This window comes from Letharia columbiana (genome assembly GCF_014066305.1).
Source record: "Letharia columbiana isolate WasteWater2 chromosome Unknown Sc0000042_s0, whole genome shotgun sequence".
In the NCBI taxonomy this organism is placed as follows: Eukaryota; Fungi; Ascomycota; class Lecanoromycetes; order Lecanorales; family Parmeliaceae; genus Letharia; species Letharia columbiana.
In genome coordinates this window covers 53,241-114,188 of record NW_023501086.1, presented here as the reverse complement: position 1 = coordinate 114,188, position 60,948 = coordinate 53,241, and the positions used below count along the sequence as shown (strand labels likewise).

Sequence of the window (60,948 nt, the reverse complement as noted above, 5' to 3'; positions counted from 1 at the left end):
TTCCCTGGTCCGAGCTGACTTTGTGCTGTCCTCGATCCTTAACCTAACGTAATACAGATGCTGAACAATTTGGCGCGCTTGGTTTTTCTCACTTCGCTGTCTGGCATATAGGCAGACAAGCTCATACGCAGCAATGGAAAGACCGATTCGTTCGCCAGGTGAGCCTCATGATCTCTCAGAAGTCACCCTAGATACTGACTTTTATAGAACAATGTGGGGATTGGTGAATCAAATGCAGTCCCTAATTTAACTCGTTTTTCCTCGGATCGATGCAGGAAGCGGAAAATATGGGTTCCAGCAGCTACTTTGGTCTATAGATGTAAGGCTTATCCGCGGAAGTCTCAACAAGAACGACTATCAACGATAGAGACGCATCAAGGTGAATATGAGAAGCAGCAAGTCAGTTGAAGAGTGCCTTTCAAAACTCGCGCTTATGTCTTCACGAAGAACGTACGACTCATAGTTACCGCCGCCAATCAGACAAGTAAATCCATTGCTAGCAACAATCTCCAAGCCATCAACGACATGTTGGACAACGACCTGGAAATGACTGATTAAGTGATAGACCAAGATCTGTAGCCCGCTCGTGATGCGATTAGATGGGGATGTCCAAGACATTGACAGCGTTTCCGACGACGACACGAACGATCTATACAACTCAGTGATCGACTTTCCAGACACATGCCAAGCCAGTGCACGCTACACAGGCCCAAGAAAGCTTCTGGAGCAGGCAGCCCAAGACACCAGATATAGTAGCAAATATCATCGATCTCATTCGTTCAAGGGAGGAGGAACAAGTTCTCATGTTCGCCAATTCGACAATCTAAGACAACATCGCTCTGCTGTAAACGCTGAGGGTATCCCAAACTACGGTTTGACGGCAAGTTCCGGTCGCGTGGTAAGAAAGATGGTAGATGACTTCCAGAATAGTTCCCCAACTACGAAGAAGGTCCTTGTCTTGAACTGGGCGAACTCGTCAGGTGCTGGAGCATAAGTCATGCCCTACACTCTTAGCTACTCCAAACTTTCCCACTTGCTGACATGGTTTGATATAATTGTTACCAATGCCAACCGTGTGATCTTTGTTTCTCCCCTCCTATCTGAGACTCAACATGGCTACGCCGCCTCATGAAATCAGTACATCAGGCCTGCCAAGCGATACCGGCATAGGACGACGGTCCCTATTTACGACTTCCTCGCGTTGCAGGTTACCGATGTTGACCTCTATCAAGCGCAGGAGAAAGAGACCTTCGTGAGGCAGTCTGTCAACGGGGACAACCAATGGGAGATGGTAGATCGACGAGCGTGACCGTGGCGATGGATAAGGAATGGAGCTGCGGATACTGGAAATCTCACGGAGCGGACCACAAGTTGTAGAGTGATGACGAGAAGCGATGGTTTCTGAATCTGGTGGACAGAACGATACGTTCCTTCTTCCTCTTACGTGATGTTTCCCAGTATTATGTCAATCCGAGACCAGCATCTTCTAGACAGACTTACAAACAAATTTACTCTTCATGATCGATGGACTCTGTCCCTCTCTTGATCAGTTTCTTTAGATAAAGTAGGTAAGCATCAAAAAAATCGGTATCTTTAGATAAAGTAAGCATCAAAAATCTCCAGCTTGATCTTTGACTCGTTCACATCTGAGCTATGAAGAAAAGGGAACGGCACAACGCCCTGTTCTGGAGCACTAGGTATACAGAGTGATGTATACATTAAGGCAATGAACAGCCACGGCAACAAGTACCAAAAAATTCCAAGGAAACCCGAAGGTGCAGGAATGCACTGCACATGACTGATCCCTGAGTATGCATTGCCTACCTTCTTCATCCACGCCTAAATTTCTTCCCTGCCTCATACACGCAGTGGTATGAATCGTCCAAGCCAGCACCTCTCGAAGTGAATTCAGACGACTCTTTTCACGTCTCACTGGATCTATATCACTATACTAAGACTGAAACATGACTAACATAATCCATCATAGTAGTCCTCCTCGAAGAACCTCTCGAGAGCCGACGTCCTTCCAAATTATGTCAGATCCTCCTTCTACTACAAGCTCCACCTCCGGCACATCTGCCTGCAAATGACCCCACTCCGAGCCTCGACACAACGGCTATCCTTGGAACCTAGTACTTTCACTCCAATACCCCACCTTCAAACCTCATTGCTGGTGGGAGGCTCCAAAGTCACAGCAGATGGGAATGAGGACTCACCGTTGCTTGGAGCGTCAGGAACACTTGTGCGTGATAGAGGGAATCTGCCACGCTACTAGGGTTTACAGACGGACAGATGAAAGTGGCAAGGATGCTAAAGCTGGGAGAGGCAGCCGAAGAGAAGGATGACACGAACGGAGAAGCCAAGAATGGGGCTTGAACTGAGGGTATAAGAGCTCAGGTTATGAAGTTGAGACCTACGCTAGGGGACAGGGGGTTTGAGGAACATGGGAGACTTTGTTGGCGCTGAGAGAATGGCGGCACACGGAGGACCAGGCTACATTTCTCTGTTTTACGTGGGAAGTGAAGGCTCTTTGTTGGAAAGAGGATGATGATTATCTATGGGAGTGCTGAGGGGCTACTATACTCCTATTTGCCACTCTATTTACCACTATGAGGGGTAGCTATAATATAGGTGCAGCAGCAAATCTCAACACTCTTGTACAAGGTGGAAGATTAGAGTTCGACTGTCTGGCAAAGAGGATGCATGAAAGTACACATGGAAGGGCAGAATTTGGGAAACGAGCAGTCATATGCAAGGGCATAGTCCCGGACAATGAGACGTGGAAGCAGGCCTAAGTGGATGTGATTCGGCGACAGGCATACTGAAAGTGTTGAGCCAGGGGTAATAGATCTACGGGGAATTTTAGGGAAGGGAGTCAATCCAAAGAGAACATGATGTAGCTTAATCAACTAACCGCTAGAAGATGTTTTACTTGGTAGCGTTAGAAATTATGAGGTTTGGCTAGTGCATACAGGATTCACTGTATGGTACTGGGAATGCTTAATTGCTCGGTGACCTTCTGCTGTGAGCCCTCGAGATCTAGATGTAGAACGTCATGTTGAGCAGTATCAAAACGCTGTGCCCAGGAGATTTGTGAGAACATTCATGTTAGAGAACGTCTAGAGGCCAGGAATTCTCCGAGGATAATCGAATGGGAAACCTTTGGCTATTTGATATTGAGAAAACGATATTAACACAAGCTGAGAGGCTTTGAAAGTAGCGGCGGTATAGACCGTGAGACATAGGGGATAGAAAAACAAGATTGCTCAACACTTTTCCGAATAGCTGCGTTCAATCACAAGGGATATGAATCTAGAGAAACGAGGTTAATCCAAGTAATGGCATTCTCAATGCTACAACAAGTCTCGAACATAGGCAAATCTTGACGCAAACTCTGCTGCTAGGAAGGAAACCTCTCTTGATGGACTACACTGATCGCCATGAGCTTCTAGAAGAGCAAAAGCAAAGAAAAGAGACAAATAAGCAATGTAGAATAATATCACTGATTCTGTACCAGTGCGGTAAAACGTCAAGACATCAGTTTCATCACTTCCCTAAGACTTATGCAAGAATCTTGTACTATGCACCAGCGTGCAGAGAACATGCCGGCCGGCAAAACCATGGAAGATCTTGCTAAGCGAGACGCGCCAAGCATAAACAAATGCGCACTCAACATCACAAGACGGGAGGACTTCCCTCTGAACCACTCATTCCGCCACCACGCAGTCTTACACTGTCCCTCCCATTTGTTGACCACAGTCCCTACCTATAAGCAGCAGCTTCCCTTCGAGGGACCTTGAGGATTGGCAGCGGGAGGACGGGCTCGAAGGAGTGAAGCTGAGGGAGCAAGCTGAGCTCACTTGTCAATTCACTTTGGAACAACTGAGTTCGAACACTCATCCAGGATCAATCACAGCAAGTCTTTCACCACCTAACCTCTACTGTTCGTCTTCCCTCTCGACCAACAGCTTGCTGCAGGTCAAAGATTCTTATGTTTTATCCCGTGCAACAGGTCCCAGGAACAGAAGAGCAACGGTAATCTCAGACAGAGCTTCCTCGGCAGTGAGTTATAAGAAGAAGGGAAGAAGAAAGTGATTCGAGGACCAGGGACAAGTAGGTCGCTCTCTTTCCATGTCTTCTTCTTGGCTACGTCGATTACCATACCGGTGATCTCGCTGACAGAGCCCAAGCCATGCTACGACCTACCGGATTTGGGAGAGCGAAACAGTCTTCCGAGAATCCGCTGCCCGACGAATCTCGCCCTGAAGTTCCCTCTCCGATTTTCACTAGTGCTGTCACACCCGACGCAATAGGTTTCCCAGACCATAAATTCTCGTTTTCAATGTCCGCGAGGCCTTTGAGATTGGAGCCAGCAGAATTCCCAAGGTAGTACTGTGCCGTCTCTGGGAGAGGAAGAACCCACATGGACTGATAAGACGCAGGACCCTTGAATCTGGAGAACTTCGCCTCTTGCCCTCTCCATCGCTCACCAGAGCTGTCCCACAGGAAGCAGTGAATCTTTCAAGTATTGGTGATTTCTCTCCAAGATTTACCGGCGCTTTGACACCCAGAAATGTCGAGATTCCGAGGTAACACCATGCTGTGTTTGGAAGAAGGATAGCCTACATGGACTGACACGATGTGCAGAACTGTGGAGATTGGGGGTTTTCTCTACCAGAGAGTAGACTCGAATCTTAGAGAAGACGCGATGAATCTCTCGTAAGTCTTTTCTCTGCATCCCACATAGTAGAAGCTTACAAGGTTGCAGAGATGGACACCACGGTGGACCTAGCTCAGGAAGTATGCCTTTGCTTCTTCAGCAGCCACAGGAACGTCTCCCAAACCTAGACCGAGAGCAATCACGAGTTTGGTCATCCTCTGGTGTACAGCTGGATCGCGAGGTTCAACGAATAGACCACGGTTCCCACCAACAGAACATCCACAAGCCGAGTCTTAGCCAAGTCCAGCAAAACATCGAATCCGATTTCGCCGCTGCCCAAGATGCAGTGAGCGAAATCCAGCAAGATTCCCAAGTACCAAGTACTTCTCAAGTACTCTCGTATGCTGCGACGTCAATCGATGTGCAGCTCAACGGTGCTCTTTCCGCGCAACCAACAGTACGAAAGCCAAAGCTCAAATCCAGGATGCTCCGTGAACTTGAGCCACACAACGAGTCCCCAGAGCCTGAGTCAGAGCCTGCGCCAGAGACGATCCAGTCATTCACTACAGGTTGTTCGCAGTCAGCAATGCCAAAGCCAAAGCGCACTTTGAAGATGCTTCGCGAGCTCGAGGACTACAACGAAGCTCCAGGGTCTGACTCAGAATCTGAGCAAAAACACCTCCAGCCCAGGACTGCGCGTTCGTCGAAGCCAGCATCATCGAAGCTGCGGCGTGAACCACTGATGCTCCGCGAGATTGAGGCACACAACCAGTCTCCACAGCCAGAGTCCGAGGCTGAAATAGAAACGCTCTCCGGTTTGAAGGACGATCGGCCTAAGGTACGCTTGACACGCAGCGCACGCAAAAGCCTTTTAGACTTTGTGAAGAACAAGCCTCCAACGCCTAGGAAGAACCTGAACCTCGGTTCGCTCATGCTCGCCGAGCTTAGAGGTGCTGAAAAAGGGACCAAGGCATTTTATGCTGAAGATAGTAGCAACCTTGGGCCATCTTCGTACCAGAGGCAGCAGGAGTATAGGAAGGAGGTGAACTTTCAGGACGAGGAAGCAGACGAAGAGGAGGATCCGTCGAGTTATATCAAAACAAATCGTCGGAGCCATCCTCAGCTGATGTCAACAAGTCCAACAATGCTTAGGCAGGGAATGAAATCTAGGGATGGAAGCCTGCGGGATCAGAATTTGGCAGGTGAATTGGCAGGCGAGTTGGCGTGGCTGACGTGGGATAATCAGAAAGGTCAGTCAACTCTAGTACTCTTCTCTTCCGGGCGCTAAAGTTAAGCGATCTGGCTATTTACCTGCCTACCACCGCAGCCCCCTTCTGTAGATTAGCTTGCTGACTTTATTTTGGGCATAGCGAGAATCCATGAGCTCGTGAGCTCGCCTCGATACAACCCACATCCATCACAGCATGAGACGGATGCACAAGGTCGCAAAAAGCCGGCATACCATGCCACAGCAGACATTCCGGAAGGCCACCAAGGTGCTTTTCGCATGGAGAAAGGCTTGCACGTCTTCACCCCGACAGCGGCTGCTTTCTCGGATTTTGGCCGCTTCTTGAAAGACGTCGAGGAGATAGCCGGTCGCAAGATGGGCGTTGTCAAGGTCATCGTACCTTCCGAACTGTAAGTCTCCTTTCGGCGGGTCTCTATCCTTCAACAATCTAGCTCTGACCCTCCCACAGCCTATCGCCGGTCTTCTCTCCAAGAAGAAGTGAGTTACCCGAATCGCCTGTCATCAAGACCATGAAAGTCAGCATAAGCTTGAATCAAGATGCGACGGCAGAGCCTTCCAAGATTTACGATATGCTCACAACAGATGACTCAACTTCCTTAGGAGCCGATGAATGGTTGCATATGATTCAACGGGACAAAGATGGGGTCATCAAGAAGCGCGCGATTAGCCCAGAAGCTATCAGTCGCAATGATGTCTGGAAAGAGAATCATGTGCTTAAGCCATATGAAGAGAGGAGAATGATTCGGCATAGCGAGGAGCAGGACGTAGCCGTGTTGTGCGCTTTGAACGAGCCAGGTATGACACACTCTCTTTGATCCATTACCTTCTCATGAGAACTTTCCACAAAGGAATAGCTGCTGACTGTTCCTTGATAGCGACTCCTATTCTGCGAGCTGCTCTGAACTGCAAAAATCCAAACATTGAGGACTTCCTTGGCAACCGCTTCGCATCTTCTCGATCGACTCAATCAGGCATCAACATGTCTGTCTTCCATATCGCTGATGGTCCCGGTCCACTGTCTCCGCTGCAGACGAATAAGTATGCCGCTTACTCGCTCAATTACCATCACTCTGGTGCTCCCAGAATCTTGACAGTGACCCTACCAGAGCACCATGCAAAGCTTGAAGAATTCGTGCACATCACACAGGACAGTGGAAATCTACTCGGTCGACCTCCAAAGCCTCCGACGTGCAGCCAATTTGTTGCACACCAGCCAATGTACGTGCCACATGCGACCCTGTCATTCTATGACGTCAACTGTACAGAAGTGGTCCAGCACCAGGGCGAGATGGTGATAACCTTCCCGTATGCATACCATCAAGCATATACTTCTGGACCGAACATCACAGAAGAGATTCTGTACGCCAGTGACCGCTGCAAGGTGTTCCATCGAGAGAACATATATCAGCACTGCACTCGCAGCTGTGCTGCCGGGCAGCCCGACGACTTCGATCTGAAATTCGTCTTCTCCAACACATTGAGCAGCCCACGAAGTGGCCACCGTCGTCGCTCAGGTCTCGAATGTCCCTCCGCTTCCCTTTCGCCATGCCAAACCTCAGAAGCTAGTACCTCTCAAGAGCGTGAGAACGACAGTCGTCCATCCAAGCGCTTGTCAGGTCTTAAAGCCATGGACCGCGTCTCAGATGACGGCGACTGGATCGATCACTCAGCTCAAGCATCCAGAACTCAGCCAAGCACACACCGGAAGGCTATTCGTATGACTTCCAACCCTTACGAGCCTGACATGTGGGACACAGATAACGCTTTTGGACATTCACATGACCCATCAGACAATGACGATGGCAGTCCCATCGGCGGAATCCGACCACGAGATGCTGTCACTGGTCGTCTTCTGATGCCACATGAATGGCGCATCTCTAAGACAAAGCGTGGCGATGAGTCCGATGAATCCCCTCTCAAGCACAGCCGCCACAACTAGTCCTCTCTCGGGCCCTTGACGGCAAGCAGTAATACTGATTCTTCTCCGCACATACGACAGCAATTTCGATTCCTCGCCGATCTTTTACCTTCGGATACAGGCACTTCAGCCTCCATTAATACCCCATCATACACACCAGCATAATTACTTATCGGTTCGCAGCCATTGGATCGATTACTTTCTTGTGCAGGTCCTGGCTAGATTGTCCCCATCTCGAGGTTAATATAACTTCTGCCAGACCTTGACGCATGAGTGGTTACGTTTTCCCCAATTAGGCTTCATTATCGTCAAAATCCAATTCAATACCCCATCGTCGAGCGAATCCGCTCTTCAGGATAGTGTACTATAAATTCCATAGCGCAAATTTTACTCAATCAATGCAATTCTTTCCAATGAATTCGTGTCCGCAAAGGAGTGAGGCCCTTCGCTATGAAAGTCCTATTCATACATATCTATGGTCCTTACGTATCCAATATTTCCCATCCCACTCAGACGAAGGGTCTCCAGGTCAGGATAACACTCGGTGCGCGTAAATATCAATATACGTAGAGTGGACGTTGAGAAGCGGTGAAAAAGTTAGCACTGTCCGAGTCATGGGCTGAGTAGGTGGGGGCGTGTTTCGAGTCATGAGCAAGTAGCATGGATATACAAGTACTAAGGTACCTCCATAATACTCAGTGAGGTTGGTTTTCCGCAAGATAGTTGTAGCTGGCCGACAGAACACCGCTAGACGGGTGTGGAAGCAGAAGAGCTAGCTAATCCCAAACACGTCTCATCTTCCGGCGAAACATCCAGCATGAAAGGCAGCACCATCGACGCTCTATCCTCGGACAACAGACTCTCCCTGTAACAACCCCCCTCGCTCCTGCCGACGAGAGACCGTGCTTCACTTCCGACCACAATCCCATGCGGTGACCTTCCACGAGGAGTTCGACCCACATCTTCCCATCCGCGGCAAATGTTATGCCCTCAAGGCCGTGATTCAGACATTCAGACCGCACCACGAGCCTTTCCAACCCGCGCATTCTCTCCTTCATCAGCCGTACATCCATCAACGAAACGATCATGTTCCCAAGCCACAGCTCTCTGAGCCCAGTCCAGCGAATGCGAGGCGCGCTGAACCACTCCTTCTTCCCCTCAACGGAGGCATATTCATCCAGGAGGAAAGGATTCGGTCCTTCGCCGTCGACCCATTCGAACCTGAACGTGTGCAGCTGTCCGTCAGCGGCGAAGGAGTGGAGCCAATCGTGCAGCACCCGGGTGCAGGTGCGCCAATCTTCTTCGACGCGTCTTCGGGCCTTGACGGGCTCCGTGTCCCACTGTGCTGCTTCGTGGTTGAAGTGGTGCTCTTTCTCATGCGTCTTGTCGTCGTGCCGGCGCACGACTTTGACATCGAGCTCTTTCAACCCGTGCCACACGTTCTTGCCCGTCCAGCCGGCATCGCCGAAGGAGGTGAAGCTGCCCCAGCGGAGGGCTTGGATGCCGGAGAAAGAGAGGTTGTTGATTGTGAGGCGGGTGAGGAGCGGTATGTGTGCACATTGGAGCGCGAGGCGGAAGGAGAGGAGACCCTGAAAAGGGTCATCATCCGGGGCGGTGAGGTCGAGGTGTTCCAAGCGGGGGAAAGATGGCAGGGGGGTAACGTCGTTACGTCTGGGTACCGGAGTATATTGCGCCACGGTGACGGTGAGGTGTTCACATTGTGGGGAGATGTTGTGGAGGGCTGACAGTTCTTCGGTCGAGAAGATGTTGAGGGGAAAAAGGAGACTGAGGTTTGAGAAGACCGAAGGATCCGCAGAGTCGACCCAGGCTTTCGTTATTGGGGATACGCGTCGTAAAGAGAGCTTGGACACTAGAGGAAGGAAGGAGTGAAGGTAGGTGGTAGGAAAGGCGGGGGAGTAGGCCGGGTGGTACAACCGGATGTTCACTGAGATTGGCTGCTTTACGCCAGCGAGTAGGCATTCGAAGGGCGAAAGAAGCGAGGCTGACATGTCAGTACATTCAATTAGTATGGTTTGCTAGAAGAGTAGATTTCCTAGATTTATCGCAGAAGTTGTAGGGAAATTCAGGATGCTAAAAGATCAGCAGTACTGACTTAGCAACTTTGAGCGGCTGGAGGTGAACATCATTGGCTCTTGAGAGCCGTCACTTGTCCAAGGTCCGACAAATTAGAAAACGGAGTGACTTCTTGCCCCGGACACGCTAAGTATATAACACGAGAACTGGTAGATATGAGCTTAATATCAAGCCCTTACTTTAGAATCCGAGAAGATCTTTTGCCACACATCTAGCCACGCCTGCTGCTGCGCCGACAACCCACGTCCAGGACTGCGAAACGCCTGTGTCATTATCTGCCTGATCTGACCACGCAAAACTTTGAGGGCCAAGAACGTCTTCCACTCATCCAGGGCAAAGCGAATCCGATTGCCATCCACCACTATCACCCCCGAGTACATCTTGAACTCCGCTTCACCGCAGACGAGAGCAACCGCAAAACTCTCTACTGGACTCGTCTCATGGGCGTTGTAGAACTTGTTGCTCGATTGCATGATGTGGTAGAATGACAGCCATTGCGGCGGGCGCTCGGCACCTTTGTTGACGGACGTGGGATGCAAGCTGACCGTCTGGTTGTTCGCGATGTTCTTCCAACCTTTGCCTTCTCGTCTGAGGAGCTTGGGGTAGAAGCTCCAAGCGATGACGGAGTTGAGAATGAGGTCGTTCTTGTTATTGCTGCTGTAGCGATCAGGTAGTTCGACGAAGCTTCGGAGCCTGGACCAATATCGGACCTTGTTGAGGCATCCTTTCTCAGCCTCGTTCAGGATTACGAATCCAGCGTCCACCAAAGAGGCAGTAAGCTGCGACTTCGTATCTTCAATATTGGATAATGTCTGCTGACTCAGAAAGTTCCTCTGGCAGAATTGTTGTTCGGACATTGCGGTCGAGCCGCCGCACACTCGTCGCCATGCGCAGTAAGTGTTGTAGACTGTAAGAAGATCAGAGTCCCCCTTCTTGAAAGCTTGCCGTGCCGTATCTGCTTGCGATATAGTACCCATAGGTACTGAGAAAGGTGACTTGGAGGAAAGGATGGCAGCTATGGTGAGCATTGCATCGAGGCATCCGAAAATGGTACCAAGTAAGAGCAGCTTGCCCAGAAACACATCGAGCGGCAGTCTTGCAAGCTGCCGCCCCAGAGGCGTCAGATCTTCTGCAGCTGTAAGGGCTTTGACATCGACAAGAGAATCTATCGCGCGTCTGATGTTCTTCAAGGAGGGAGGATCGAGGGCTTCTGAGAGTGTCTGTTCAATGCCGCCAAGCTTGCAGATCTTGACGCGTAAAACTAGGTCTTGTAGGGAAAGCCTAAGCATTTCAGGGGTTTGTTCTCCAGGCATCTGCTCAAATGTCAGAATAGCGCTGTGGATGTTGAGACTCCACTTACGATGTTGTCATGGCGATTCTTGGTGAAGAGATGAAAGCAAAGGCCTTTCTGGACCCGACCTGCTCGTCCACGTCGTTGTTTTGCGTTAGCTCGGGAGATGAATGCTTCAATCAATCTGGAAAGCTGCCGCCGCTCATCAAATCTTGATCACCGTCAGCGTCGAGTAAACGTTGGTCAGAGACTAATATACCTCATCTCCTTATGCTTCCCTGTGTCAATCACGCAAGTAACATCAGGAATGGTGATACCAGTTTCTGCGATATTCGTAGCGAGAACGATCTTGCGAACTCCTGGTGGAGGGACGAGAAAGGCTCGTTCCTGCTCATCTGTAGCAATCGTAGAGTGTAAAGCGTAGATGTACCATCCAGTTGTGAATGTGCGGTGGCCGGCGAGCATGTCGTTAAGTCGCCTGATTTCTGCCATGCCAGGCAGGAATACTAAGATCGCCTTGCTGTAAGGGAAGTAAAACTCAGAGGTAGCGATCGTTTCAAGAAGCCGGACTATGAGACTGTAGCTGACGCGATATTCGTCGAGTTTTGCCAATGTGCTTAGAGTCTTTGGGCTGTATCCTTGGAGATCAGCAATCTGGGATGGAACTTTCGCTGCGTCGTCGTCATCGATTTCCACAGCCTCAGCACCACCATGAGATCCCGAGTCGGCGTTGAAGTTCGTGACTTCCACTGCATCCTCTAAATATTTCGTGTCGACGGGGAAGGTGCGCCCAGGCACGTTCATAATGGGTGCTCCGCCCAGATAATCCGAGAAACGCTCTGCATTGACGGTAGCTGACATGAGAACGACCTTGAGGTCTGATCGCCTCTCCAGCAGCTTCCGAAGGACTATCAAGAGGAAGTCGCTGTCGATGCTCCTCTCGTGCACTTCGTCAAGAACAAGATGTGTGATGTCTCCGAGGTCATCTGACCTCTCCAGCATACGCATCACAATCCCAGTAGTCGCATACACAAGCCTCGTCTGCGGGTTGAATTTGCTTTCCAGTCTTATAGCAAACCCAACAAGCGATCGAAAGGTGCCGACATCGCCCTTCCGTTCTCCAAGCTCTTCGCTCACACGTCGTGCCAAAGAAATGGCAGAGATTCGTCGAGGCTCGGTGCAGTAGACTTTGCAGGGACGCCCGCCTAAAAGCTCATGCTCTAGTATGAAAGCTGGCACCTGCGTACTTTTTCCGCAGCCTGTCTCACCACATATGATCACCACTTGATTATCTCTTATGGCATCCATAAGGTCATCTTTGAAATTCCATATTGGCAAGCTCATGCGAGAGGTGAGCATGTGCTGGTAAGAAGATGTGGATAGCTTCGATGCCCATAATGCTTTGATGTCGTCAGATCGGACTGCGGGAGGTGAGAAGCTGTCTCCTTGCATCTGACGCCAGTCCGCAGCTTTGGGCTCCTTGTTGAGAGTCTTTAATGAAATGCCGTTACTCTGTTCGTCCAAATTCTTATCCGCCTGGCCGTGCTCAGCTATCATACTGCGGAGCTCGCGTAAGACCTGGCGATCGGCTGCTTCGTCTTGGTCTTTCTTCAACTGAGATAACTCTTTCCAGAGGTCTCTCCAGGTTGATGGCAAGCGCAGATGCACCTTTTCCTCTTTTTGAGACGAAGCAAATACCAGGAACATGGCGACAGTTGAGATATATGCCTCTGATTGGGCCCCAGTCGGGCAAGAAACCGCCACCATCTCAATCTTTACGGAACGAGCATCGCTTTGGCAGATGAGTTTTTCAATAGACATTGCAATCGTGGGATCTTGCATTCGCGACCATCTCACCTCGACGAGATGTCGATTCGAAAAGGAGGTTGCAGATATCGGCTTGTAGGTGACTTGGGAGGCAGAATCTCTGTCTAACGTCAGCAAACACTGTCAGCGATACAATGTGGAAGTCCCACCGTGCTTTGCATGCTTCCTCTAAGACCCTACGAGGGCTCATGCCAGTCCATTTTCCAAAGTCTCTGATTTCCACGTTATCGCCTTCTTGAGTTACAGTACTCATAATGCTCAAACCAGTCGCTGGGTCCGTTGCCGTGTCTGGAAGGCTGGTAAAGAACCCGCCAAGCATGCCATCCGTGTCATCATCGCCATCCTTGGATTCTGCAAGTTTTGCATTGCTTTGTACAGTTGGCATAACTTTCTGTTGCTCTGCGTCATTCCTTATACCAAGCCTTTTGCGCTCCGCAGCCTCTTGCATAAGGTCGATATGGATCTCTGCCCATTTGCTATTGGCTTTGTCCTCGTCGAACAAGAGATCCGACCTGATCTTGTGGATCTTAGCCGTGAGACGCTCGGTTCTCCGCTTACTTGCAGAGTCCGTATTGCCATTAACGACGGACTGCTTACCCTTGCCCCGCCGCTGCCGTCTGGCATCAATCTCAGTCAATTCAGGGCTGATCTCATGTAAGCGCGATTGTAACTGTAGATACTTTGTCACCAGATGTTCTGGCTCTACATCACTGTCTGAGTCGCTTGCAGAAGAGACAGAGCTATCTTCATCAGGAGTTCGAGATTGCTGCGAAGGATATTCTTTGCTGAGAGGGGATTCAGGCCTCGAGTCTGTAGGGGTAGTTGCCGGTGTATTAGTCATTACTCCGGACCGTTGTTGGTCATTTGAATAATGGGACTGCCCTTCGCGAGCGTCAAACCTGGGTAAATCTGCCGGCTCGGAATCCAAAGCCAACCAAGCAAGGCATTCGTCGAGGCCCCAAATTGACTCTTTGCCTGAAGATAGACTCTGTGAGCCTGATTTATTCATCGTTGTTAGTAAGTGGCAAAGCGCCAGATCCGTCCTTTGCTCAGGAAAACCCAGCAGTGGAAGGAGTCTTTTCAATGCCCATAACTTGATCAGCAGGTCGTCCTCGGAGAGACCCATAGTTGCTTTGTTACTGTCAAGATTTGCAGATAGATGTCCGTTGTTGTCTTCTTGTGCTTGCAGTAAGTCTGTGATAATTTGCATTATCTCTGGAGGTAGCCATTGACGAATGCCGAGGTGCTCTGCTTGTGAACGCAGCAAACGTTTCTCTGTCTGAAGTCTTGAATACTGTCTAGAGATATCCTTCTTCGTCTTCTCTCCGTGACTTTCGACGAGAAGCTGAAGACCAGAATCTTCGAGCTGTGACTCAAGCTCCTCGGGGGTTAGCTCGTATAGCGCCTTCTCGGGCTCTCTACTTGAAGAATACTCCGCTCGCATGCCGTCTTCAGCAGCTGTAGAAGGGGCATTCGCATCTACGATACCCAGCCGCACACCGCCTTCGATCTCCTTAGGTTCATCGTATTTCGACTTTGAAGCTGTGGATGTTGTAGCAAACCCACGCGCTGGATTGCTCGCAGGCTTCTTTTTCTTCTTGTTGGGCGCCATTCAACTAGCCTTAAGGCGTAGTCGTGGATAGTGATACTGTGGAAGACTGGAAGTGAATTCTGAATGGCTGGACTCTCCTCCCGCTGTTGATAGTACTCGGAGACTTGAGTTCAGATATTTGCCCTCTCGACCCCCATATGCTTGGCATTTTGTCCTACCCATAATATATCGGATATTTTTTGTGCTGAAGTGATACCGTTAAAAACGTAATTACATTGATCCTTCGACTCGCTCATGGATTCGCGTCCTCGAAGTCATGGGAGACGCAAGTCAAGATAGCAAGAGTACCAGCCTCAGCCACCTACGTGATGCACTGCTCTCAAGTTCCACGAAAAAGCGTGGGAATGGGCTGGCAAACCTCCATCAACAGATTGTACAGTCAGGTAAGAGCCGTGAAAGAACATTCGCTGAGGTAGCTGACAGTTCACAGAACTATTGCAGCACTCCTGTGCTGAGGCCGTCGACATCCTTTTCCTGACCTATCCCTACTATAATGATCGCATTTCGCGCCGTGCGGTTCAATCATGTCTCCAAGCTTTCCTCGACAATAGCGATTATTCCTCTACTCTTCCAGCAATTATAGATTGGTATCGCAGAGAAACGGCAAAGCCTGGGCTAGCTGCCTCTAACGCCTTTGTTTTAGTAGAGTGGGGATCCATAATATTGTCAAGAGCATGGGAAAAGTCCGATCCACAACTATGTCTGTCATTCGCCAGGGTATTGGAGGTGTGCCTCTCTTCAGGCAAGGAAACTGTCAAACGCTCTGCTATCGTGGTTGCAAGGCGTGCCGTCCGAAATCTCCTTGGGGATGAAGCCAAGATCTCTGCGATTGTCAGGCAACTTACAGCCAAAGACCAACCACTTGGGAGCCGGACAGCGGTCCTGTTAGGCGTTATAGCTGGAGTATGTGCACGCAAGAGCAAGCCTATCCTGGGCAAAGACCAATACTATGCTTTCTACGTACGGGAGATCCTTGGATCTAGAACAGCTGTACCGTCACAAATTGCCTGTGCCTTGAACGACTTCTTCGAGAATTTTACCACAGCTGCGGAACTACGCAAGGAAATTATACCTACACTCGAGAAAGCCCTTCTGAGAGCGCCGGAAGTCGTGCAAGGTCTGGTACCACCCATGGCCCGTTCTTTGCCTCCTGAGGTGGACTTGGCCGAGATCATAGCGGACCATTTGCTCAAACCGTTGCTAGCCAACACCAAGTCTCAAACTGCAGCAGTCCGTGACGGAGCTTCTTCAGCGTTTGCAGCCCTCATGAGTCGTGCTCAACAAGAGATTTTTCTCGGAGAAGATCGCAGATGACCTATCGGCATCATTCTCTAAGGTTACTGTGGTGGAGCAACGTCTAGTGCAAGCGCGTATGCTGGCTCAAATACCATACGTTTCATCAAAATCAGAGTCGATCTGCCGAACCATTGCTAAGTCAGCAGGCAAAGAACCTAATGAGACCGCCTTGGCTGCCGAGGTTGCTGCCTTGACGACTCAATATGCTCAGATGGTCCTACATTCTTCATCGGATAGTTTCAAGAGAGAACACGCAAAGGACGTAGAGGATGCCTTTACTAAGGGCTTGAGTGACAAGAAGCCAGGTGTCAGGAAGATTTGGACCTTAAGTGCTGGGGATGTTTTATGGAAGGTAGCGGGCGGTAGCCTTCACGCATCAGAACAGGCCCTCAAAGTCCCCCCAACCGTTGTCTACTTTGTGGAGAGTATAGCCCCGAAGCTGTTGCAGATCTTCGATGAGGTCGCGCAAAGCCCTATTGTCGCAGGGCCACTGGCCGTAGCTGCTTTCACAACTACCGCCTTATGCCCAATCATGTTACGAATCATTGGGAGTGAGGCCATCAGGAACTCATTACGCAAAGCTAAGGTCTACGACCGGGCTCTTTCTCAAGCATCTTTCCTCCTCAACCAACGAGTGTATACAAAGCTGTCAAGCCACGAAGATCTTTCGTGGGTAATTCGCGCTTTGGTGGCTTGCTCGAATGAACTTGAAAAGGTACCTGCGGATACAAAGGATGCCTGGACACAGACTTTTCTGTATCTCATCGCGGCAGCTGGCATTCCTACTGCGAGGAACGAAGCAATGACTGCCCTGACCGATGTCTGGTCACAACGGAGTAGATTGATCTCGCAGATGGTAATTCAGGGGCTTTGGAGCTGGCAACGGCAAACGGAGCTATCAGAGAAGGATAACGCGGCGGTTTTAGCAAAGAACGGCACTTCCCTGTTATTCCTAGCAGTACGGTCTATTTGCCCCCTGAAGAAAGATACAAAGCTGCAAGATTATGATTCAATGAAGACTCAACTTATCAATATGCTTGTCCTTTGTCGTCCAGAGATACTGCCGCAAGTACATTGGATTGACACGTGCTTGAGAGTGGGCCAGGATCCAGGCACCATTGCCCGCACCGAAGCCACGAAATGCTTGCAAATGGTTGACCGCTGTTTGACACCTATTGGAGGTCCTGCACCCTCTCCCACGGTTAAGCTAGCAGCCTACAACACTGCTGCCGAATTGGCATTCGTGGCTCCTGAAACAATCACTCCAGCTCTTATTGGCATAATCAATGGCTACCTACCCACCGACGAGCTGGAACAGTGTGGTCCGACAGAGATTGCAATAGCTCGAACACGGGAAGGGACCGCTTTTGTGGACGTTCTTAGCCCCAAAGCCCAAAGCTATGCTTTCGACAAAAACATAAAAGACTACGATACAATGAAATGGGAGGACGAAATACGAAGTCAAGTTGCACAGAAAAGAGGCCAAGACCGCAAGCTCACGCCAGAAGAGAAGGCCAAAGTCCAGGCTCAACTAACGAAAGAGGCTGCCATAAGAACAGATGTACATAAATTGGAGTCAAGACTTCGGAATGGAATTGGGATTGTACGCGCACTTGCCATTGGGCCGCCAATTGACCCGGGACTGTGGTTGAGCCAAGCTTTGCAAGCTTTAGTCAATGTCATCGCTGCTGGCGCAGGTCGTCTAGTAGGCCCCGCTGCAGACGAGACTTATCTGGAGTGCTCTCGCTTCGTGTCCTCCAGACTTGGGTCTCTGAGGCCATTCATCGGGATTGCAACGCTTCGAGCACTAGGATCGTCTACCCTTCCGAAGGAGCTTGTGGTAGAACCTTTAGGAGATCTTGTTACCAGGTTGCTGTACCGCCTTCGCTTTGCGAGCGAGCAACGCCCCTTTGACAGCATGTCTCTGGTCTACGTGTTGCCATTGATCTTTGCTGTACTCCAACAGAGCGGCATTGCTCGCACAGCATGGGATGAAGCCGATGAACAGATCACACTAGCATTGGAAATCCTGTCGTTCCATGCAGATGCGTGTAAGTTTCGATCTTTGCCTGTTGTTGGGTTTCCTAACTCCTCGCTCCTGACAAACTGTGTTCTACTTTCGCTGGGGCTGAATTACACACTGACTGTAAAAACAGTCACAGACAGGCAGCTTCCGCGTGACCAACTTCTGAGTCTTTTAATCCAGTCAATGCAGCGGTTCTCACAACATTACAAAATCATCAAAGACACTTTATCGGATGTATGCCGAGCGGTTTCAGAGAACGCCACCCCAGAAGATGTCGCAATCCTGCTAAAAGGGGGTGTAGTGCCCCAAATCTCAGTCAGAACTGCGGTCTTACAAGCCATTAGAGATCATATCGATCTGACTGAAGCTGACTACTATGACGAGATCTGGTTGGCATGCCACGATGATTTGGATGAAAATGTCGAGCTTGGCCACCTTATCTGGCAAGAGAATGGACTAGAAGCGGAACCAGAACACGTGTTCAAAATGGTACCTTATCTCGCTAGTCAGGATCAACAGCAACGACGCGCCGCATCACGAGCATTGGCAGGGGCTGTTGGCCAGGACCACAGCACATTTGGTCGAGTTGTAGACCAGCTGGAGGACCAATATCGCGAATTGGCTAAACCGCCATTACCAGAACGGGATGCATTCGGAATGCCAAAGAAGAGCAATCTTTCTGATCCATGGGAGAACCGGAGTGGTATTGCGCTCTCATTCAGGGCGTTGGCCCCAAATTTTGTCAATTTGGTTCCGTTTGTCGATTTCTTGATCCAGGATCGCGCGGTTGGCGACCAAAATGCGACGGTAAGGGACGAGATGATCGAGGCAGCGACAACAATAATTGGATTACATGGAGCTGCTCAAGTAGAAGAGCTCATGCGAAAATTCGAACTAGCCCTCGATGAATCTGATGCAAATCCTGACTCGTCTGACCTCGTGAGTGAGGCTGTGGTCATCCTGTACGGTGCGCTTGCTCGCCATCTTCGGAATGGTGACGATCGAGTACCCAAAGTTGTGCAACGGCTTCTTACCACACTCAAGACACCATCAGAGACCGTTCAGTATGCTGTTGCTGGCTGTCTTCCGGCATTGGTGCAAACATCTAACCACAAAACCTCGGAATACATCCAGTCTGCGCTAGACCAGTTATTACAGTCCAAGAAATACGCTGCACGGAGGGGTGGTGCATACGGTCTTGCAGGGATAGTGAAAGGCAAAGGGGTCTCTTCTCTACGCGAATTTCGGATCATGTCTACGCTTAATGTTGCCATCGACAACAAGAAGGACCAGAACCATCGACAAGGCGCACTGTTCGCGTATGAGCTTCTGGCTTTGGTCCTTGGCCGGACTTTCGAACCATACATCATTCAGATCGTCCCACAGCTACTCGCCAGTTTTGGCGACACCACTGCTGATGTACGTGAAGCCTGTTTGGATACCTCGAAAACCTGCTTTGCGAATCTCAGCTCGTATGGAGTCAAAATCGTTCTCCCAACGCTACTGGAAGGACTTGAAGAGTCGCAATGGAGAAGCAAGAAAGGTGCCTGTGACTTGCTAGGCGCCATGGCGTATCTCGATCCGCAACAATTGGCCCTGAGTCTCCCAGAGATTATACCACCTTTGACTGGCGTTTTGAGTGACAGCCACAAGGAAGTCAGGTTGTCGGCCAATAGGAGTCTACAACGGTTCGGCGAGGTCATTAGTAATCCAGAAGTCAAGGGACTGGTCAACATCCTGCTCAAGGCGTTAAGTGATCCTACCAAGCATACCGACGAAGCACTAGACGCCCTCATCAAGGTCTCATTCATACATTACCTCGACTCGCCCTCTTTGGCTCTTATTGTTCGTATACTCGAAAGGGGTCTGGGAGACAGATCCGCTACTAAGCGAAAGTCAGCACAAATCATTGGGAGCTTAGCACATTTGACTGAGCGAAAGGATGTCACGCCCCACCTTCCCATTCTTGTCGCTGGCTTGAAGCTCGCAGTAGTTGATCCAGTCCCCGCTACGCGCGCCACCGCTTCCAAAGCGCTAGGGTCTTTAGTGGAGAAACTTGGCGAAGATTCGCTACCCGACTTGATCCCCAGTCTTATGTCTACGTTGAAGTCTGACACAGGTGCTGGAGACAGATTGGGCTCCGCTCAAGCACTAAGTGAAGTTCTTGCTGGTCTTGGCACAGGGCGACTCGAAGAGACCTTACCAACAATCCTCCAAAATGTTGCCAGCGCAAAACCTACAGTACGGGAAGGCTTCATGTCCTTATTCATCTACTTGCCAGCTTGCTTCGGGAACAGCTTTGCTTCTTACTTGAGCAAGATCATTCCTCCCATCCTGTCCGGCTTGGCAGATGAAATTGAATCGATCAGAGAGACATCCCTTAGAGCAGGCAGACTGCTCGTCAAGAACTTTGCCACCAAAGCTATTGACCTCCTCCTCCCTGAGCTTGATCGAGGGCTTGCAGACGATAGTTATCGCATACGCCTGAGTTCCGTTGAATTAGTCGGTGACCTCCTCTTCAATTTGACCGGCATAACTGGCAAGACGGAACAAGATGAAGAAGAGGAAGGTGCTGCAGAAGCTGGGCAGTCTCTGCTTGAAGTCCTTGGGGAAGACAAGCGGAACAAGATCCTCTCATCTCTCTACATTTGCCGCTGCGACACTTCAGGTCTGGTTCGAACTGCTGCTATCAACGTCTGGAAGGCCCTTGTTGCAACTCCTCGGACTCTCAAGGAGCTTATTCCAACACTTACGCCACTCCTCATCCGACGTCTTGCAAGTTCAAATATGGAGCAGAAGGTCATTGCCGGCAACGCTTTAGGTGAACTTATCAGAAAGGCCGGAGAGGGGGTCTTAGCAAGTTTACTTCCTACGCTCGAGGAAGGCCTCCAAACATCCAACGATACGGACAGCAAGCAAGGAATCTGCATAGCACTCAAGGAAATCATCTCTTCTGCTTCCGAAGAAGCGCTTGAAGAGTATGAGAAGACTCTGATATCTGTGGTGCGCGTTGCGCTTGTGGATTCTGACAATGAGGTGCGAGAAGCAGCCGCAGAAGCATTCGATTCGTTGCAAAGGATACTTGGAAAGAGGGCTGTCGACCAGGTCCTACCATACCTCCTGAATCTGCTCCGCACAGAGGGCGAGGCCGACACTGCCCTCTCCGCATTGTTGACTCTGCTCACGGATAACACCCGATCAAATATAATTCTACCAAATCTAGTACCAACGCTACTGGTCTCGCCGATCTCTTCATTTAATGCAAAGGCAATAGCTTCCCTTTCGGAAGTTGCCGGGTCAGCCATGACAAGAAGATTACCTGCTATCCTAAATGCTCTAATGGATAACATTATCGTCTGCAAGGACGATGCACTACGATCTGAGCTCGGAGATTCATTCGATTCTATCTTAATATCGATGGATGAATACGACGGGCTGAATACTGCAATGAGCGTGCTGCTTGCATTGGCCAAGAACAATGATCACCGCAAACGTGCAAGCGTCAATGTCCGACTGAGCAACTTCTTTGCCAAGTCTGACATCGATTTCTCCCGCTACCACCAAGATCTCATCCGCGTCCTGCTCATATCTTTCGACGACTCAGACACAGAGGTTATCAAGGCGGCTTGGCTTGCCCTTTCAGAGCTTACAAAGCGCCTCAAAAAGGAAGAGATGGAGGCTCTGGTTTTCTCAACACACCAAATTCTACAACAAGTGGGAGTGCCTGGTCATAATTTACCTGGCTTCTTGCTGCCAAAAGGCATCAATGCGATCCTTCCAATCTTCTTACAGGGTCTCATGAATGGTACCGCCGACCAGCGTACCCACGCAGCCTTGGCTATCTCGGATATAATCGATCGTACAAACGCTGACTCGCTCAAGCCATTTGTCACGCAGATAACAGGACCGCTTATTAGGGTGGTTTCGGAGCGCTCGGTTGATGTCAAAGCTGCTATTTTGCTAACATTGAACAATCTCTTGGAGAAGATTCCGACTTTCTTGAAGCCCTTCTTGCCACAGCTTCAACGCACTTTCGCCAAATCTTTGGCTGATACCTCCAGCGAGGTGCTCAGATCGAGAGCGGCAAAAGCACTCGGAACCCTTATCACAATGACACCTCGCATCGATCCGTTGATCGCAGAGCTAGTGACTGGCTCTAAGACACAAGACCCAGGCGTACAGAATGCGATGCTCAAAGCGTTGTATGAGGTCGTCAGCAAAGCCGGAGCCATTATGAGCGAGGCTTCCCGCAGTTCGATCCTGGGACTCATCGATGGTGATACAAGCCACGCTGATGATTCGATGATCATCACCCATGCAAGGCTATTTGGAGCTCTTGTCAAGAGCCTTCCAGTGACATTCGACGCCTCTAGTCTAATCAAGACGCGTGTGCTGAGTATTCACATGAGCAATGCCACAGCGTTGAATCTCAACTCGGTACTTCTTGAATCGCCCGCCACACTGACTGAGGACTTCCCTTCAGAAACTCCCAATATCGTCTGCCATGGTATTCGAAGCAAAAACGTGAGTCCTCGGTATTTCTACCGCAGAAAAGCCTAGCTAATGGTTTTACAGACTTTCATCTCCGATAATTGCGTCCTCGCCGCAGGAAAGTACCTGCTTACGCTAAGGAGAGTTTCTAACCTCGAATCAAGCAAAGCTGTTATCGAAGCTCTAGCTGCAGCCATTGCACCCGGAGGCCCAGTTGACACTCGACGCCTATCTCTTGTTGTCATTCGTACAGTTAGCCGTACGAACTACGATCTCATGAGCCCAAGCCTTCCAGTCCTCGCACCCCCAATATTTGCCAGCGTCCGCGATCCAGTGATCCCGGTCAAGCTAGCTGCCGAGGCTGCTTTCCTATCAATATTTTCGGTCGTGGAGAGCGAAACCACAGTGTTCGACAAATATATGGCAGATGTTGGGGTAGGAATGAACCCTACGACGAAGAGGAGTATGACCGACTATTTCAAAAGAGTGGCAGTAAGACTAGGTACGCAAGCAAGGGAACGGAAAGAGGCCGAGGGTGGTCAAGGTGGACTGGGACTGTCTAATGACGAACGAGAAGATGAAAGAGAGATATGGAGTGTGGGAAAGGTGGACCTTGGGGAGAAGACCTTCAGCGATGACTGATAATGTGGCAATGGGTCATGAACTCGATGGAATTTAAAAAGCATCAGCGTTTGTAAATATGGGTTGTTGAGCATAGCGAGGCGTCCCGAAAAGTGTCATCTGCATGTCAATGATCCTTGGTCTCGGACACAGATATCGTGCCATCGATTAAGCGCAACGCCGAATAGCTCTATACCATAACACCCAGCGCTTGTGTTCAACAGCGGAGTCAGGCCGTCAAATACGTGTAAGAGAGTGCCAATGAATTCGGCTCTACTGTATAGCAAGAAGCCATAAAGAGGATCATGGTCTCTGGGGGCCTGCTCGAGTGGAAAGACCCAATGGGCAAGTCTCGGCACCAGATTTGGCCGGATGAATATGTTATAGGGCAATTCTTCATTCTTCCACTCACCTCGAAGGACCAAACATCCAGGACAGCGTGCGTGCGGACTTGCACTTTCTCGCACGGCTGCGTTCAATTGGCCTCAGCGATCTTTGCCATGATGAGATGTAAAGAAGAACAGTGCGCTGCTCATTCTGATTCTTTTAGAACGAGTAGAGTACCTCGAACTCGAAGCTGCTTGCTAGATCCGCACCCCAGTCCTTGCATACTTTTAAGGTACCTTGTTGAAATCTCAGGATGAAATGCACGGGTTCCTGGGAAATGGGTCCGCCTCGGCGCGCGGCGCTGCGTTGTAAGCAGATTCAAATCAAGATGTTTCCAATGATCACACAGCATCTCTAATCCTTAAGTGCGCGACGAAAGTATTATGCTACGATTACGCGATGAAAGCCAACGGATCGGTAAACATTGTGCATGAGCCATCTTCAGTTGTTAAATAGAACGGCTTCCTAGGAGTCTACTGCAGGCCCCAACTTCAAAGAGCTTTTTCAGACAACAAAAGAAGGATCGAAATATGGTTGTTGTCAATTATCTAGTGCCGGCTCTGGTTCTGAATGTATGTACCGCGCCTCCTTCTCATGGGGTTTAAGTACCAGTCAGCTAATGGAGCCTCATCCATACGATCAGCTCACCGTGCAGAATGTAGTGAGTAGTATCCCGAACGCAGCTCGCAAAGCATCCGGTCTCTTAACATTCTCCAGCTACAAATCGGATCCGGCAACCTCTCCACTGGTGGCACCCTCGTTCTCGGCCACATAACAATGGGCACATTAGTCTCCGAACCAGGAGTATGCCAACCCTACGCAGCCCTCGTACCAAAATCAGTTCTCCTCTCTAACAGTCCCTCAGTTCGAAACCCCTATCAATGCAACGATGTCGCACACAAACGATTGGCCAACCATAGATCCATCCGGGCTCCACTCGGGCTCCACTCCCGCCCTAGTCTCCTCGGCCTAGTCTCCACCGACGATGGCGCCTACCTTCAATTCTAGGCCACGGGAATCCAAAAGTCGACGCCGGAGTTGGTTGATGTTATCACGGGACTAACAGATAATGCGAGTGTTCCGTATGGTGCTATTTACTCTGGTGCGTAGCTTCTGAACACTGGGAGAATCACGCTAACGGTTATGTCACCCACAGTATTCGTGGTTAGCTTCAGAACGGGTTCTGCTAAATACAAGAACCTTGAGGACAGCATTTTCGTTGGGAGCGAGACCGTCGAAGCGCTCTGGGCATGGCGTTTTCCGGACCGGTCTTAGGGTCAGTAAGGTGTTTCCGACTAAGACGAATGTCACTCTCGAGTGATCACTGTACGTTGGTCTAAAATACCTTTGATCCCGTAGAAAAGGCTGAGCGCTGCCCGTAATCTACGCCTAGCAAGGCAAATATAGGGGAAAACATCGTCATCTAGGCTTGATGGGAAGATGAAGGTCGACTTAATTATGCGTACAATGTTAAAAAACTACCATATGACGAGTATATGATATTGACCAAAGATCGGAGTATGCATGGGTTCAAATGAGGGCTGGCTGCTTTAAAGGATTCGACCAGATAACGTAGACGCTAATCAGGTTTCTTGAGCCGCGCAATTGTTGTACTGATAGCGTACTCATCTGTGAGAAAAAGAGAGGATTGTGGCCTAGAGGACTGCTCGCGAGCTCGCCTTGAAAAGGTCCTAAGAGCAAGTCTTGGCAGAAATGGAGATCCTCGCTTAGCTTCGCACTAGACAAGCCCACACTTTGATGAGTCGACGACACCACTCTGATCAGTACAACATCACACATCAACAACAACGCCCAGTCATCCAATATGTAAGCTACATTTCACCCTTGAGACATAGACAGAATGGGTTATGAGCTATCTGTCACGTCTGGTGAATCCCAGCGTGCTGAGAACCTGCAAAACTCCGGATGCCCCTCCATCAGCAAATCTGTTCCCCAGCTAACCCACTCTCTCTCACAGGGTCAATCTCCGCACCCAAAAGCGCCTCGCGGCCTCCGTCGTTGGCTGCGGCAAGCGCAAGATCTGGCTCGATCCCAATGAAATGAACGAAATCTCCAATGCCAACTCCCGCCAGACGATTCGCAAGCTCGTGTCCGATGGTCTCATCATCCGCAAGCAGGTCACTATGCATTCGCGTGCGCGTGCGAGGGAGTTGACCGCCGCTCGACGGATTGGGAGACATAGAGGGTTTGGAAAGAGGAAGGGTACGAGTGATGCTAGGATGCCTAGGTATGAAATTTCTGTTGCAGTGCAAGAGCTACAAAGGAGGGCAATAAGATTTGCAACCTCAGTCGTGGATCTAGCGAATTGGTCGGCTGATTTTCTTCTCTCACTGTCTAGTCAAGTGCTCTGGATGCGCCGTCTCCGAGTCCTCCGTCGCCTCTTGGTCAAATACCGCGCCTCAGGCAAGATCGACAAGCACTTGTACCACGAGCTCTACCATCTGAGCAAGGGTAACACCTTCAAGCACAAGCGAGCATTGGTTGAGCATGTGAGTCATAACACCCTAAAAGTCTACAATAAAACCCTCTGACAAATCTCGCTGCAGATCCACAAGGCTAAGGCCGAGAAGCAACGTGAGCGTATCCTGAAGGAGGAAATGCAAGCCAAGCGCGACAAGACCAAGGCAGCACGCGAGAGGAGACAAGAACGTATCCAGACAAAGAGGAACGCGTTGACTGGCGAGGCGGAGGAGGAGGCGAAGAAGGAGTAGATTCTGGATGGAGCGAAGCGTGCTGGTTGAAGAGGGACCATGGATTACACATCATCCAAGGCGAGATCAGTCGCAACATCGTGAGATATGCTGCTGTTGTTGGCGTTGTTAGATACATGATGGTTACATCTGGCAGGTCTAGCATAGCAATGAAGCCGCATGTTCTCTCTGAAGTCGGTAAAAAACTCAGACCATGCTTTCAGTAGTTCAGCCGTCCACCCCACGGTAGGCTTGCTCTATAGCCAGATCCGACTTGTGCGATATCCATCAGCAGTGTTGGCAGTACTCTCGTTGCGGACAGTTTCATGCCAAGCCTTTTCGGAATTGCCTCGGATGTAGACTTTGTATCTTGCGACTCAATGCTGTACTGAAATACTCCTTTCGGTCGCCATGCTTGAAGTCCCTCTCACCTCTCAGGACATGGCTTCTCAGACACCCTCTCGAAGTCCTCCTCGACGGGAAGGTCACAATGACCGGCGAGACAGAAAACCAGCATCCAGAAAATTGCGGCAAAAAGGCAACGATGACTTCGAGGACCGCTGGGGCGACGAGGAGTTTGTGGAAGAAGAGGAGTTCGAAGAGTCACCCCCAAAGAGAGTCCGCCTTGGTGATGGGGTCGCAGCTCCTGCTCAACCGCCAGAGGAGGAACTTGACGAGGAGACACGAAGGGAGAGGGAAATGGAAAGAGACCAGCTGGAGAAGGACGAATTTGCCAGGCGGCTGAATCTCAAGGACGCTGAGAAGACGAAGAAGCTTGTTGAGGATCGATCATCTACGAGGGAAGGCAAGGAGGTGGCTAAGCGGCGAGCGCTGGCTGAAGATGCAGCAGCGAGACAGGCGGCAATGCCAGACCTGAGGGAGAGGTCTAGGCAAGAATATCTCAAAAAACGAGAAACGGAGAGACTGGCCTTGCTACGCAAACAAATTGCCGAAGAGACGACAGAACTCCGAAGCAACCCGGACTTGACAAGGAGGGAAAAGGATGAATTCGCGAAGAACAGGGAGGTTCTTCGTATCGCGGAGGAGAGGCTACGGATCGATGACCACAGGGACGGATACACAATGCCCGAGGACTACATCACGGAGAAAGGCAAGATTGACAGGAAGAAGAAAGAGGAAGCCCTCTACAAGCGTTATGTGGACAAGGACGAGCACGGCCAGGAGAGATATGTTACAGAGCAGGAGGAGTGGGAAAAGGAACAGACGGCGAAGGCGAAGGCCCAGATCTCTCAAAGCGAAAGGGTAGATGAGGGGGACTATGATTATGTATTCGATGATGCCCAGAAGATCAACTTTGTCATGGACACCAGGCTGGACAGTGACGCGAAGCCCCTGACAAAAGAGCAAAGAGCGCTGCAGGAACAATTGAAAGCTGCTGAGGCGAAGGCTTTCTCGATCGAAGACACACGAAAGAGTCTGCCCATCTACACTTTTAGAGACGACCTCCTCAAGGCCATCGGAGAATATCAGGTCCTCATCATCGTCGGAGAAACAGGCAGCGGAAAGACGACTCAGATACCTCAATACCTCCACGAAGCTGGATACACAAAAGATGGTCTCAAAGTTGGATGCACTCAGCCTAGGCGAGTGGCTGCTATGAGTGTTGCAGCGCGTGTTGCGGAGGAGATGGGAGTCAAGGTTGGAAACGAGGTGGGCTACTCGATACGCTTTGAGGACGCCACGTCCGATAAGACGATTCTGAAATACATGACAGATGGTATGCTACTGAGGGAGTTCTTGACTGAGCCAGATCTGGGAGCATACTCGGCGTTAATGATTGACGAAGCCCACGAAAGGACGCTGCACACGGATATTCTCTTCGGGCTCGTCAAAGACATTGCAAGATTCAGGCCAGAGCTGAAGCTTCTGATATCTTCGGCGACCATGGACGCCCAGAAGTTCGCCAAATACTTCGACGACGCCCCGATTTTCAACATACCTGGGCGAAGATACCCCGTCGACATCCACTACACTCCGCAACCAGAAGCCAACTACCTCGCTGCCGCCGTCACTACCATCTTCCAAATCCACATCACACAGCCAAGAGGAGACATTCTGGTGTTCTTGACGGGTCAAGAAGAGATCGAGGCAGCCGAGTTAAATCTACAGGAGACTGCGAGGAAGCTGGGGTCCAAAGTACCTGAGATGATCATATGTCCAATCTACGCTAATCTTCCTTCTGAACTACAAAGCAAGATCTTTGAGCCGACACCTCCGAAAGCTAGAAAGGTCGTCCTAGCCACCAACATTGCTGAAACTAGTCTCACAATCGACGGTATTGTCTACGTGATAGATCCAGGCTTCGTGAAGGAGAACGTCTATAATGCGAGAACTGGCATGGAATCACTGGTAGTCACTCCCTGCTCACGGGCTTCCGCAAACCAAAGATCTGGTAGAGCTGGGCGAGTTGCTCCCGGGAAATGCTTTCGCCTGTATACCAAGTTCGCTTTCCACAACGAGCTCGACGATTCGACTATGCCTGAGATTCAACGGACGAACCTCAACAGCGTGGTGCTTTTGCTGAAGTCTCTTGGCATCAACGACCTCATGGAGTTCGACTTCATGGATGCTCCACCTGCTGAAACTCTCATCCGCGCCCTCGAAAATCTCTACGCCCTCGGCGCTCTGAACGACAAGGGTGCCTTGACCAAGCTTGGGCGTCAGATGGCAGAGTTCCCAACAGACCCCATGCTAGCCCGCTCCATCCTCGCCGCCGACAAGCAGGGTTGCGTTGAAGAAGTGCTCTCCATCATCGCCATGCTCGGCGAATCCGCGTCCCTCTTCTACCGCCCCAAAGATAAGAAGATACTGGCCGACAGTGCCCGCGCACGCTTCACTATCAAGGAAGGTGGTGATCACTTCTCCCTACTCAACATCTGGAACCAATGGGTCGATAGCGACTTCAGCTATGTCTGGGCGCGCGAGAACTTCCTCCAGCAACGGAGCCTTACCCGCGCTCGAGACGTTCGAGATCAACTTGCCAAGCTCTGCGACAGAGTGGAAGTCACCATCACCTCCGTCGGCGCTCAGGATCTCGTGCCCGTCCAGAAATCTCTCACGGCCGGGTTCTTCCCCAACGCAGCGCGCTTGCAGAAAGGTGGAGACAGCTACCGCACCGTGAAGAATAGCATGACGACGTACCTCCATCCTAGCAGCACCCTGTTCGAGGTGAATCCGAAATGGATCATCTTCTACGAGCTCGTGCTCACGTCGAGGGAGTACATGCGAGGCAACCTTCCGATACAGGCAGAGTGGTTGGCAGACGCGGCACCGCATTATCATAAGAAGAAAGATCTGGACGCGTTGGGGACGGATAGGAAGATGCCAAAGGGGCAGGGGTCCGCGGGCGCGAAAAGTAAGATATAAGTTGAAGATTAGCATCAAAAAGATTCTTTCTCAACTTCCTCCTCCGTACTCAAGACTCCCTTTTACCCTCATCTCACCGGACTCGCCACAGAGCTCAGCTCCGCCTGCGGTGTCCCTTGCAACTCATTCATCCTCACTTCCCCATCCATCTCATGCCGCGAAGGCTCCACCCAGCCCGGATGGGTCGTATACCGCTGCCCGCTCATCATCTCCGGCACCCCCAAACCACCCAAAGCCATCTTCCCCTCCCTCCCCCTCCTCCGCGCCCTCAGCACGCAAAACCCCAGCGCCGCCCCAACCGCCACAGCACCCAGCGCAACCCCGACACCGATCCCCGCCTTGGCGCCCGCACCGAGCCCACCACTCGCCCGCGTCGTCGCCGTCGCCGTCCCCTTCACAGCCGACGTCGTCACCGACGCACCCGCAGACTGCGCCGCGACCGGCGACGAGGCGGACGTGGCGGTCGGAGCGGCAGCAGCCTTGCCGACGGACGCCGTGGCGGAGAGCCCCCCACGTCTGCGCGGCCGCGGCGTTGTTGTGCAGGAGGGCGAACTCGGGGCTCTGGCCGACGGGCCCGCAGGCGGGGGAGCCGTGGCAGTAGAGGGAGGTGTGGCACGTGTGGTTGAAGGCGTCGGCGTAGGGGAAGGACTGCGGGTCCGTGCCGTTGGTCGTGACGTTGGCGGTGTAGACTGGGGTTTCGGGGGTCAGTTGACGCCGCGAAGGGGGGTGACGGGTGAAGGAAGGAGAAGGGGGGGAATTGCAGGGCGAGGATGACTGGTGAATAAGACAGACGGATCAGACTCACGTGCAAAGTAGTTATCGTCGGTCGCGCACCAGAGGGTTAGGGATGGGTTTGTGAAGTTCGAATCCCAGGTGAAATAGACGACGTCGTTGTAGTTGTAAGCGAGGGCGTTTGAGGAGCTCGAGGGGGGGTAGAGCCAGTTGACGTAGGCCTTGCACGGCGAGATGAGGAGGAGGGTCGAGAGTATGGAAGCGCGAAGGGCCGGCCTTTGGAACGTGTGTAAATGCATGGTGAATGGGCAATAGGATAGAATAGAGCAGAGCAGAACAAAGCAAAAAAAAAAAGACTTGAGAAAAAGGTTTAAAAAGTTGCTTCGAAGTCCCATTTAAGAAGTGCGGAATAGCCTATTTGCGTCGAACATAATGAGGCTGTTGTTTGTTGGTGTGCATAGCCTCGTTCCGCCGCAATCCTGCGAACAGGTGCGACGGCCATACAAAGTCGCCGAGAAAAAAAAGTTGGCCAAGAGTCCGCCCCGGACAAAGTCGAGGCGAGTATCAAGGCCCTACTGACCTGCTGAAATAAAAAAAAAAAAAAAAATTGGTGTCCTCGATGATTGAATGGCGATCTTGTCGCCAGCCAGGATACCGCAGTAGGCTACACTCGGTTTGAGCAAAAGACGTAAATTGTGCCCGGAAAGGAAGCATGATCCCAACTCGATATGCAACAAAATCAAAATCCAACGGGCGCCGCAGCATGCCCGAGAATTCGGCGACAATACCGGAATGGGATGAAGGAGCTTTCATGATGCGTGACTCGGAGGGCGATATTGAGAGCGCTCTCCGCGGACGTATTGCCAGGATAAGAAATCGTGGGCAGATTCCCCAAAGCGGAAACTGGGAACTTGGGGTGCTCAAAGCTGGCTTCGAACGCAGATTTTGGACTGTGCAACTTGAGGGCAGTTCTTCCCAATTATGTTGCGAATGCCTCCGAGTATATCTAGATCCGACCTACAGCTGTACCGTTGACAACTCCTGCCAACGAGTCGAAGGGTTGGTCTGAGATTTCCATTACGAGGTTCCCATGCATGCCTGGAGGAATCAATTAGCCGTCTTTTCACATGCCCAAAAACCCAGATGGTATGCAAGAGTATACCAACCAAGACGATCAGCAGTCCCCCTCCTCCCCGCTCTGACACAGATCGCATTCAGCGCAACCGAAACCTCCCATAGATGATACCAACTCTCGGTATCCGTTGGAGCATTACTCAAGATCTTAAGCACACACTTCTCGTCCCCTTAGCAATCTTAACGTCAGCACAGACTTTCGAGTATAGGCATTGCGGGATGGGTAGCCTCACTTGACACCAGTTCTAAGGGCAGATCTTCTTCAACTGCGGGGTCCAGGAAGCTATCACCGAACAATCTCTGCTTGTCATCGGCCTTCATGCCCCCTTGGATCATTGCACATGCTTCGCGAGACCAAGGTACATCGGAGTCCTTGCAGCGGACGGTAGATGTGTATGATTGCAGCAGGACAGCGAGGTGATTGTCTCCGCCTAGTCCAGCTTTTAGTACGATGTCACTCTGTAGGTATACTCCTCCATTTGCACCGACCAATATTGATAGCAATACCCCCGGACCTCGGTGCACACCGTTCAATCAACGCATAACTCGCTTCAGCGATGTTCTTCGGGCTTGCACGTGCCGTGTCGTAAGGCGCTATGATCTCTGAATCGATGCGGCATTTGCCTTTGCCTGCCTCTACGATCAGCGATAGTAATCTTTGCCCGCGATAGTAGTGGGCGATTGGAAAGAACCGTGATAGAAGGGAGGACGTACTTCCCAAGGCTCTCTGCGGCAGTCCCATATCTTGAGGCAATCCACTGCCTCGCTGTGCTATCCGCGAGACTCTTTCGTTCGTTCGCTGGATGTAGCTGTATGCGTCTCTGCAGTCCCGGAAATCTAATCGACGGCCGTAGCGTACGTTGCACTGTAACCCTATGACGTTACCGCTAGGTGTTATCTCCCAAAATATGGGCTTATCGACGTCCAGACCTGGAGCTCTGAGTGCTGAAGAGTTGGCTGGTAGAGATGGTGGATGGGCAGGAGTGAAGGACTTGTTCGACCAGGATATGGACTGTTTCGATGGCGAGAGCAATTCGAAGAGGTTCGATGAAGATGTCGATGTATCTGAAACGATAGCGATGGAACCTTGAGGAGCTACATTCAGCGTTGAAGCTGCTGAGATGAAGCCGCTTAGGCATGCTATGTAGTGCGAAAGCATGGCTTCAGGAGTACAAACTTGTCGAGGGAACGGTTGTAAAGGGTTCGAATAGACTGAACGAAGTGTGTGATACCACATCCAATGGGCTATGCATTTTGACGTTACCCGATACCGCCTGCGCGACTTCAGCGCGGTTGGAGCCATAGAAGCGGTCATTAAGAGCGCATTACGGAGTACTTTGATGCGCAGAAGCGGCTCACCGAATTCGAGATTTGCTGTGAGGATTTCTTTTCTTGTCAAGCCCTTCACCTGGAGACGGTCGAGGTTTTATGTCTCGGATTAAGCCGCTCGGAAGGAAGATCGGGTTAATCGGAATACTTCCTCGGCGTCCGTACCCTAAGGATCTCCTCCCCTAGTCCCGACCAGCTTGGACTGTTCGATGATCTTATAATCATTCAGTGCGCCAGCGGTGCAAATTGGCTCCTGTCAGATGAGCCCGTTCCTGGTATAGAAAGCTAAAGTAGAGTAGCAAGACCCAGCAGTCGCAATTGTGCCCCACCAGGTTCTTCTCCTGTGAGATAGCTTTATGATGTTTCAACATCGGCCATGCCCTCTGCAGCGACCTCAAGAAAGAGATTCTTATTCGTCCCTGCCGACATCAGTCAATGCTCGAAATTCACCCAAGGTCTCAAAGGGGCAACTCACCAACTTGAGAGTGCAAGCCTTTCTTCCCTTGTCTCGCGCACATGGCAGTAACGAACGTCGCTGTCTCCCATACCCTATGCCACGACTCACTATCCGATGGGCCAGAGGTCCGAAGAGTCATGATGCACTTGTTATCCACTGCAGACCTCACATTAGCTATATGGTAATGTCGAGTCTTCGGAGCAGCTTTGCTCACCGGAATACCAAGTATAAGGCAACTTCACATTGACGCCTACGCCTCCCGTCCCGAAAGTCCTCACTTCTTTGCTGACATCCATCTTATCCATGATACTTTGGCAAGAGTTGACTATGCCCATGACGGCAGCACTGCCGTAACAACGAACGTTGGGTGTTTGTTTGGCAACGATGACACCCAGCCTGCCATCCCCTGAGGCTCGATTAGTCCTTTGCCGGAGAAATGGAAGTGGCGCACTCACCAAGCTCCTTCACAATCCCACCCTCGTTTGGACTCTTCTGCTCAACGCATTGCTGAATCACCGTGTTGGCTCCCATTGCCATATCTTGCAAAGTGGCGAGGGCGAAAGTGGAGCGTGGCCCAATAAGCGCTGCGATGATGCAGGTGCCGTCCGCTGCAAAGTGTATTTCAGCAAGAAACCTTTATAGCCAAAGGTCTCGATGATCACATACAGCTAACCCACCGCTGAGGCATGGGAAAGTCGTATGTGACTGCAGTACCGCGAGGTCCCCAGGTAAAAAGACTTGTCGACAGGTCCCCGATGGCAAAGGCTGCAGATTGGCAGCTTCGTGGATTCAAGTTGGAGCCAAAGCGATCTAGGCACATGAATTTGGGTTCTGCCAATACACTGTTCAACACGAGCGTAGAGTTCGTCATGGATAGAGACGAGGCAGTCATTTCGGATGATGCTTCGTCAAGCCAGGCGGACGAGGCTGCCGTATCCGAAGTTTCATTAAGATAGTTGTTTCCCCCAGAAGGCTGCGGATGGCTTGGTTGAATGTCCAGCGGAGAGAATGGCACCAGCGCCTTAGCAGCTCCAGCAACCAAAAGCAGAGAGGCAAATAAGCACATGTCTCATGTCAGTATTATGATCAGCAACGGTTTGATAGCGCAACGGTAAAACAGTATGTTCGCTCAGATGCAAATGTGACCCATTAATCGATAATTTCATTCATGACTGACAATGCGGCTCTGCGCCTGAAGCAAGGCTTTTAGCCAGGCGACGCATCATTCGCAACAGGAAAGTCTCCACAAGGGTCCGAGCATCATGTTTTCTTGGGACAAGCGCGAGCCTTTGATGCGCCTGTACAACCGGTCCGAATGCTACTCGTAGAGTGAATTTGTCCGCCTTTCCTTTCTGGGAAGAGTTGCCATGACTCAAAGACATTTGCCTCCTTCTCCTACAACTCATTGAAGCGCCTCAAATCCATCGGCTTTTCAAGTAATGGCTCGACATACGGATTGAACGTCTTCCAGTATGGATTCTGCGTCATTGGATTAGAATAAGAACGGCCCTTGCTAACAAGCTGCGTCATTGACCGCGAGGGTAAAGCTTCAACGTACGTCGAGATGATATTTCTGGCTCTATATCCGGCAACTCATCAGTACATTTCTACGCCTGCCCATTTTGAGGGCAGCTGAAAGCATCCGCAGAAGGAGAAAAGACCGACGTACGCTCTCATGCTCGTAGCGTTCTACAATGGTAAAGGCCCTCTTGTCTTGATTATCCTGCATCACAAACCAAGAAATTGTCTCCTGGTCCTTGCTGTACACATTGCTAGCTTCGACGAGCTTGTCGTGCAACTTCGAGATGGACTCGGCGGAGTTCTTGGCGTAGAGGTGGACTACGATAGTGTAGACCATGTTTGATATCGCGATTGTCCTGGTGATGTATTGATTATTGTCGTGAGGTTGTTTCTGTGATGTTCGGAAGCTGCGGAGGGGAAGAAGGACATGGGAAGCAAAGAAGGCACTACTATCTAGGCCGGATCGAGGGAAGTGCCCCGGGGGTAAGGAAAGCGGTTCTGGATACTCCTGTGGTGAGTGATTAGCCTGGAGCTGAAGCTCTGTACTCTACGATGATCATCGACCTGCTTCAACGCCACAACAACAGCACTCGCTTTAAAAAAAAAAATTTTTTTTTTTTTTTTTTTTTTTTTTTTTTTTTTTTTTTTTTTTTTTTTTTTTTTTTTTTTATTTTTTTTTCCTGAATTTTTCCCTTAGGGGCCGATTATGCGAGTTACGTAATCTTTCTAATCCTTTCAATCAATTATATAGTCTTGAATAAATAAGACTATACAAATTACCGTCATAGTTCTACGTCTTAAATATTTGATTCTTAAAAAGAAGTATATTCTATATCGCTAAGGCCTTTCTATCTTAATTATATTCTTCTTTTTAATTATCTACTCTAGTAAATCCTTATTATTAATCTTTATTAAGAATTTAATATTATTTAATAAGTCTAATACTTCTTATAAAATCTATTACTATAAAGGCGTAATATAATTTTATTAACATATTCTTATAAGTAATAACTTCCTCTTTTATCTTTCTTCTTTCTTCGACTTATTATATTTCTCGCTTCTTACTAAATAGCTTATATTTATAAAAAATATATCGAGTTATCTACTTCGCTTTATACTCGTATTCTTTATTCTCTATATTCGATATTTATCGATTATAAAGAAAGGTCTTAAGATCTATTTTCTTAATTCTTATTTACGTTATTAGCGACGTTTTAACGTACTTAACTCTCGAATATAAAAGTTATATTTATTTCGATAATATTAATTAAATTCTTCTAAGAATACTATTTTACTTCTTATTAGTCTATTTAATAGTCTATTATTCTATCGCGTAATCTCTAATAGCTATCTTAATTATTAATATTATTCTTATTTATATAATTAATAATTAGACTATTTTATTAATATTTATCTCTACTCTTTTATTATAAATTACTTATTCTCGCTAGTTAATAATCTTCTTCGTCTCTCTATTCGTCTATTTATTATTATTAATATTAATATATATCGAGATCTAATATAATTTTATTACTATCTCGAGATATCTTAGCGAATTAATAATCTATACTATTTATATTATATAGATCTATCTTAAATACTTATTTAAATCTTCGATAATTTAAATTAATATTTAATTATTTATATTTACTATAACTCTATTAAGTTATAATTTTATTTAATATATAATTATTATAATTAAAGCTTAAAGAATATTATATAACTTTATTAAATATATTATATATTAATTATTTAAATCTAAATAGATATTAAAAGTAGAATTAATATCTAATAATATAGCTAAAACTCTTATCTTTTTATTAATCTTATTATTATCTATATATATTATTATATAATCTTTATTAATCGATCTTTTAGCTAGTTCTTTAGCGACTTTCTTAATCTTATAAATTATTATTTTAAAAGACTCTTAATTAAGAGCGACGCTAAAAAGATATAATTTCTTAATCTTATTAATATCGCTATATTATTTTTTAAATCTATTAATATATCGCTTTAATAAACTTAGTTTTCTATTCTTCTTAAATTTTCTTTTAAACTTTTATTACTTAAATTATAATTTAATAATCTCGCTATATATTAAATTAATAGCGATTTATAAGATAGCTTTTAAGATAATCTTATCTAACTATTATATAACTAATAGAAGATATACTTCTATATTAAGTATTAAAATAAATATAATCTTAAATACTTTAGTTATCTTTCTCTCTATCTAAGATTAAATTCTTTATAATAATAAGAGATAAGTTTTATTATAGTTAATAGTATCTTTAAGCTAATATTATACTAAGTAGTAATATGTTATTTATAAAATAATTACTCGATATCGTTTAATAAAGCTATCTTATACTCTTATAATTACCGCCTTACGTCGATTTAATAATTCTTATTAATATATCGATACTTTTAATAATCTTAGATCGAATCTTCTTATTATAATAACTTTATAGAAGTTTAAAGTCGATTTCGACTTCTAGATAATAGATAAAGCGTTTTATCTTAATATATTATCTCTTATTAAGTTATAGAAGATAATTTAAACTAAATCTCTATTTTCTACTAAGATATAATAATTAATATTTACTAGAATTAAACTTCGATTTATATTATAATACTTACTTTATATAAACTTTATTATAAATTTTATAGAGAGCGTTATAATTTTTCTTAATAAAGTCTTCTACTATTAGAAGATCTATATTATCTATAAAGTTAATAATTATTATTTCTAAATCGACGTAATTATTATATTTATTAATAAGATCTAAATTATAGAAGAGATAAAGTATAAGCGATAGTGGTAATTCTTAAGGAATTTTAATTACTATAGAAGTCTTTAGTATAGAGTATTCGCTTATTTTTAATACTATTATTCTATTAAATAAGAATAATTCTATTTAATTAATTACTCTTATATTAATTTTTTACTTTCGAAGATTATAAAGTAATCGAGGATAAGAGACTTTATTATATATATTTAAAACGTCTAATAGTAATATCGTAACTACTTTATTAGAGTTTTAGATTTAATATATTCTTTCTAGAAGATAGTAAATATCGTATTTATATAATTATAATCTATAATCTCTTATATATATAGCTAGTAGAAGTTTATATATCTTTATAAAATATATTATTCTTCTAATAAGAATAAATTTTATTATCTTTTTTATAGTATTAAGTAAAGCTATTAATTAATATTCTTTAAAAATTAAATAATTCTTACTCGATTTTAAAAGAATAATTATTATTAATATTCTAAAGTACTCTAGATAGTAGCCGTTTATTATATATATATTAAATATTCTATATAGATAAGAAAGTAATAATTTTAGAATCTTTTTAAGAATTAGATTAAAGATTATATCTCTCTTTAAGACTCTCTTTAACGATACTTATATTATAATCTTTCTTATCTTATTTATAATAATTATATTTATTAGATAAATTTATAAATACGTTATATTAATACTAATATTATTTAATTTTATTTATATTAATAATAAGAAGAACGTTTTTATAAAAAGATCTATCTTTAAACTTAATTTATTATATTCTTATTTATCTTTATTAAATAGCGAAGAGAGATATATCTATATTATAAGTTATTTTTTAATTTTTTTAATTTTTTTTTATATTATTTATAGTAACTTATATATCTCTACTATAAACTCTCTAAACGCCTTTCTAATAGTTCTCTTAATTAGATTATTTTTAAAGTTCTTAACGACTTTATACTTATCTTATACTTTCTTTAAAAGCGTTATTCTTTAACTTCTTTTTAGCGATTTATAATATCTTTATACTTTCTTATATTCTAGCGTAAATTTTAATCTAAATTATAGCGATAATTTAATAATCGAAGTAAACTTCTTTATAATTACTTAGATAGAGTTAATAATAATTATTACTTAATAATTAATATTATTATTAATAAGATTTCTATTATTCTCTAAGAAATTAATTAGATACTCTTTCGATACTATAACTCTAGCGAGTATCTCTCTTAAAATCTCGACGTTTAGTTTATTAAAGTTTTAATATATTATTAATATTAACTCTATTATAACTAGCTTAAACTTTATAAAAATTAGAAGATAATTAGATTCGCTTTCGAAATTATTTTCGATATTATAATTAATAATATTTACTATTAATACTAAAGTAGCGAATAGTAAATCTATTATTATTTAATAGTTTTCTTTATATATTATTATTTCTACTAATAATACTTATTCTTATAAGAGTGAAAGTACTCGGAGCGAATTAATAGGCTCGCTTGCGTCGCTTATCAGGTTGCAAGCTACGCAGCTAGGGCGAGTATTTAATATACTTAATAAAGTCTTAAATACTTGCGAGTTCCCTTTCCTCTTCTTCTTTTTTTAGTTATTAGTTTATCTAGTAACTAATTTATCTATTCTATTAACTACGTATCTAGATCTCATAATTATATAGCTACTACGCAGTTCTATTAAAAGAGATCTTACTATCTTATAGTTCTAATAACTTCGTTTATATAGAGTTATCTAATTTAGTTATAATAAGTAACTCGTAAGTTAATTCTATTAACTTACGAAGTAGAAATATTCTATTACGACTAATTGGCGACGTTTTTAATCTAGTAGATAACTCTTATTAGAATACGTCTACTACGTAATTAAGCGATCATAATACTAATTCCGATATTTATGAAAATTCTAATTATACTATTAGCGAAAATAATAACCGCCGAAGCGTTATATCTAATAATCCTTTATCTATAGACGAAAACTCTTACTTCGTAGACTTAACTTAAGTTTAACGCTATCGACTTTTAAAGCTTAATACTAAGAAGTAACTAGTCGTCGAAAAACTTAAACTAATTGAAATATAGAATATGTAAGGATATTGCTATAAGTATAGTGATAATTATTATCGTAATTTGAGTTATAAGAAGATAAGCGTTATTAAGATATCTAATACGTAATATCTTAATAACTATAACTCGATAGTTATATTTCTTTAAGACTGTAATAATTTTATCGCCTCGACGTCTTATATCGATTTTTATATAAATAAAGAAAAGACTCGCTAAGCTTTAGCTCTCTTGATAAATACTAAGAAGTAGATCTAGAGAAATATTAGAGATGCGATATTATATAATATTAAGAAATTTATCTAAGAGAAATATAAGAGGTAATACTTAAATTAAATTTATAATCTAGTCGTTAAATTTTATAATATAGAATATCAGTTAATTAAAGTAGTTATAAGAGATATATAATCGATAGCCAGCTTTAATAACTATCTTATTATACTCTAATCGTAGCGAGAACGTTATATAATCGACTTAGAACGTATAAAAGGTCTACGAGATAGGGTAATAGAGAAAATTCCTCTAAAAGTTATAAAGGAGGCTACTTAATCTATTATCTATATTGTTATACTATAATAATATCAGAGCATAAAGCAAAGACTATAAAAAATGAAAGAGCTCTCTACTCTAGATAAGACTTACTTTAATAATAAGATAAGTAATTAAGAGAGTAGTAGTTAATAGTATACTAAGTCTAAGAGATAATATATAAAGAACTAATAAGATTAAAAGAAGAGTTTATTCTTATCGATGTTATAAGGTTAAAAGCCTAAGCGAATTAAACTCGAAGATGGCGACTCTTATATTAAGCTAAAGATATTCTTTACTAAGATATAATACTATAATTATAAATAGCTAAGGCATTATAAGAATTCGCTTAAATATTTAAACTACGTTATAAGTAACGAAGTATATAATTATAAATTAGATAAGGGAAAAGATAAAGTTTAATACTTATTACTATAGTATTAGATATGTTATTAACTAAGCGATAACCTCGCTCTCTATTATTAAGAGGCGAAATTATTACGCTAAATGAAAAGTATAAGATAATTACTCTAGTAGATATCGGTAATAAAGAAATCTTTATATCATAATCTTTTATTAAAGAGATATAGATTTCTGAACCTGAATACGCGCTAATAATAGTACGTGCTATCGATAATTATTAAATATTCTCGTATAGAAAGTATAATCTAATCTTTAGCCTCGCGGATAGTCGAGGAAAAAAGTAAGAGTAAATCTTAAAGGTGTATACTGTGAATATATAAGAATATAACCTTATTCTTAGTTTTCCTTAGATCTATAATATTAATTTAGATATTCATTAATATAAGTAGTTCTAGATCTATCGCGATTTTTCTATAAGTAATAAGAAGTAAGTAGATATCGTAATAATGGATATAGAGTAGTTTGCGTTATTAGTTAATATAGTAGTTACATATAGTCTAAGATAAGCGTTTATTATATTTTTATATTAGATTCTATTTAAAAGTAGTAAAGATAATTATAATAAAGCTATACGATGTAATATTACGTAGCTAGACGACTCTAATATACTTAAATAACTTAAGAATCTATTAGAAATCTTTTTAGAAGAGCTATTTAATAGTCTTAATATATATAATTAAATCGAATATTCTATCGACCTATAACCTAAGAAGCTATCTAGAAGCGATTCGATTTATAATATATTATATAACGAACTCGTAGCGATTAGAGATTATCTGAATATTATATTTAAAAGAAAGTAAATTTAACTCTTAATTAGTTAGATTAACTTGTTAGTGCTATTTATTAAGAAACTAGATAGCTCGCTATAACTATATATTAACTATCGAGAGCTTAACGAGATAATTATTAAGAATAATTACTCGTTATTACTGCTCTTAGAGACCTTAGAAAGATTTATATATACGAAGTACTTTATTAAGGTTAATATTCGTAATACGTATTATAGAATATAAGTGCGAAAGAAAGATGAGTGGAAAATCGCCTTTTAAACTCGCTACGGCTAGTTTAAATATTAAGTAATATCTTTTAGCCTTATAAATGTTCTTATAATCTTCTAAGCTTATATAAATAAAGTATTTAAGTTATATATCGATGTCTTCTACGTAATATACTTAAATAATATACTAATCTATTTCGAAATAAAAGAGTTATATTAAGAGTATATACGTAAAGTACTACGCGTACTATTAAAGTATCGACTCTATATAAAATTATCGAAATATACTTTTAATCGTAATAAGATTATCTTTCTAAGGTTCTTAATAAACTAGTACGATATTTAAATAAAGCTATCGCGTATTAAAGCCATTACTAAGTAACTAAAATTAGAGTCTATTAAGAATATCTTAGTTTTTTTAAAGTTCGCAGACTTTTATTGGCGGTTTATGCGAGGTTTTTTATAGATAGCTACGCTTTTAATAAATCTAATTCGAGAAGTAAAGAAAGATGAGATTAGATTATCCTTCGTATTTAATAAGAAAATACGCGAGACTTTTAAGATACTTAAGCGAGTGTTTATTATTATATCTATGCTAAAATACTATAATTAGAAAGTATCGCTTATTATAAAGATTAATACTTTTAATATAGATATAGATAATATGCTTAGTTAACTAAGCGAGAATAAGTAATAATATCTTATTACTTTTTTTAGTTATAAATTTAAAGGCGCTAAGTCTCGCTAGAATACTTATAATAAAAAGCTCTATGCGATTATATTAGACTTTAAGAATTAAAGATATTACTTATAAGATAATAAGTATTTTATTTATATAATCTTAGATTATAATAACTTACGTTATTTTATAATAATAAAAGAGCTTAATACGAAGTAGATTCGCTAAACTAAGAAATTAGCTATATTTAACTTTATTATCGAATATTATAAGAGAAAACTTAACTCTATAAATATATTATTAAGAAGATTTAATATTATTAAATCGAATAATAGCGAGGATAATAATAATAATTTTCTCTTTATCTTGTGAAATAAGCTTCGTAATTAGAAATATTAATTTAATCTATAAGAATATAATGATATATCTATTATAGTTAAACTTATAGCGTTAACGAAGTAATTAAATGATATTATTATTATAGATATCTAAGTTATTAACTTAGATAAGAGAGTACTCGATAGATAAATACGTATTTTAGATGCTACGATATCGTCTTAACTTCTAATTTACTAGATTTTAAAGTCGAAGAGATTTTATTTAAAGCTACGAGAATCGATAATAGTATAATTACTTAAATTATAACGCAAGAACACTTTTATTACGAATAAGAAGTGGCGTTAAAGATACGCTGTTAAATAGAATAAGCTTTCGAAATAAAGAGTCGATAAGGATAAATTACTACGTTGTGGCCTTATAGTCTATATTTCTAACGATTCTACTATAAAGAAAGAGATTCTTTATATAAATTATAATAACTTTAATACTAGGCACTTCGCTTATAAGCGTATTAAAGAGGGTATTAAGTTTAAGTACTATTAAATAGATATAATAAGCGATATAGTAGAGTATATTCGTACTTACTTCGATTATTAAAGGGTGTAAGTTTATTATTATAAGTCGTATAGCGAGCTAGCGTCGATTTTCTTAGATAACGTAAATTTATTTTATACTATAATACTAAATTTCATTACGAATCTACTACTTATAAGGGATTCGTATATTAATAAGATTTATAATATTATCTTAATCTTAGTAGATAAGCTAATTAAGTATATAACGTATATAGCGATTATTAAGAATCTAAAGACTAATAATCTTACTAATATCTTATAGCGAGAGTTTATATTACTACGCGGTATAATATGTAACTTAATTTCGAATTAAGGCTCTCTATTTATAAGTAAGTTCTAGATAACGCTATATTAATATCTAGATGCGAAGCGTAGACTAAGTACTATATTTTATTCTTAGATCGATGATTAGACTAAGAGATAAAATTAGATATTAAAATATTATTTATAAGTATACTATAACTATAAGTAGAATAACTAGTTTAAAATCTTATTAATGACTACGTTCATATATAATAATAGCGTATATATAAGTATTAGTAAGACTTTATAAGATCTATTAATGAAATATATAGTAGACTTAGAAAATGCTTTTAAGAGTAGAATCTTAAGAGAGGAAGTATCGCTTATTATAGAGCGAGTAGAATAATTATAAGAGATAAGATCGTATCTAAAAGAATTATAGAAGCGAGTGTTAAAGTAGTAAGTAAAGTATTATAATAGTAATTATAGGGCTATAACCTTTAAGAAAGAAGATAAAGTACTATTACGAAGCTTAAATATACGTATCTTACGATTAAAGAAGAAACTTAATTATAGATAGCTTAGGCTTTTTAAAGTATTAGAGAAAATAAGTATATAGGCTTATAAGCTAGACCTTTCTACTAGATATAAAAGAATTTATTCTATATTTCATATATTGCTACTAGAGTCGTAATACTCGTATAATAATAATTCGAAGTTATAAGTAGTCTTAATTAATAAAGAAGAAGAGTGAGAGGTTAATAAGGTATTAGATAAAAGAGTTTATAAGAGTAAGACTAAGTACCTTATTAATTGAAAAGACTCTCTATCTTACGAAGCTTTATAAGAACTAATAAAATATCTTAAAAATGCTAAAGGCGTAATTAAGAACTTTGAGTAAGTAAAGAAATTATATAAATTAGTATTTAAGATAAAGCTAAAGGCGTAATCGTTAAGAGAGATTAAGAAGCGAGAAAAATCGCGAAAGTAGTAGTAGTATAGAAGTCTTAAAGGGCGAATAAGTTATAGTTAAAAGGTCTAGCGAAAATAGCTAAAATACCCGTAGGCCGATTCTAAAGCATCGAGTTTATTACGTATATATAACCCTCGCGAAAGTATCGCCCGCATTTACGCTAGCGCGAGCTAGTAGAAAACGCGATATAAATTATATAAGGATTATGTGTAAGAGTATATATATAATAATAGTAAAAGGAGACTAGTATACGTTAGCGTAACCTCTTAGTTATTTAATATCTCTTTTACTTATAATCGATATTCGAAGTATAAATAACGAGAGTAGCGATGAGAGTAGCGATGAAAGTAGCGATAAAAGTAGTAATGAAAGTAGCGATAAGGGGGGCTAATAGTCTTCTTAGTTAAGTACGTCTTTAAAATAGATATAAATGTCTATTAGCAATAGCGCGAGGCGTAGGAATTACGACGACTACGAGCACTTAGTAACTCGTAGAGTTATAAGAGCGAAGATTTAATACTACTATCGATATATTAGTATACTTCTTATACTATTCATAAAGTATCGTAAAGTATTCTTTAAGATACTTATTATATGTGAAGTTAATTTAAGTAACTATAATCTTATTTAATTATTATCTTAATTAATATATATGCTATACTATTACGATAATACGTAGCTCGCTATCGCGATATTACGATAAGAACGAATGAAGATAAAATAGTAGATATAAAGAAGAATTAGATATTTACTTATAATAGCGTTAGCGTTAATATTATTACTAAGAAGAATAAAAGTTAGACTAAAAGTAAGTCTTTTATACTTACTAGCGCGACTTTTAACGATTATTATAATAGAATTACTACGATTATAAAGTAATAATATAATAATAGCGTATAGTAATAATAATAATAGTATATCGTAATAAGGTAATACTACGTCTATATTCTATTAATTAAAATAATAATACGTATAGCGATACTATCGCGATTTAGTATATAAATATAATAATATACTTAAGAAGATCTTAGAATTTATAGTACGAATATGTTATTATAGTATATATTAGTTTAAACTACGTTTAAGCTGATAATAGATAGCGTAGATAGTATTAATAAGTTTATACGCATTTAATTATAAAGCGTAATAATGATAAGATTTAGAGGCTAAATCTTCTAAGGGGGATATAGTTATAAGGGTAAAAGTACTTAAAGTAAACTAATAGGCTCGCTTACGTTACTTGTTAGGTTGTAAGCTACGCAGCTAGAGCGAGTATTTAATATACTTAATAAAGTCTTAAATACTTACGAGTTTTCTTTTCTCTTCTTCTTTCTTTAGTTATTAGTTTATTTAGTAACTAATTCATCTATTCTATTAACTACGCATCTAGACCTCGTAATTACATAGCTGCTACGTAGTTTTATTAAAAGAGGTCTTACTACCTTATAATTCTATAGCGAATTCTTTCGCTATAAGTATTAGTTCTTCTACTCTCTTATTAATATAAGTATTTAATTTCTCTTATATTATATAATAAAGATTAAAATCGTCTAATATAATTTATTTATTATTCTTAGACTTTATAAGCGTCTTATATAATTTATTAAGTTCGTTTATTTATTAGTTATCGAGGTTATAGATATTATATATATATATAATTCTATTATTTTTAAACTTAATATTAAGAGTATAGAGATTTAATAAATAATATAATAAATATTATTACTTTAATAATATTCTTTTATTAATATAGAAATATATTTATATATTATTATAGTAGAGATAGATTAAGTTAAATCTATTCTTTAGAAAATAATATAATATATTTATATTAGTATTTCTCTAGAGCTCTTAAATTACTACTATATTAATATTATAGATCTTTTTATTATCAAAGAGTTCTACTATAATTATTCTAGATTTTCTTATATTATATTATAATATTAATAGCTAATTAAAATATACTATTATTTCTTAATATTATTATTAATATTATTTACTCGCTTCGCCTAGTCTATAGAGTTTATATTCTCTTTCTAAATATTCTTCTTTTCTTAATCATCGATAAATTAGATATATCTCTTTTTATTTCTATTAATAAGAATTATAATTCTCTTATTATTACTCTTTTAACTTAAGAGCTATCTATTATTCTCGAGATTATTAATTTCTTCTATCGCTATATCGTTTTTATATTATTTAGCTTTATCTACTACTTTAAAGAATAATCTATTTCTAAATAAAACTCTTATTAATAATATAAAAGTATATCTTCTTTTACTTAACTAAAGATTCGATATAGTAATTCTTTCGAGATTTAGCTCTCTAATTTCTTCTCTATTAATTATTCTATCTCTATCTACTATAACTAGCTTATCGCGTATAGATATTAATCTTAAAAAAAATTCCTTATTTCGTCTATAATTAAATATATTCTAAAAGTAATTACTTAATTAATCGCTTATTTAATAGCTAATTAATATCTTCTTTATTATTATAAATTATAAAGAAATTTATTATCTTATTATTCTTATTCTCGCTATCTTTCTCTTCTTTATTATATATATCTTATTTTAAGCCTTATATAATTTCTTATAAATCGAGTATTTATATATAAAAGTTTTTTATTATTATTAATATACTTAATCTTTTATTAATTTCTCTTAGACGCGTAAAGTTATAAATTATCTAGAACGGCGAGAAGGCGTAATCGAGTACCCTCTATCGCTATTAAGATATCTCTTTAATTTAAAAAACTTTTATATAACGCTTATACTATATTATTAAGCTATAGAAAGTAGATATATATATTTAAAGTACTTAGTAAGACTAGTACCTCTTTAATTAACTTTAAAGAATATCTATATCTCTATAATTATATTAAATAAAACTAATTAGTTTTAATAGAATTATAATAGCTATAATTTTAAGAAGTACGCATTTATATTAAAGTTATTAATAAATATTATACTAAAAATAATAGATAAAGACTAGAAATTACTAATAAATAAAGTAGTTACTACTCTTAAAGCGATAGTAATATTTATAAAAAAACGGAATAATAAATCTAAAATTTAAATAGTTTTAAATAAAGTATATAAATTAGCTATTAACTTAAGTAATCGAGATAATAATATAAAGAAAAAGATTATATATATTAAGTATTAGATAACTAGTTTAAAAAGTAATATATTAATAATTAACTACGCTAGCGTACTAAATCGATTCTTAATATTCTTCTTTATTATCGAAGAAATCTCTATTATATTATTAATAATATTAAAATAAAATTAAGTACTATATAATAAGCTAAATAAGATTATTATAAAGTTATAAGATAAGATAATAAGTAAAATATTAAAGAAGAAGATATCGAGTAAGATAATTACGATAATTAATAGATATATAAAGAGTATAAATATTATAAGAAAATCTATTAAAACGATTAGAAGGCTAGCGAGTAGCGATATATATATTATAGCTATAAATAAGAAGAAAGCGAATAAATTAAGAAAAAGTAAGAATTAGACTTTAAAGATAAGTAATAATATAAGAGTAATTATTAAAATATATAGTCTCTTACTTTATAAAGTAAGAATTAATATATTTAATATTAAAGATATAACTATAATAATTAAAAGAATTTAGAATAAGAATATTAATACGCTAAATCTCGATATAATATAACTAGATTAATTTAACGTAAATAAAGAGAGTTATAATAAGAGTTTATTAATTATTAAACTAATATTCTTAGAGAAAGAAAATAGAGTATTAAAAGAAGATTTAATTATCGATTTAAAACTATATAGCTATTACGTCTATAATAAGTAGTATAAATTAAAATAATACTTTATATACTAAAAATACAATTATCTATCGACTATATATCTTAAAAAGAATTACTTAGTATACGAGAAATGCTTAAAAGAGTATTATTATAAAGATTATATAATTAATACTCGTAAATACTTAATTTATAAGAAACTATATAAGGCTTAAAATAAGATATATATAGTAAAGAAGAGAAAGATAGCGAGAATAAGAATAGCGAGATAATAAACTTCTTTATAATTTATAATAACGAAGAAAATATTAACTAGCTACTAAATAAGCGATTAATTAAATAATTACTTTTAGAATATATCTAATTATAAGCGAAATAAGAATTTTTTTTTAAGATTAATATTTACGCGTAATAAGCTAATAGATAAAAATAAAATAGTTAATAGAAAAAGAATTAGAGCGCTAAATCTCGAAAGAACTACTATATCGAATCTTTAGCTAAATAAAAGAAGATATACTTTCATATTATTAATAAGAGTCTTATTTAGAAATAAATCGCTTTTTAAAGTAATAAATAAAGTTAAATGATATAAAAACGATATAGCGATAAAGGAAATTAATAATCTCGAGGATAATAAATAACTCCTAAGTTAAAAGAGTAATAATAAGAGAATTACGATCTTTATTAATAAAAATAAAAAGAGATATATTCGATTTATCGATAATTAAAAAAAGAAGAATACTTAAAAAGAGAATATAAACTCTATAGACTAGGCGGAGCGAGTAAATAATATTAATAATAATATTAAGAAATAATAGTATACTCTAATTAGCTATTAATACTATAATATAATATAAAAAAAATTAGAATAATTATAATAGAACTCTTCGATAATAAAAAGATTTATAATATTAATATAGTAGTAATTTAGAAGTCTTAAAGAAATATTAATATAAATATATTATATTATTCTTTAAAGAATAGATTTAACTTAATTTATCTCTATTATAATAATATATAAATATACTTCTATATTAATAAGAGAATGTTATTAAAGTAATAGTATTTATTATATTACTTATTAAACCTCTATACTCTTAATATTAAATTCGAAAATAATAGAATTATATATATATATAATATCTATAATCTTAATAATTAATAAATAGACGAATTTAATAAACTATATAAGATATTTATAGAGTCTAAAGATAATAAATAAATTATACTAGACGACTTTAATCTTTATTATATAATATAAGAGAGATTAAATACTTATATCGATAAAAAAGTAGAAGAATTAATATTTATAGCGAAAGAATTTACTATAGAATAAGTATTATTAATAGAAATAGTAATATATAAAGAAAACTATTAGTATATATAATAGAATAAGATAGAGCTGAGCTTGGAAACCTTAAATTTGTATGTGCAGTCAATTATAAATTCGAGTTCGCTACGCTCTTTAATTAGATCGGCTAAGTTAGCCCGATAGTCCTTCCACGCCTTCCTTATTAAAAATTTATATATAGAAGTTTTACACTTTGAAGTACTCAGCTTACGATATATATAGTTACTTTATAATTTCTCAAATTGTAGAGCTCGCTTTACGCTTTCTAACGCTGTAAAAATTTTAAAGTTTGGCCTACTATTAATAGATTAAATAAATATTTAAATATAATAGTTATATTAAACGCGTCCGAGATTGAATAATAATCCTTTCACCTATTTATTTATATAATTATTCTTCTTTTATTATTCTATCAATTTATTAATATAAATATATTCGTTCTCGATACCCTCGCGGAAACGTTACTAAACGCTTCAGGTATATATACCCCTTTTACCCGCCTCTTTAAGCCCCTACTAACGCCTTTAGATCACCCCTTAGCGATTTCGCTATTACTAATAATCGAGGCCGTAAAGAAGCTTAATAGCTATCTGCTACTGCTTATAAACGTATTAGAAGATTAAAAAGAGCCTAAATAGATTCACAGCCATCGTCTTCATCTTTCCCTATATACTTCTTCTAAGCCAGCGATACTCGACTAGTTACTTAGTTAATACTATCTACTCTATTAGCTTAATAATCCACTTAGTTAGATCGTTAGTTAGTTATTTAGTTATTCACTTAATTAGCTACTTAGTTAGTCACTTAGCTAGAGCACTTAGTTAAATAAGAGGAGGAACTACAATAGGCGAATACGGAGAATACTGCGGAGAATATTACGGATATAGTCAGCAGCAGCAGTAATATAATAGGTCTACTCTCCACGATCTCATATTAATTTATTTAGCCAGTATAAGAGAAGTCACTATAGCAAGTAAATGCGGAGAACACTACGGAGAATACTGCGGAGAAACCAAGCGGTAATAAGGCCACCATCGTCAAGAACACGGCTCAGCTCTCTAAGATCCCACGTTATATACTCTCCACGATTCCATATCAAATTATCACTTAGTAAGCGGAGAACACTACTACAACTTAACCTATTATTCCCACTACATTAATAATATCGTAAGAGAAGAAACTATAACAGGCAAATGCGGAGAACACTGCGGAGAATACTACGGAGAATACTACGGAGAAATCAAGCGGTAATAAGATTATCATCGTCAAGAACACGGCTTAGCTCTCCAAGATTTCACGTTATATACTCTTCACGATTTCATATTAAATTATTACTTAGTAAGCGGAGAATACTACTATAACTTAATCTATTATTCTTACTATATTAATAATATCGTAAGAGAAGAAACTATAATAGGTAAATGCGGAGAATACTACGGAGAAATTAAGCGGTAATAAGATTATTATCGTTAAGAACACGGCTTAGCTCTTCAAGATCCCACGTTATATACTCTCTACGGTTTCATATTAAATTATTACTTAGTAAGCGGAGAACATCACTATAACTTAGTCGTTTCACATTAAATTATTACTTAGTAAGCGGAGAATACTACTATAACTTAACCTGTTATTTTCACTATATTGAGAAGTAAGAGAAGGAACTATAATAGGCAAATGCGGAGAATACTGCGGAGAAATCAAGCGGTAATAAGGTTATTATCGTCAAGAACACGACTCAGCTCTTCAAGTTCTCACGTTATATGCTCTCTACGATTTCATATTAAATTATTACTTAGTAAGCGAAGAATATTACTATAACTTAATCTATTATTTCTATTATATTAATATAATATATTACTATAATAACGTTATAAGAGAAGAATCTACTATTATAGTTAATTAGGTCTCTATAGAAGAAATATCGAACGATATATATTTAAACGAATTAAAATTATTCGATATCTATAGCTATTTTATTATTCGAAAGATTTTACTACGGTAGAAGATATTGTGGGATTTATACCACTAATTAATACGTTATCTTCATTTCTTTTCGATATTTCGATACTTCTTATCATAAGAACGTAGCCTTTCTCTATTTTTTATAAGCAATTATTACGGATTAATTCTTTACACTTAATATACCTTTCTAATTAGACCTTAGCGCGCCTCTCTTCGCATATAGATTAAAAACGTATAGTAAGCGATTAGGCTTCGATTTAACTTAGAGCTAGAGCTAAAATTCGATTTAACTTAGAAAAATTTAACTCCATGAATTTAATTTATAGGTCTTTACTTATTAAATAATAATAGATCTATTATTCGCTACTTTAATACTAATAATAAATATTATTAATTATAATATCGAAAATAATTTCGAAAGTAAATTTAATTATCTTTTAATTCTTATAAAGTTTAAGCTAGTTATAATAAAGTTAGTATTAATAATATATCGAAACTTTAATAAACTAGATATTAAGATTTTAAAAGAGATACTCGCTAGAGCTATAATATCGAAAGAGTATCTAATTAATCTTTTAAGAAATAATAGAAATCTTATTAATAATAATATTAATTATTAAGTAGCGGCTATTATTAACTCTATTTAAGCGATTATAAAGAAGTTTACTTCGATTATTAAATTATTATTATAGTCTAAATTAGAATTTACGCTAGAATATAAAAAAGTATAAAGATATTATAAATTACTAAAAAGAAGCTAAAGAATAATACTTTTAAAGAAAATATAAGATAAATATAAAGTCGCTAAGAACTTTAAAAATAATTTAATTAAGAGAATTATTAGAAAGGCGTTTAGAGAGTTTATAGTAGAGATATATAAGTTATTATAAATAAAATAAAAAAAGACTAAGTAAGCTAGAAAATAACTTATAATATAAATATATCTCTCTTCGCTATTTAATAAAGATAAATAAGAATATAATAAATTAGACTTAAAGGTAGATCTTCTTATAAAAACGTTTTTTTTATTATTAATATAGACGAAGTTAGATAATATTAGTATTAATATAATATATTTATAAATTTATTTAATAAGTATAATTATTATAAATAAAATAAGAAAGATTATAATATAAGTATCGTTAAAGAGAGTCTTAGAGGAAAACGCGATCTCTAATCTAATTCTTAAAAAGATTCTAAAGTTATTACTCTCTTATCTATATAGAATATTTAATATATATATAATAAACGATTATTATCTAGAGTACTTTAAAATATTAATAATAATTATTCTTTCGAAATTAGATAAGAATTACTCGATTTCTAAAGAATATTAATTAATAGCTCTACTTAATATTATAAAAAAGATAATAAAATTTATTCTTACTAGAAGAATAATATATCTTATAAAGATATATAGACTTCTATCGATTATATATATAAGAGACTATAGATTATAATTATATAAATACGATATCTACTATCTTCTAAAAAGAATATATTAGATATAAAACTCTAATAAAGTAACTACGATATTACTATTAGACGTTTTAAGTATATATAATAAAATCTTTTATTCTCGATTACTCTATAATCTTTAAAAGTAAAAAATTAATATAAGAATAATTAATTAGATAGAATCGTTTTTATTTAATAGAATAATAGTATTAAAAATAAGCGAATACTTTATATTAAAGACTTTTATAGCAATTAAAATTTCTTAAGAATTACTATTATCGCTTATACTTTATCTCTTCTATAACTTAAATCTTATTAATAAATATAATAATCGCGCTAACTTAAAAATAATAGCTATCGACTTTATAGATGATATAGATCTTCTAATAATAAGAGACTTTATCGAGAAAAATTATAACGCTCTTTATAAAATTTATAACGAAGTTTATATAAAGTAGATATTATAATATAGATTAAAGTTTAATCTTAATAAATATCAACTACTATATCTTAATAGAAAATAGAGATTTAGTTTAAATTATTCTCTATAACTTAATAAGAGATAATATATTAAGATAAGACGCTTTATTCGCTATCTAGAAGTTGAAATTAACTTTAAACTTCTATAAAGCTATTATAATAAGAAGATTTAATCTAAGACTACTAAAAGTATTAATATATTAATAAAAATTATCGAATTAATATAGAGGAATAATTATAAGAGTATAAGATAGCTCTATTAGATAATAATTATTCTATAAATAATATACTACTACTTAGTATAATATTAATCTAAAGATACTATCGACTATAATAAAACTTATCTCTTATTATTATAAAGAATTTAATCTTAGATAAAGAAGAAGATAATTAAAGTATTTAAGATTATATCTATTCTAGCACTTAATATAGAAGTATATTTTCTATTAATTAAATAATAATTAAATAAGATTATCTTAAAAGCTATTTTATAAATTATTACTAATTTAATATATAGCGAGATTATTAAATTATAATTTAAGTAATAAAAGTCTAAAAGAAAACTTAAGAAGAATAAAAAACTAAGTTTACTAAAGCGATATATTAATAGATTCGAAGAACAATATAACGATATTAATAAGATTAAGAAATTATACTCTTTTAGTATTACTCTTAATTAAAAATCTTCTAAAATAATAATTTATAAGATTAAAAAAGTCGTTAAAGAACTAATTAAAAGATTAATTAATAATAATTATATAATAATATATATAGATAATAGTAAGATTAATAAAAAGATAAGAGCTTTAACTATATTATTAGATATTAATTCTATTTTTAATATCTATTTAAACTTAAACGATTAATATATAATATATTTAATAAAATTATATAATATTCTTTAAGCTTTAATTATAATAGCTATATATTAAATAAAATTATAACTTAATAGAGTTATAATAAATATAAATAATTAAATATTAATTTAGATTATCGAAGACTTAGATAAGTATTTAAAATAGATCTATATAATATAAATAATATAGATTATTAATTCGCTAAGATATCTCGAAATAGTAATAAAATTATACTAGATTCTAATATATATCGATATTAATAATAATAAATAAGCGAATAGAGAGATAAAGAAGATTATTAATTAGCGAGAGCCTTAAGTAATTTATAATAAAAGAGTAAAGATAAATATTAATGAAATAGTTTAATTATTAATTATATAGATAAGAATAATATTAATAATTAAGATAACTATTAAAAACTACGCGATAAAATAATAGACTATTAAATAGACTAATAAAAAGCGAGATAATATTCTTAAAAGAATTTAATTAATACTGTCGAAATAAATATAATTTCTATATTCGAGAGTTAAGCGCGTTAAGACGTCGCTAATAATATAAATAAAAATCGAGAAAATAGATTTTAAGATCTTTCTTTATAATTAATAGATATTAAATATAGAGAATAAAGAATATAAATATAAAGCGAAGTAGATAACTCGATATATTCTTTATAAATATAGACTATTTAATAAGAAGCGAGGAATATAATAAATTAAAGAAAGAAGAAAGATAAAAGAGAAGATTATTACTTATAAGAATATATTAATAAAATTACGCTACGCCTCTATAATAGCGAACTTTATAAGAAATACTAAATTTATTAGATAATATTAAGCCCTTAATAAAGATTAATAATAAGAATTCACTAGAATAGATAATTAAAAAGAAGAATATAATCAAGATAAGAGGGCCTTAGCGATATAGAGTATACTCCTTTCCAAGAATTAAATATAATAAGACGCGAATCATAATGGTAACTTATATAGTCTCATTTATTTAAGACTATATAATTGGCTAAAAGGATCAGATAGATTACGTAACTCGCATAGTCGGCCACTAAGGTAAGACTTCAGGGTAGTATGATGTAATCAATCAATCAATCAATCACCCCTTTGATCTGCATAGAGTATGTAGACCATAATCTGCACGGTTTCCTACCCTTTCATCCAAACAGACAATGAAAAGTATGCATCCTGCTACCACAGCCTGATAAAAGGACATACTTCGCCTCTATGCCAAGTCTCCCGGAGGCGAGGAAGAGCGTGTGTACGAGGGTGCGTTACAACTTTTCGACGTGGTGATGGGACCGAACCTCATATCTTTCACCTCTTGAACCATACATGAGAAATGAAGCATCCTCAGGAACGCTGTCGAATCCCCTTTAATGTGCATCGAATACTTGAAGAACCCCTTTCAGAAGAGTGGCTGGCTCTCCTTCAAAATTTCACTGTGGACTACATCTAGGGTTGGAAACTCTGGACGAAGTATGACTAGAGTATGGCAGGTTTGAGGCGCTATGATTGGTTTGTCATGATCTGAGCAGCCTATCCTTCGTTTATATGGCGCACGACCCTCTTGAGAGTTGCTGGCTATATCAGCGAAAGTAGAGCCGTGTACTCATCTGCTAGGACCCAAAAAGGGACGATGGCGAGTATCAATAGAAACTATCTATCACAACAGCAATATCAGCATTCTGGACACACCTCCATCACGGTCGGGCTAGATTCCGGCAAACGCCAAAGCGAGTACCCAATTACGCGTTTCTCGATCCTTTGCTTTCCTGGTCTTCAACCCTCACGTCGGGCATGGCTCAGCCGCAATCCTCGAGTGCTAAAACCTGCAAGGATCTGGCGTCAGAACACCCTTTTGTCTTCAAATTCTAAAGACATCTGGCATCTATCATATGATTTCCCATGTAGACTACGTCCGGCGTCCTTGTCGCCATCGATCTCGACAATACCAGCACGAGGAAGAGGTCCTTACAACTTCTGAATTATCTGCGGACAGTGCGTGCAAGTATACATAACATGACCCTACCCAAAAAGAGCCTGTTGCCGACCTGGCTGGCCTTTGCTCATCGTGGACGGGTATACGCATCACTCGATGCCGACTCAGAGCCCAGTACATTGGAGATGTCGAACTTCAGCGGGTCAGCGTTCGTTGCCTAAAAAATACATCTGAAACTGACACTAATTTTGAGAGAGAAGATCAATCCCCGGACATAACTCTTCCTCCTCGACAAAGCTCAATCAGTATGCTTCGAACAAAGACCTCAACAAAGGATTGCCGAGGCCACCGAGTCGGATACACTTTGTCCGTCACTGTCTCAAGTCTCTATACTATCATCGACTAAGAAAGCTGGAGGGATACCATTTCGGTGTACTTTGCTGTGCAGTGGTCGCCGCCGTGGTCCTCGTCCTCAATCTCATCTTGACGATATGGGCAGTCTCAATATCTGGGGTCCAGAACGGCCTTGGAACTCTACATGATGGAAGCTGTAAAAGGACGGCGACCCTTACATTTTTGATGCATCTCGCTATCAACGTTCTGAGTACGTTGCTATTAGGCGCGAGTAACTACAGCATGCAATGCCTATCTTCCCCTACACGCAGCGAGATCGACAAGGCTCATGGCCAGGGTGTCTGGCTAGACATTGGGGTCCCCAGTGTCAGGAACTTGCGAAGGCTTTCGACAAGCCGAATTGTTCTTTGGTGGTTGCTAGCTATCTCATCGGTACCCTTACATTTACTCTATAACAGCGCAGTCTTCTCCAGTCTGTGCACCGGTCAGTATAATGTTTACGTGGTGTCGAGCGAGTTCTTAGACGGGGCACCGTTCGATTTCTCGAACCTGCCAATTGACTTTGATGATTTAACGACGGATCTCACGATCGCTACGAACACCTTGAAGGACTACCAGAAGAACCAGGCATTGTTAGTAAAGCTCGAGAATAAAGCATGTGTGGAGGTTTATACAGCCCCGATAATCTCCAAGAATTCAGACTTACTTCTGGTCTCTACCTTCTCAGATTCCACCAACGCTGTACTCTACGGCGATTCTGGGCGAAGAATCGCAATTGATCATCGATAGCAACGGCGGTCCTGCCGGGATTACTCACTACTAAGGACTGCGATACTTCCGTGTTAACACTATCTCAAATTGCAGCAGATGTGCCGAGCGACGATTATCCATCCCCGAAAGTTATTTTTCAACGAAAGCGTCATTCAATATTGTCTTAGCAAGAGCGTAGAGGAGCATTGCAAGCTACAATTCAGTCTAGCGATCATGATTGTGGTCATCATATGCAATCTGATAAAGACTGTTTGCATGAGCATAATTGCATGGAAGCAAGATCCTGAGCCACTAGTGACTCTTGGTGACGCAATTGCCTCCTTCCTGGATCGGCCTGACGTGACAACCGAAGGAAATTGCATAGTCGGGAAGACTCGGTTTGAAAACAGCAGATCTTGGGACTTGCTTTTATGCAGATGGGATCCGAAACGATTGCGCTGGTGGCGAGCTGCCAGCCAAAGAAGATGGCTCGCTTGTAATGTTCTGTAAGTCTCAGCAAGGATACTATCTCGACTTGACTTTGTTTCTATACCAGAGTAGTCCAATGATTCCACATAACAATGTAAATGGGATCTATACATTGTGTACTCTCGCAGTGCAGATATCCCTCCCTATCAGCTTGAAAAGCATGATGCATATCACTGTATACTTTTATGATTTGCACATTACTGACCGCTACATGCGCACTAGATGTATATCGACTCTCGTTGTTACTGGCACTCTACTAAGCCTAGGCCTGAACAACGATCAACTGACCGACCGGTCCATGTCACACCTCTGGTCCCTCGGTTTCGGCAATGTCAACGCTGAAACTTTGATCAGAATGAACCACAGCCAAGACTTGTCAGGCCCTGCTGGCGTCATCTTGACAGTCCTAGTTGCGAATTCGCCTCAAATTCTCCTTTCCTTCCTATACTTCGCTTACAATGGACTTTTCACCTGCATGTTACTCGCCGAGGAATGGAGCGCATACGCATCCAAAAGAAGATTCCTAAGAGTCACATCTCCAACAGGAGGGCAGCGAAGCACCTATCGGTTGCAACTACCCTATCGTTACGGTATTCCACTCCTCATAGGCTCGAGTGCGCTACACTGGTTCGTCTCGCAATCCATCTTCCTTGCCCGTGTTAACGTTATCGATTCCGCCGGGGTTGAAGTCGCTGGTGAAGGAGTCTCGACTTGCGGCTACTCGCCGATTGCCTTGATCTTTGTTATCATTCTCGGATCTATTGTTGTACTGCTGGGCATTGCTTTTGGCTTTCGAAAGGCTCGGGTCGGGATGCCTCATGCCGGTAGCTGTAGTGCTGTGATCAGTGCAGCTTGTCATCCACCGGAGGCAGACGTGGATGCGTCGTCGAAGCGCGTTATGTGGGGCGTGGTGGCTAAGGAAAGCTTCAAGTATCGGGGCAAGAGTGTTGGCCATTGCTCCTTTACCAGTCTCAAGGTGGAGGCGCCCATCGTGGGAGAAAGGTACGCTGGGCATTAGGCACAAAGAGGAAGATTGCTGTACAATATCATCCCTGCTTTCCTATCGCTATATAGTCATGCATTTGTCTCTACATCTTACATCGTATCTAACAACAAACAACGCAGTCGAGATTTCCCAACAGAAAACTTCGCAGTGCTATCACACAAAAATCACTGCATATTGAATTGACCTCCTCATCTCAATTCACTATGTCCTGGACAGGTGTCACCAACCTCACTCTGTTCTTTGAGTCTCCTATATTCACATTGCGTCTAGTCAAGTCATTCGTTAAACCAGACCGTTTCCATCGAACGAGGCATTCCTTGCTGAACTTCCACTTGAACCATGATCTACAACACCCTTTCCACTCGGTTTCGTCTTCCTAATTCTCTAGAGAGGAGAGTGAGGGAGCAAGGAGTAACGGGCATCGATGCAACTTATCGCGTATCGTAAATCTCGTGCGAAGGATATACACACGTCGAACCATTGAGTCAAGGAAGGTAAGTAAGTCGTATCACAAAGAGGCAAGCGGCGCGGGCATCTGCCGTCAGCTTGCTTAGGATACAGGAATCAAAGAACGGTAGTAAGTCCGTCACACCTACTGCCCCTATACCCACAATCTCACAACCCGACAATGATACTACCACTCAACACCGATTGCTCATCAATCATCCATCATTCCACAGGACACTTCACCACACCCCCACCCCATCAAACCCCCCTTACCCCGCCAACCCCCACCATCGCGAAACCCACCCCTCCAAAAACCGCCCTTCCACACACCGACGACCCCGGTAACCCACCCCCTCAACCGATATCTCCCCGCAACGATTCCATCCATCCGCTACTCCCCATCGTCCTAGCTTCTCCACCGAGCCTCCCCGACGTAGGTAGTCCACGCCGTCGATACCGGCAACGTCTCCCGTAGGCGCTTGAAGCTGTCAGTGGATAGCTTGGGGCAGGTCTGGGGCGAAGAGGCACGGGATGGGAATAAAGGAGGGTGGGTGGAGGGGGGGCCGAGCTGGGCGGATGAGGGAAGGAGGGGGAAGAAGAAGGGATGGATGGATGTGAAGGAGGGAGTGGGAAGAGCGAGAGGGTCGAGAGTTGGGGAAGCGAGGGGAGAGGACAGGGGATCGCGGAGACGACATTGATGTCCTTGAATGTCGTACACGTGGCTGCCGCTTTAGCACCACTGTATGTAAAGACTCGAGGTCCGGAAGTACTGTGCGTCGGGACCACATTCGAAGCCAGGTCTACTGCACAGCGCTGGACCGAATGCCGAAGGAGAGGTGTAAGAGAGGCGTACGTGATAGTTTTTCGTAAGCGGGTGTTCGGGCACCTGCTCGATGCACGTCTCGCTGGCAAGCCACCGCGCTGCTAGCCCCTTTGTGGCTCGATGTAAGTCTGCTGGTGTGGTCAGCAAGGAGGCAATGGGAAGCGGCTGTTGGTGCAATCGGCCGGTGGTGGAAAGTCGCGTCAGTCAGGAAAGGAGATCGTAAGTCAAGGGATATCGTTGATTCAATAATGCATTCGTCATCCAAGAGACAGCTATTGTGTCCGACCGTTCGGCCGCGTGTATACCCAAGAACCCGCTTCGCTAAATGAGTGCGCTACAACCAAGTCATCAATCGTCTCCACCTTCCGGTAACCCTGGAGGTCTCATCTCCGGATCAGGCCAATCATCGCCTTCACCCAGTCCAGGCCACTCCCTCACCTCATCAGGATCGAGCTGATCCTTGATAACGCAAGGATCACTGTAGCGCCCTTGGCATACTTTTCGTCTTCCCAGGTGTTTGAACCTTGGGCCAAGTGGACCATTAACGTAGTGATACTCGCCGGCAAAACCGTATTGTCTGTTGTCATTCAATGGATAGAATTTGTCGCCCCATTTTCCCGAGAAGTAAAACCATTGAGTGGGAGCGTCAGGTGTTCGATTGGAAGGGTGCAACGTATCCGTAACATGATTATACGTGTATGTGAGAGAGTTAAGAGCAGGATCCCAAAGCGGGCCGCGATCTGTTTCGTCGTGGAGGATTCCGAGAGGGAGGATATACGGATGAGTACCTGGCGTTGCGTACATTGCATGGGTCCCAACTGCAGAATAAACAACAGGCTATTTCACGTCAGC

General features: G+C 41.2%; 15 protein-coding genes across 15 annotated transcripts in view; 8 read left to right on the top strand and 7 right to left on the bottom strand.

Annotated features, from left to right (window-relative positions):
- Positions 1–589: 589 nt before the first annotated feature.
- HO173_009679 (uncharacterized protein) lies at positions 590–1,014 on the top strand (the record flags this gene model as incomplete). The annotated part of the gene is made up of 2 exons (XM_037311568.1): positions 590–880; positions 931–1,014. The coding sequence occupies 2 exons, from the start codon at positions 590–592 to the stop codon at positions 1,012–1,014; spliced, it is 375 nt and encodes a 124-aa protein (XP_037161515.1).
- A 3,178-nt stretch (positions 1,015–4,192) lies between these two features.
- Positions 4,193–7,848, top strand: HO173_009678 (uncharacterized protein; the record flags this gene model as incomplete). The annotated part of the gene is made up of 7 exons (XM_037311567.1): positions 4,193–4,386; positions 4,443–4,589; positions 4,648–4,719; positions 4,769–5,910; positions 6,031–6,298; positions 6,358–6,704; positions 6,785–7,848. The coding sequence occupies 7 exons, from the start codon at positions 4,193–4,195 to the stop codon at positions 7,846–7,848; spliced, it is 3,234 nt and encodes a 1,077-aa protein (XP_037161514.1).
- Positions 7,849–8,603: 755 nt separating this feature from the next.
- On the bottom strand, positions 8,604–9,836 carry HO173_009677 (uncharacterized protein; the record flags this gene model as incomplete). Its single annotated transcript, XM_037311566.1, has 1 exon — positions 8,604–9,836. One exon carries the CDS (start codon positions 9,834–9,836, stop codon positions 8,604–8,606), a length of 1,233 nt encoding a protein of 410 aa, XP_037161513.1.
- A 252-nt stretch (positions 9,837–10,088) lies between these two features.
- Positions 10,089–14,651, bottom strand: HO173_009676 (uncharacterized protein; the record flags this gene model as incomplete). The annotated part of the gene is made up of 4 exons (XM_037311565.1): positions 10,089–11,234; positions 11,282–11,423; positions 11,472–13,139; positions 13,189–14,651. The coding sequence occupies 4 exons, from the start codon at positions 14,649–14,651 to the stop codon at positions 10,089–10,091; spliced, it is 4,419 nt and encodes a 1,472-aa protein (XP_037161512.1).
- A 256-nt stretch (positions 14,652–14,907) lies between these two features.
- On the top strand, positions 14,908–15,965 carry HO173_009675 (uncharacterized protein; the record flags this gene model as incomplete). Its single annotated transcript, XM_037311564.1, has 2 exons — positions 14,908–15,034; positions 15,082–15,965. 2 exons carry the CDS (start codon positions 14,908–14,910, stop codon positions 15,963–15,965), a joined length of 1,011 nt encoding a protein of 336 aa, XP_037161511.1.
- Positions 15,966–16,023: 58 nt separating this feature from the next.
- On the top strand, positions 16,024–23,106 carry HO173_009674 (uncharacterized protein; the record flags this gene model as incomplete). The annotated part of the gene is made up of 3 exons (XM_037311563.1): positions 16,024–17,998; positions 18,104–22,497; positions 22,549–23,106. The coding sequence occupies 3 exons, from the start codon at positions 16,024–16,026 to the stop codon at positions 23,104–23,106; spliced, it is 6,927 nt and encodes a 2,308-aa protein (XP_037161510.1).
- A 2,227-nt stretch (positions 23,107–25,333) lies between these two features.
- HO173_009673 (uncharacterized protein) lies at positions 25,334–26,204 on the top strand (the record flags this gene model as incomplete). The annotated part of the gene is made up of 4 exons (XM_037311562.1): positions 25,334–25,356; positions 25,451–25,720; positions 25,832–25,982; positions 26,040–26,204. 4 exons carry the CDS (start codon positions 25,334–25,336, stop codon positions 26,202–26,204), a joined length of 609 nt encoding a protein of 202 aa, XP_037161509.1.
- A 390-nt stretch (positions 26,205–26,594) lies between these two features.
- HO173_009672 (uncharacterized protein) lies at positions 26,595–29,570 on the top strand (the record flags this gene model as incomplete). Its single annotated transcript, XM_037311561.1, has 1 exon — positions 26,595–29,570. The coding sequence occupies one exon, from the start codon at positions 26,595–26,597 to the stop codon at positions 29,568–29,570; it is 2,976 nt and encodes a 991-aa protein (XP_037161508.1).
- Positions 29,571–29,720: 150 nt separating this feature from the next.
- On the bottom strand, positions 29,721–30,601 carry HO173_009671 (uncharacterized protein; the record flags this gene model as incomplete). The annotated part of the gene is made up of 2 exons (XM_037311560.1): positions 29,721–30,259; positions 30,376–30,601. 2 exons carry the CDS (start codon positions 30,599–30,601, stop codon positions 29,721–29,723), a joined length of 765 nt encoding a protein of 254 aa, XP_037161507.1.
- A 707-nt stretch (positions 30,602–31,308) lies between these two features.
- HO173_009670 (uncharacterized protein) lies at positions 31,309–32,595 on the bottom strand (the record flags this gene model as incomplete). The annotated part of the gene is made up of 5 exons (XM_037311559.1): positions 31,309–31,400; positions 31,469–31,606; positions 31,670–31,867; positions 31,926–32,066; positions 32,151–32,595. 5 exons carry the CDS (start codon positions 32,593–32,595, stop codon positions 31,309–31,311), a joined length of 1,014 nt encoding a protein of 337 aa, XP_037161506.1.
- A 524-nt stretch (positions 32,596–33,119) lies between these two features.
- HO173_009669 (uncharacterized protein) lies at positions 33,120–34,288 on the bottom strand (the record flags this gene model as incomplete). The annotated part of the gene is made up of 5 exons (XM_037311558.1): positions 33,120–33,184; positions 33,241–33,378; positions 33,437–33,628; positions 33,678–33,830; positions 33,889–34,288. 5 exons carry the CDS (start codon positions 34,286–34,288, stop codon positions 33,120–33,122), a joined length of 948 nt encoding a protein of 315 aa, XP_037161505.1.
- A 329-nt stretch (positions 34,289–34,617) lies between these two features.
- On the bottom strand, positions 34,618–35,080 carry HO173_009668 (uncharacterized protein; the record flags this gene model as incomplete). The annotated part of the gene is made up of 3 exons (XM_037311557.1): positions 34,618–34,701; positions 34,781–34,801; positions 34,892–35,080. 3 exons carry the CDS (start codon positions 35,078–35,080, stop codon positions 34,618–34,620), a joined length of 294 nt encoding a protein of 97 aa, XP_037161504.1.
- A 21,227-nt stretch (positions 35,081–56,307) lies between these two features.
- On the top strand, positions 56,308–57,370 carry HO173_009667 (uncharacterized protein; the record flags this gene model as incomplete). Its single annotated transcript, XM_037311556.1, has 2 exons — positions 56,308–56,429; positions 56,488–57,370. 2 exons carry the CDS (start codon positions 56,308–56,310, stop codon positions 57,368–57,370), a joined length of 1,005 nt encoding a protein of 334 aa, XP_037161503.1.
- A 195-nt stretch (positions 57,371–57,565) lies between these two features.
- On the top strand, positions 57,566–58,838 carry HO173_009666 (uncharacterized protein; the record flags this gene model as incomplete). Its single annotated transcript, XM_037311555.1, has 2 exons — positions 57,566–57,837; positions 58,043–58,838. The coding sequence occupies 2 exons, from the start codon at positions 57,566–57,568 to the stop codon at positions 58,836–58,838; spliced, it is 1,068 nt and encodes a 355-aa protein (XP_037161502.1).
- Positions 58,839–60,444: 1,606 nt separating this feature from the next.
- Positions 60,445–60,948, bottom strand: part of HO173_009665 (uncharacterized protein) — a gene marked incomplete at both ends in the record, with an annotated part of 1,516 nt that continues 1,012 nt past the window's right edge. The window contains one exon of the mRNA XM_037311554.1: positions 60,445–60,933. Coding sequence (XP_037161501.1) covers positions 60,445–60,933 — 489 coding nt within the window. The remainder of the gene's footprint in view (positions 60,934–60,948) is intronic.